Source organism: Mus pahari, chromosome 10, assembly GCF_900095145.1.
Source record: "Mus pahari chromosome 10, PAHARI_EIJ_v1.1, whole genome shotgun sequence".
In the NCBI taxonomy this organism is placed as follows: Eukaryota; Metazoa; Chordata; class Mammalia; order Rodentia; family Muridae; genus Mus; species Mus pahari.
The window spans coordinates 114,554,383-114,623,627 of record NC_034599.1 but is presented as its reverse complement, the minus strand read 5'-3'; the positions used below and the strand labels follow the sequence as shown (position 1 = coordinate 114,623,627).

At 46.4% G+C, this 69,245-nt stretch overlaps 4 protein-coding genes across 8 annotated transcripts in view; all 4 read right to left on the bottom strand.

Annotated features, from left to right (window-relative positions):
• Klhl40 (kelch like family member 40) overlaps positions 1–3,889 on the bottom strand; it is a 6,270-nt gene extending 2,381 nt beyond the window's left edge. Inside the window, exons 1-4 of the mRNA XM_021207484.2 lie at positions 2,564–3,889; positions 1,473–1,633; positions 1,055–1,162; positions 777–962 (exon numbers count right to left, since the gene is read on the bottom strand). Coding sequence (XP_021063143.1) covers positions 777–962; positions 1,055–1,162; positions 1,473–1,633; positions 2,564–3,715 — 1,607 coding nt within the window. The 5' untranslated portion in view covers positions 3,716–3,889. The remainder of the gene's footprint in view (positions 1–776; positions 963–1,054; positions 1,163–1,472; positions 1,634–2,563) is intronic.
• A 6,949-nt stretch (positions 3,890–10,838) lies between these two features.
• Zbtb47 (zinc finger and BTB domain containing 47) lies at positions 10,839–21,085 on the bottom strand. Its single transcript, XM_021206579.2, has 6 exons — positions 20,987–21,085; positions 17,047–18,546; positions 15,445–15,592; positions 14,489–14,604; positions 13,696–13,840; positions 10,839–13,588 (listed from the first exon to the last, which is right to left on the bottom strand). The coding sequence occupies exons 1-6, from the start codon at positions 20,987–20,989 to the stop codon at positions 13,314–13,316; spliced, it is 2,187 nt and encodes a 728-aa protein (XP_021062238.1). The 5' UTR covers positions 20,990–21,085; the 3' UTR covers positions 10,839–13,313.
• A 4,714-nt stretch (positions 21,086–25,799) lies between these two features.
• Nktr (natural killer cell triggering receptor) lies at positions 25,800–61,502 on the bottom strand. 5 transcript variants are annotated; one of them, XM_029542794.1, is made up of 18 exons: positions 61,215–61,301; positions 55,066–55,140; positions 53,756–53,863; positions 52,761–52,805; positions 52,417–52,444; positions 50,893–50,980; positions 43,709–43,736; positions 40,926–40,955; positions 40,308–40,453; positions 39,256–39,478; positions 37,835–37,990; positions 35,939–36,026; positions 35,339–35,484; positions 30,855–33,719; positions 30,005–30,100; positions 29,311–29,367; positions 28,666–28,770; positions 25,800–27,509 (listed from the first exon to the last, which is right to left on the bottom strand). In XM_029542794.1, exons 10-18 carry the CDS (start codon positions 39,303–39,305, stop codon positions 27,422–27,424), a joined length of 3,651 nt encoding a protein of 1,216 aa, XP_029398654.1. In that variant the 5' UTR covers positions 39,306–39,478; positions 40,308–40,453; positions 40,926–40,955; positions 43,709–43,736; positions 50,893–50,980; positions 52,417–52,444; positions 52,761–52,805; positions 53,756–53,863; positions 55,066–55,140; positions 61,215–61,301; the 3' UTR covers positions 25,800–27,421. The 5 variants fall into 5 exon arrangements, with proteins under 5 accessions (XP_029398654.1, XP_029398651.1, XP_021062319.1 ...); XM_029542791.1 differs by lacking the exons at positions 43,709–43,736; positions 52,417–52,444 and adding an exon at positions 61,424–61,502; XM_021206660.2 differs by lacking the exons at positions 43,709–43,736; positions 52,417–52,444 and adding an exon at positions 61,424–61,502 and having other exon boundaries at positions 28,666–28,767.
• A 5,318-nt stretch (positions 61,503–66,820) lies between these two features.
• Ss18l2 (SS18 like 2) overlaps positions 66,821–69,245 on the bottom strand; it is a 2,572-nt gene continuing 147 nt past the window's right edge. Inside the window, exons 2-3 of the mRNA XM_021207966.2 lie at positions 69,031–69,107; positions 66,821–67,169 (exon numbers count right to left, since the gene is read on the bottom strand). Coding sequence (XP_021063625.1) covers positions 67,082–67,169; positions 69,031–69,107 — 165 coding nt within the window. The 3' untranslated portion in view covers positions 66,821–67,081. The remainder of the gene's footprint in view (positions 67,170–69,030; positions 69,108–69,245) is intronic.

The window sequence follows — 69,245 nt, the reverse complement described above, 5'->3', positions numbered from 1 at the left end:
ACAACTAAGCCCAACACCCAACCCACAACTAGACCCAACACCCAACCTACCACTAAGCCCAACACCCAACCCACAACTAAGCCCAACACCCAATCTACCACTAAGCTCAACAAATGACCCACAACTAGGCCCAACAAAGAACCAACAGCCCACCACTGAGCTCAGAATGCCTGTTGATAACGCAGCTCCTCTTCCCCACCCATTCCTAAGAAGCTCCAGTGCCACCACCAGCTTTAGGACTCTGTCACCCCTTGTCACAGCTACAAGCAGACCCCTCTTTCTCTGAGAAATTTCTGAATCTTCTGTCCTGTGACGGCCAGTGGGGCATGGAGCTTAAACCCATGGAAGACATTTCACTGGCCTTAATTAACCCTTCACCTCTCCCGTCCCAGGGTCTTCCCACACCCTTTCACCCACAGACCTCCATTCTGAGTATGGCCTTTCTTCTGGGGAGCCCCACCTTTTGGTGTTGGGCACCCACTAACCACCATCTTTGCTGGGTGGGTCCCGCTGGCTTCTGTTTCCTGAACTGACTCATTGCTACAGCATCAGAGCCAATCCGTTGCCCAGATGAGGAACCCGTCAACCCCAGACCCTACCCTAGGAGCCCTTCTGCAGATTCTCCTGCAGGAAAGCCTTGGATGACAGGAGGGGCTACCTCTATGCCAATGTCCCAAATCAACATGGGGACCTGGGTCTGTGACCCTCGGCAGGGCAAACAGGGCTGACACAGGTATACCACCACAGGGGGCAGGTAGGCAGGGCAAAGATCGTACTTGTTGTCTGCGATGCTGTACACCTCTGAGGAGCTGGTAAGTCCTGTGTCTGTCACCCCTGCGGCCACAAAGATGCGGCCGTCGTGGACCGTGGCCCCAAAGAGCGATCGGGCTGTCTGCATGGGTGCTAGCTCCTTCCACTCAAACTTCTTGGGGTCGTAGACACACATCTTGTTCAGACATTTCCTGTGGGGTGGATGGGGTGAGTGAAGAGAGACCAGGGCACCTGCCTGCCCCTCGGCCACACAGAACCTCCTCCTCACCAGGCTGAACCTCACCTGTCTTTGCCTTTGCCACCAATGACATAGACCAGGTCCATGTGGGAAAGCACCGTGTGGCCGTACACTGCGTAGGGCAGCGGGTCTGACTCACCCCATTTGAATGACCTAGAGGAATAAATACAGCTCAAGCTTGTGTCAAGTCTGGCTCTCTGCACTCACACCCACAAGGCACATGCAGACTGCATTCAGTACACTCCTGGAACCCCTCCCCCCACCCCCACCCCCACCCCCACCCCCACGAGCTCTCCCGCCTTCAAGCCAGACCACCTCTGCTCAAGGAATTATTTTCAGGTCTTCACCCAATGACTGTGCACCCGTGCAGGTCTCCTGCCTGCTGCTGTGGTCCCAGCCCCACCCTAGGGCCCCTGCCCCAGACCATCCTGTCCCCCAAGGTGGCCCTGTCCTGCCCACTTACAGCCTGTCGTAGCATAGGACTGAGTCCAGGCTGTCTTCACTGTCCTTGAGCTCCCGGCCGCCGACCACGTAGATGGCGTTGAGAGCCTCCCCCAGGCCGAAGAGGCAGCGAGGTGAGGGGAGAGGAGGCATCCCCAGCCACTCAGAGTCCAAGTGGTCAAACTGTGGGTGGGCAGTATCCTTAGGTCAGCCACCACGAGCCTCCTGTGCTCACCTCCTGGCCCAGCTGAGCCAAGTTTCCCCCTCCGAGAGGGAGGTTCCCCTGTGGCTTTGGATCTTTGGTGACCATTTGTTCAAGGGTTACCCCCCCCAGCCCCTGCCCCTTATTCCATGCCACCCTTTGTATCTGCCTAACCCAGTGATTATAGGCACAAGGCCCACCTTGGAGAGTTGTCCAGCAGCTGTGTGGATGGACACTTGATACTATGTAACCTCTGAAACTCTGCTGCCCCTCTCCTCCTCTAGCTGTGAGGCCTGTGGACTTGGCCTCCAGCTGCCCATTGGCTCCTGCCTGCCTACAACAGTTCACCTGGCTCTGCTCTGTCACAGGATCACCAGCCTGGGTTACCAGCAGTGCTAAGTCCCTCTCCCCTCCATATCTCCAGATTTCACCCAGCCAACAAGGCTCAAAACCATTGGGCCGGGCTGTAGATTCTCCCAGCCTCTGAGGTCCCACAGTCACATCCTCAGCCTGGGCCTGCTTACCTGTCTCCCAGCCCCTGCTGAGACTCAGTTTCCTCCCCTGGAAAGGAGAAGGCAAGGTGCTCTCTGTGTGATAATCTGTTTCCCACCCCCGTCCTGGCACTTCTGCCAAAGCCCTGCTTATGATTCTTCTCGATGTCTCCCATCCCCAACCCCTGTGCTGGGCCAGGGCCTCCAGCTCCCCAGCTTGCTGTACACTGAGCCTAATACAGATACCAGACTCTTTGGAAACTGGCTGTAACTCTTCCTACTTCAAGCAAGTGGCTGCCAATCAAAGGTCCTAGACCCAATGACAGTCCCAGGTAGACACAGGCCCTTCCCAGGCCCCAAGTTGCCTCCTAGTACCCAGAACCCAGCACCAGTCCCCTCCTCTCAAGGCTGGCCAGGCACCTGCAGGAAGTAAGCGCTCATAGGGTCCTCCTTGTTGTCCTCATTGTAGAAGAGGCCACCGGCCACGAAGACTTGGTTCTCCTTGGTGACCAGACTGACATGGTTCTTGGGGATCTGGGTGGACAGGGATGCACAGTAGCACTCGTTGGCGGCTGGGTCATAAGCCACGGCGCCCTCCTCGCTGATCATGAAGATGAGATCCTGCAGGAACATGCCGAAGCGCAGAGTGTCATTAAGGATCCCGGGCAGCACTCGTTCCTCATCGTCCTCAGCCTTGGTGTCTTCTGTGCCCTGGTTGGCCTCCTTGGCCCGAGCTGTCTGCTCACCCTTTTCCTTCTTCTTCTTGCGCAGTGTAGTGAGGCGGCCCTCGTGTGCATCCTTCACCATCTGCACCTTGCGCAAAAGCTCGGGCTGGGAGCGCACGAGTGGGTGGCGCTCCACGCGGCTCTCCAGGAAAGCACGAGGCAGCAGGCGGCAGCGAACGCTCTCGAAGACCGTGGGCAGCGCGCGCTGGCGCTCCGCCTGCGCCTCTGCATCTCCGCTGCTGGCCCAGCGCATCACAGCCTCGAACACTGCCTCCTCCTTCTCCACGTTGAGGCCATCGCTGGAGATGATGGCGATCAGCTCGTCAGCCGAGAGTCCCAGGAAGTCGTTGTCGCGCGCCACCAGCGGGAAGCGCGCGCAGATGAAGTCGCGCGCGGCCACAGCCAGACGCGCGCAGTCCAGCAGGAGGCCGAGGCGGAAGACAGCCAGGCAATTGGCCAAGCACAGGCGCTTCTGCAGGAACGACACGCAGATGGTGAAGATGGACGGGATCTGGAATCGATGCGCCGCGGCAAACAGGTCCTGCACGCTTGCCTCATCCAGCGCGATCTCCGATGTGTACAGGTAGTGCAGCACCTGGGACACCACGTCTGGTGACACCTCCTCCAGGCGTAGCTCTCCAGCGCTATCTGGCTCAGCCAGGAAGCGCGCTCTGAAGTAGGGGCTGCAGGCGGCCAGCACCAGGCGGTGGCACGGGAACTCGCGCTCACCCACGCGCACTACACAGTCCAGGAACTTGCCGTGGTCCAGCATGTCCTTGAGGCCGTCTTGCAGGAGCGTCTGCTGGTACAGACGCTGCTCCTCCGCCTGCTCCAAGCCCAGCGTCATGGTGCGGCTCCCTGGAACTCAGCAAGTTTGCGTGTCGTGTCGAGGGCAGCTCTTTACACCTCTGCTGTTCTGTGGGGCTGTGCACTGACTGTGCAGCTGTCTGCCCTGGGCTATATATAGAGGATGCCCGGACCCTGTAAGAGGAGCTGCCGGCCTCCTGCACATGACGCACAGGGGACAGCTGGGCAGAGGCTTTCTCTCTGAGCAGCCTTGAGTCAGCGATGGGGGGCTTATGGGGCGAGGGTGGGGTGTGTTTGGGCCTTTCCAGAAGTGGAAGCTCTCTCGACCCAGAACCCAGTTGCCTCTGGATTCGTCTAGAAATGCTGCTGCCTATGAAGAGGACTCTAGTCCCTCTCCTTTCTGCAGTCTTCCAGGCTTGGGTGCTCACAGCCTTCCTCACAGACCGTATTTCATGTGACCACTCCTGGTTACAGCATGTTTGGGTGTCCTGCTTGGTGAACATGTCTTTTTCCTTGGCAATCACTCCTAAAATGGGAAGGAGTTTCCTCTGCCCAAACTCAGAGATGTTCCTTTAAACAAACTCCTTAAGTCAATAAGGGTAACTAGTTCTCTGTTGGGCCTCAGTTTCCTCTCCCATTCAAGGAGGGAGAGGGGCTAGAATCCACGGGTCACAGCTCAGCTCTGCTGAGGGCAAGAGACCCTGGGGTTGCATGGTCCAGGGTGGGCTCAAAGGGGTCAAGCCTGATAGAAAATTAATTTCCTATTTTGGGGTGTTTAGACCTTCACATTTTAATGTTCTGGTGGTGTTCTGAATGGTAGTGTCCAAAGGGTGGAACTTCAGGGACTCTCTCCCATTGTCCTTGGTCCATTTGAGGTTTACCATGTTCCTACCTGGCCTTGGGGCCCCTGTAGTTGTTTGCCTGTCTGTGATTTGAGGGTTTGAGGAGTTTGAGGAGTTGAGACAGGATATCCAGTCTCAGTCCCCACCTTGCTCTGGACTCCTGTCCACCCCCCATCCCCCACCCCCAAATCTGCACATTGGCTTCGGCCTCCAAGAATAACGAATTCTCCAAGCGCCAAAAGCTGCAGCTGTGGGTTAAATTTAGCCCGGGGACACTGGTAGGAGGCATACCAGGCGCTCCCCAACCATACCTCTGAGTCACTTGTTTATAACCTTGGGCTTGTGGGGGGATAGGAGAAAAGACCTGGGGGGGGGGGAGAGGACTGAGTCACATGTCCCTTCTATGATTCCAGAAACATCACTGCCTGTCCCTCCTGAGCGGTGACGGTCACTCGGTCCTAGAGGGGCACGTAGCTGGACAGGCTCCAGAGGTGTGCTGTCCACCTTTCTGCAACGTTAAGGGCTAGCTTGGGGCAAGCTGGGAGGGTTTCCATGTCAGTTCTGGACAGTGGGACATTTCTAGAAAACATTACCAGCGACTCGCTGGATCGCACGGCTGCTGCCTGCATGAGGCAGAGCAGATGTGCCCACTTCTGACATCTTGGGGACCTCTCCCCAAGTGAGCAAAAATGTCTGTGATCACAGCCTCACTTTCCAAGGACCTGAGCAGAAGACAGTGACTAAAAATTAATTCATAACTGTCAGATGACTTAATGTCATATTTTGGGTTTATGACGGATTCTATGACGCTCGTTCCCTAGCAGGCTTCCCAGCAGAATATTTAAATGTGGCTTGTTCATCCATTCAGAGCCTACTGTATACTGTAGCTAACACAGAGTTTAGTGGTGTTTGAGTCAGTTGTGAATACTGGCCCTGTGGAGCTTACGTCTGTTGTGGTGGGCATCATGGAGGGAGAGCAAATACGCTGTGGTACAGCAGATGATCCTGAGAGCTATAGACAGGGGAACCAGGGGCAGCGACAGGAGGCAACACAGCAGAACAGTGGAGTTGGTCCACCCCTGCCTCCAGTAGAAGACAACCCAGGCCTGCTGGTTCCTGACCCTACCTAGCAAAAAGGCAGTGCAGGAAGGCTCATTCCTGTCACAAACTAATCCCACATGCCTCACAAGTCCACGCAGGGGCTGCTCAGGCTGACGAAGCTGAAGCCCCACGAACAGCAAGCATCCAAGGGGCGTATTAATCTTGCACACTGGGCCTGACACTCATTCTCCCACTCAGGCACCACGGAGGTTGGCTCGGGGAATCCTGAGTCCCAGGCCATGCTGGTGGGTTAGGATGGGAAGGCTCTGCACAACCTCTGACAGTTGCACTGTCTTTTGAACTTGAGCTCGCAAAAACAGACCAGGGCCAGACTGGAGGGAGCTTAGACCAAAGGACTTGTCCCTGAACTGGGAAAAAAAAAAACAATTTAACAAACACCATGAGCAAGAAGCTCATCTGACCACTTCTCACAAGAAGAGATCATAAATACCACGAGGAGCATTAAATGCTAGAATTGACTGGAAAGGATTTGAAAGCGGCAGTCACAAAATATTTCAATCGTTTAAAAGTTCCCTTAAATTTCTCAGAGCAGAAACGTCTCACTGAAGAAATAGAAGTGATACAGGAAAGCCAAGTGGGAATTACAGACCTGAGAAAATACCCCAACAAGGCAAAAAGCTTCCTGAGTGGCCCTGGTAAACGGGAGAGAACAGCCCGGCAGTCGTGGCACACCTTTGATCCCAGCACTCAGGAGGCAGAGGCGGGAGGATTTCTGCATTCAAGGACAGCCTGGTCTACAGAGTTAGTTCCAGGACAGCCAGGGCTACATAGAGAAACCCTGTCTCAAAAAAAAAAAAAAAAAAAAAAAAAAGCCAAGAAGCCAAAAGGCCAAAGAGAGAGAGAGAGAAAAAAAAAAAAGAAGAAGAAGAAGAAGTGAGAGAATAAACCCACTGCAAGGAAGACGCTGAGACCCCTCCCCTTCCAGGCAACAGTGAGGTGTTATGATGAGGAACGTCTACAGTTACAAAGAGGGCCTCAGGCCCATGAGGCAACAGCTGCACTGAATCCTAACCCAGAGAGAGCGAGAGAGGGAGAGGAAGGAGGAGGAGGAGGAAGAGGAAAAGGAGGAAGAGAGGAGAGAGTGAAAGAGAGAGAGACAGAGACACACAGAGAGACAGACACACAGACAGAGACAAACTGAGAGAGACAGAGACACAGGACAGAGAGAGACAGAGAGACAAAGACAAACACAGAGACACAGACAGAGAAAGACAGTGAAAGACAGAGAGTCAGAGAGACAGAGGAAGAGACAGAGAGACTGAGAGAGACAGACAGAGAGGAGAAAGAGAGTCAGGTCTAAAGGTAAGCTAAGTAAAAATTGCTGAAAACCCCCCAAATTAGTTAAGACAAATCAGGAGAGGCAAGACGGCTCAGTGGACAAAAGTGTCTGACGACCAGAGTTGGCTCCTTGGAATCACATGACAAGAAAACAACTGCATTCCTTATGCATGCAGTGGACACACACACGCTCACAAAAATTTATATATATATATATATATATATATATATATATATATATATATATATATATATACATACATAAAATTACATATATAATGGAATTTTGTTTGCTCTTTAAAAGGAAGAGGATTCTGACATTTGCTACAACATGGATCAGCCTTGATGACACTGAAATAAGGCAGCCATGAAATAAACACTGTGCGGCCTCATTTGTATGAGGCTCCTGGGCACTTGTTAGTTCTCAGAGCAGAGAGATGGTGGCCTGAAGGGCTCTGAAGATGAAATGATGTGGAATTTGTGTTTAGAAAGTCCAGTCAGGGAAGTTAAAAATTCCTGATGCATGTGATGGTGAGGCTGCACACAGTGCAGGTAAGTTTGCTGACGCCCATCTGTACCTTGACAGTGGTTAAAATACAAATGCGAGAGCCACAGAGATGGCTCAGTGGGTAAATCACCCAAGACTGAAGATGAGCTGTGTTCAGAACCTCAGACCCACGCAAAAGCCAGACGCAGCTGTGTAAGTATCTGTAATACATGTACCTACCAGGGGATGGGGTGGGGGTGGAGAGGAGGGCCTCCAGAACCCAGCGGGCAGCTAGCCTGACATTGGAGCAGGAGAAATGACATCCTGTCCCAAACAAGATGGACGGTAAGGACAGAGAACCAAAGCTGTCTTCTGGCTGTCTCAGCATTTGCGCTCTCTCTCTCTCTCTCTCTCTCTCTCTCTCTCTCTCTCTCACACACACACACACACACACACACACACACACACACACAATTACAAATCTTACCAAATTCCTAAAATGAAACTAGTCGGTAACATCACACATACACACACACACACACACACACACACACACACACACACACACACACAATTACAAATCTTACCAAAGCTGTCTTCTTGCCGTCTCAGGTACACTGTGACATATACATACCAGCATTTGCTCACACACACACACACACACACACACACACACACACACACACACACACAAATCTTATATGTGTTTCACTATCACTAAGCATACTTATACAGAGATGAAGTGCAGAGAGAGCGCCTTGGCAGCCCCGAGACTAGATTTGACTCTTAAACAATAAAATAAATGAGCTGGTTTGGTAGTGCAGACACGGGGTGGCTGCAGGTATTGGGGAGATGCCGGAGAGTGCCTTTGGCATTTTGGATCAGGGAGTGAGTGAGTCCTCAGCACCACGAATGAGACACAGAAGGTCAGTGTGAACTAAGCCTCAAAACCCAAACCAAAAACCAAACCAAACCAAAAAGCCCGTGTAAAAACGAGTGGGGATCTCCTGGGCAGCAGAAAACAATCGTAAGCATACTCCAGACTCCACAGGAGACTGAGAAACCATCACTCCTCCCTCAGACAAGGTCGGTCTGCTTCCAACAGTTTCTCGTTCTTGTGAAGATGTAGCTAGTGTCCTTCTGTTCAGTTGCTCTCTGTTTAGCTAGATGGGTTCTGACACTTTTCAACTGATCCCTCTGGTCCTGCTGAATGACACCATGTGCCCAATGACATGTGTCCATCTCTGAGAGCAGAAGAGGTATGTATGGTGCAGAATTTACAGAGTCTACAGTAGGCTTGGACAGACCTGGGGTCTAATTCCTGTGTCAACCAGAGTTTGCTCATGTGAGGGGCTTCAGTTCTCTGAGTTCTGTGGTCTCCTGTCCTCGACACCATGGCAGCTGCAGGCCGAGCAGCTACAGACTGCTGCAGAGTACTCAGGTCTAACCCAGAAGCCCCAGGAGAGCATGGGGACATGTATGGCCACAGAGCTTCAAAAGCCCCCATCTCTAACTAGGCAAGGGTGGGGTCATGCTCAGTTGCTTCTACAGACATATAGAAGGATGGGGCCTGTGCCCCCCCCCACTCCCCACAGGCTCTAAAGACCACCATCCATACAGATCGAGCAGGTCTCTCCCGTCTCCAAACAAGTCCTTGGGGATGCCTCTGTTGCCTTTTCATCACAGACCCCACCCACTTTATATTTTCCATTCCCTACCTTGGGAGAAGGTGTATTCACAAGATCTTGGGTTGGATTCTCAGTGCTACATACAGGCCAGTGTGGTGGCACATGTCTGTAATCCCAGCTTGGGGGACATGGACGCAAGAGAATGAGAAGTTCAAGATCATATTCAGCTACGTAGTGTGTGTGTGTGTTCCCATGCACATGTGCATACATGAATTCATATGGGAATCCCAGCAGCTCCATGGGAAGATGGGAGATGGTGATCTAAGAACCTTGAAAGCCTGGCCTATGAAATAGAAAACCAAGAAACTCCACCCCCTGCCCCCAAATGTGAGACTTGACACTGGAGGTCCCTCACCTCTACATGCTTATGTCGGTATTCACACATGAATGCACATGCATGCACACACACACACACACACAGAGTACATTTTTAAAGTTGTATTTGAGACAAGGTCTACACTGTAGACTGGCCTCAAACTCCTGTCTCAATTCTCAACTACCTGGGATCTCTGGTGTCCCCGTACCCTCAGCCCAGTAGACTGCCTGGCAACCTGGCATTAGGAGACTCAGGGCCAAGGTGCAGGAGAGGGTAGAGTTGTTGTTCACTCTATTTCTAGAACTCTCTAGGGTTCCCTTCCCACATCACCTTCAAGTAGGGCTTGGCCGTGGCACTAATGGACTAGTGGCGTGGAGACATGTCACTTTTGAATGGCAGTATGCAGTTCCAACCTTAGCTCTGGAGACCCAAGTCAAAATGGTTGTGCCACAGATTAAAGCAATCTGTCATTCTGGGCCACCAAAGCCTCTCCCACAGACCTCACAGGGTCACAGGCCATATGTCATTGAAGCAGGGATGGCTTTTCATAGCAGTGGGATCCAGCTTCAGCTGAGTTACTGTACCAAACACAGCTAAAAGGCTGTGTCACATCGAGGGAGGACTGCGGAGCATCGAGGGAGGACTGCGGAGCCATCATCGCTAGGCTACAGCACATGTCTCATTCTCCTTGCATCCAGCAGGCCTTAGAACCAGGCATGCACAGATGGGGCGTGGCCTTCCCAACCAACCCTGGAAATGTTCCAGATGCCTGATTCCTCTCTGCCACCCACAGCCTATCACCTGGGGCCCTGTTTGAAAACAGCGCTGAGGTAGGGGACAGGGGCGCAGAGGTGAGAGAAAACAACAGGACCCTCTCAAGGGGTCCTTTCCTTAGACCTTTGTGAGACTGGGTGTCAATTCCAAACGGCAGGCTGTCCTGGAACCGTGTGGCCATGGGTGGCTTTTAACTCCTAACCCTCTTGCCTCCCAAGTGCTGGTGTTACAGGGATGTTCTAGCCCATCTAGTTTTTGAGGGCGTGAAACAGTAGATGATGATCATGTGGGAATCTCCACCAAACAGACTGTGAGCAGCAGGAAGTACCCGTGAGAACCCTAGGTGCCCAAGAGCTGGCGGACGAGAGGGGCGGGGCCTGCTGTCTGGACTCCTGTGACTGACACCCTGGATTCTCCTGGGCTCTACACTGGGGGGGGGGGGGTTACCACTTGTGGAGGCTCCAGAATTTCAGGTCTTTCTGTGACAGACCAACAGACCCGCATGTAGCATGGGGCCTGTATCATCCCAGCCTTGAAGGAGAAAGACTGGTCCTATGGATACCCTAAATGCTCTTGGGACTTGTGCACTGGGATGCTGGGACACCTGCCACCCTTCCTCGGGGCAGCAACACATAAAGAAGAAGCTGGGTCAGGGGCCAGGAGTGGAACTGAGTTTATTCTCCACCACTCATCTCACTCAAATGCCTACTGTCCCCACCCTGGGAGGGACCATGGACGTGTCATACACAGGCAGGCAGTAAGGCTTCACACACCTGGGCCTGGTCTTCCTGTAACCACCCAGACCCCAGTGAGGGGATGTGGGGCTGGGCATCCCTGGGTTCCAGGTCCTCTGTGTCTTCATGAGGACTCCCCAACTGCTCCAAGGCCAGAGCAGCCTGCATCAGTTCCGAGGAGCAGGCCCAGGGTTAGACCAAGTCTAGCTGGGCAAGAGACTCTAGCAAGTCCCCCCGAAGGCAACGGTCCCAAGGCTACTGTGTCTTGGGCCTGGAAAAGTACCACCATGTTCCAGTTCCCTCATGCTAACTAACATTCAGGGACTTGACCGTCTCTTTAAAAATAGGGTAAATAGCTGGGGGGATGAGAACCCCAATTCCACAGCATGGGAATAGGGGCTTATTGCATTTGGCAGGAAGGGAGTGCAATCTTTGTGGGCAGGGCAGGGAGTGTAGCACCAGGCACGCAGGGGCCTCAGAGAGGGGGGCTGTGCCCCCATCCCAGCCAGTGCCCAGAACCTGTCTGGCCCCTGGGGAAAGGTGTATAAAGGTGCTGGAGACCCAACTCCTGTGACAGGGTTCTGTTCCCAGCCTCTGCCCTTCAGATTGCTGTTTACTGAAGAATGGCCAGGGTTTCTGGACCCATGAAGGCCACCAGGGCCAGCAAATGATAAGGACTGGCGACCCCTTGAGGTGGTCGACTCTTTTTTTTCTTATTTATTTATTTATTTATTAATTATTGGAAAATGTTAAGCCAGCTCTGAAGAGCTGCCAGGCACTGGGGCCAGAGGTTAGAAACAGCAAGAGGCAGGGAAGAGTACCTGAGGACATCACGGAAGCCCAGAAATTAGGGGTACCACTGGAGGAGCTACACTGGAGGAGCTTGGAGCCCAACCTCGGGCAGTGGGGCAGGAGTGTGCAGCCAAATGGGAAATCTTCCTTTCTCAGAGAGGGTCGCACCTGTCTTCCCAGTGGACACGGGGGTGGGGTGGGGGTGGGGGTGGGGTGGGCTGGGAGCATGCCTGCAGCCTGGCTCTTCAGGCTAGGAAAGGGAGTCTATACAGGAACAACAGCTCATTCAGCCCTTCCTTGCCCAGAAGACAGCCGACTCAGCCGAGCACCTTGGGCCTGCCCACACCTGTACAGAATAAAGTGCTTCGTTTATTGATGATTAAAATGTCCCCAGCCCGCTGTCCCAGCTCCGTGGGCCTCTGAGGAGGTCAAGGGATTCATCACCCTCTGCCAGCCCCTTGGGCACTGGCCTCTTCCCAGTGTGGCCATGCTGGGAATGGCTAGGAGCGGCGGGAGGGAGAGTAAGGTGCAGAGTGTGACAAAGAAGCTTATCAACAGTGGGAGATCAAACCCGGGAAACGTAGGACATGAAGTGACAACAGAGAGGGGTGGCCTATGACTGCCTGCCCCCCCAAGGGCAAACACTGAGCACTGGCTGAGCTCCCACAGAGGCCTAAACACATCAGCTTCTCTCCCTGGCTGCGCTGTGCTGTGGCATCTCAGACTGTACAGAGTGCAAGAGGGACCAGGGGCCAGCAAGGCGCGGTAGTGGCCTGGCCCCAAGAGGAGAGGAGGCCTCATGTGGGCTTCTGGGGGAGCAGACATAGATACGTGTCTCCTGGTGGGGCAGTGCAGCCAGATAGGCTGGTAAGGGACAGCTCCCTGTCCCCTGCCCCACAGATAGCACCATGAAACCCTGAACGACTTGCCTGAGGCTCCTGTGGGGCCCCTCCCTGGGATCTCACTCTCCTACAGGAGCCCTAGAAGCTGGGCCTGGTGAATCAGGTTCTCTCCCCCCTAGAGGCTTGGTCTCCAGCACCCAGAGACACCCTCTCCTGGATGTGGGGCTCTTTAAAAGTCCCAGTGCAGGTTGGGGAAATCCTGAACCTGCCTGGTAGGGATGTAAGAAAGGAAACCCATGGGGGCCAGCCCCCACCTGCCCCAGTCAGCCCCACGCAGAGGAGCAGCCTTCATACGCTGACACTCCCCTGCCCAGTCACACATGGTATCCTGCCATGCCTCCCTGGCCACAGGCCTCCGGGGCTCCAGAACTCCTTCAATGGGGCACACCCAAATCCTCCCCTCCTAAGGAGTCGGTTAGGGGCACAGGGAAGCCAGGAATGGGCAGGTGAAACTGACCCAGGCCCTGCCTGGCTTTCTGCCATGCCTGCAGCCCAGAGCTCCCCCTGCCCTGTATCGGCTGCCTCCAGCACCCCTCGCCTGGAGGGGTGCAGCCAACCAGACCCTCTCTGTTCTTTTACTCCCAAACACAAGGAGTAAAATCTCCAAGAAGCTGCACCAGGACCCAGGGCCAGGGGTATCCAGCTGCAGCCCAGCCCCTAGTCTGTATCCGCTGGCCCTGGCCAAGAGGGCCTGTGCTGGGGGTCAGTTAGTGTCCAGCCTGGGAGGTGCTGTGGGGAAGAGCGGGGCCGTGGGCTGCAGGTGCGTGGCAGGCAGGGCGGCGGGGTCACCGGGCAGCGGGTGGCTGACACGGAAGCACTTTTCTTTGTGTGCCTTCAGCATGTTGGAGAAGCGGAAACGCTGGCCACACACGTCACATGGGTATGGCTTCTCTCCTGTGTGTGTGCGTCGATGCCGCTTCATATTGGGGCGGCTGGTAAAACTCTTGCCACAGATCTCACAGATATAAGGCTTCTCCCCTGCAATGGGGGAAGGGCAGCAGGGGTGTTCATAGCCAGCTCTAGATCCCACCCCACCCCACCAAGGAGGGACAGGTAAGCGGAGACCCTGGGGGGAAGGCACGCACCTGTGTGTGTCTTCATGTGCTCGTCAAAGTACTGCTTCATGTTGAAGTCCTTGCCACACCACTGACACATGAACTGCTTGTGGCCAATGTGGATGCTCATATGTGACCGCAGCTGGTACTTGTACTGGAAGCGTTCATTGCAATTCTGTGGGAAAGGGAAGAGCTACACCCTCAATCCTGCCTTACCCAACCTGTGTGTAGGCCAGTGTCTCCTAAGGCGCCTTCTACATTAGCTGGTTTTAAGACAGGGCCTCTCAGTAGCATCAACTCCCTGCTCAGGCTGCGCTGACTGGTCAGTGGGCTCTAGGCACCCAACTCTCTCTGCCTCCGCAGCAAAGCAATTGTGAGCATGTGCCATCATGCCCAATTTACTTTTTATTTTTTATCTATTTATTTTGTTTTTTCGAGACAGGGTTTCTCTGTATAGCCCTGGCTGTCCTGGAATTCACTCTGTAGACCAGGCTGGCCTGGAACTCAGAAATCCGCCTGTCTCTGCCTCCCGAGTGCTGGGATTAAAGGCGTGAGCCACCACGCCCGGCTACTTTTCTTTTTTTTTAAACCTGGATAGACGCTCAAGTTCTCAAGCCTGCAAAGAAACATTTTCCCAACTCACTGCCTCCCCAAACCCACTGAATAGAAGCTCCTGCTCCTCTGCCTCTGGCTCTCCGTACCTCCGCCTCAAGCTTGCAGATCCTTCTGACCTCCCTTTCTCCCCCTCCCTGCAGATGGGGGTGGGTGGGTGGGGGTGGGACCATCCAGGGAGTCCCCACAGCCAGCAGCCAGCAGAGCTCACCTCACAGCGGAAAGGCTTCTCCCCCGAGTGCTGCAGCGAGTGGACCTTCAGCGACATACTGCGCTTGAAGGACTTCCCACAGGTCTCGCAGGTGAAGGGCATGTCCTTGGTGTGGGCTGCGGGTGGGCACCAGACGTCACTTCTCCAGGGCACCTATCTGAACCCCCACCTCCAGACCTGCCTTCTGGCAGCCCTGTACCCCACGCTTTCCTGGAGGGTGATGCTGAACTCAACAGCACAACCAGCCTTGGGCCCAGTGACACTGAAGGCCAATAAAGAAAACAGGGAGACAGACCTCCCAGCTTAAAGAAAAATCACCAACCTGGTTACCCAGCATGCTCCTGGCCAAACACCTAGATCCCAGGGTCCCCATCCCATGCAGTTTACACTTTCCAGTGGAGAAAGGGAGGCGGGTTTGCCAGGGACTGTCTGTCTGCCCTGACCACTCCACCCTGGAGCTTGGAGCCCAGATGAGCGAGAAAAGATGACCACAGGATCCAGACATTCAGCCAGGCCCACCTAGAGGCCTTGCAGCCTCGCCTGTAAGTGGAGTGGGTAGCACACTTGGGGAGGCCTCCTTACTGTGTCCAGGTGTGACCCCTGGGGGAGGTTGCACTCAGGAGATGCCTCAAGCCCTGTGAGGGCCGAAAGGTGAGAAAACATGAGAGGTCTCATGGTGGCCAGAGACAGGGCTGGGCCAGCATGTGTGGAATCGTGTGATTCGGGGAAAGCTGCTCCTGGTCTTGGGCAGACAGAACACCGTGCCGGGGTCCTCGGCTTGCCCAGCCGTGTGCCAGCTGGATTCCCATCCCAGGTTGCCCAGGCAGCCTGAAGCACTGGGCAAACTGCCCATCCGTGCACCCTTTCCTATCCCTTCCCCTCACCTGGATGCAGAATCCTGACACAGCAGGCAGCCGGCCCATCCTCTGCCCACACCTGCACTGGCAGGCACTCACCAACCATGTGCTTGCGCACGTGCGCCATGGTGTGAAACTTCTTCTCGCAGATCTCACAGGAGAACTTCTTCTCCGCGTAGCCATGCACTATCTTGTTGTGCTCATGAAGGGACCACAGCTTCTTGAAGGCTTTGCCACACGTCATGCACTATTGGGGGGGGGGGGGGAGAAGAGAGTGCCTTGGCTACAACCCGGAGCTACCCTTGGCCTCTCTGGGGCGGGCCTGTTCCTCCACTTGAAGAGTGCTGGTAAGAAGGCTGGGTCTGACATTCCCAGACTCCTTCCACACCCACTCACATGGCTGTTGGACTGCCTCTTCCAGGATCCCTCTTCTAAGGCCTCCCAGCTCCCCTTTGTCTGCTTCTCTCAGCAGGAGGCTGTAGGCCACCTTAGTTAAGGCAGCTGTGCAGGGTGGCAGAAGGACCTTTCAGTTCTGCGGGGTCTACGGGAGCTGAGGCTTCGGGCCCCTCAGGCAGGGGAGGGTGGTTAGACTGAAAGCAGCTCTCCTGACCTCCTGACCTCCTGCCCTGCACACCCCAGCAGGGGCTCCGGAGGCTGGGGTCTGGACAGGAAGGAGTAAAGGTTTTGCAAACTTGGGGTGGCTTAAGGTACAGGAATAGCTGACAGCCAGCCCAGGGTCAGGAAACAGGTGCACAAAGTGGGTGATGGGCAGGTCACCAGGCACACCTTCCCCACTGGTATCCAATTAGCAATTAGTGCAGGCAATTAGCACCCGCCTACCTGTGGCCTGGGGTTTTCTTTTTTCTTCTTGGATCAGAAAAGGTGAAAGGCATGCTGGCGTGTGTGCAGGAATGCTGATGTGTATGCATGTGTACATGCATGTTGGTGTGTACGTGTACAAATGCTGATGTGTATGTGTGTCTACACGCATGCTGGTATGTGTGTGCGCATGAATGCTGATATATATGTGTGTGTACATGCATGCTGGTATATGTGTGTGCATGGATGCTGATGAGTATGAATATGTACATGCATGTTGGTGTGTGTGTGTGGTATGTGTGCATGTATGCTGGTGTGTGTGCACAAATGCTGATGTGTGTGTACATGCATGCTGGTGTGTGTGCATGAATTCTGATGTGTACACGCATGCTGGTGTGTGGGTGTGTGCTCACACTGCACATGCTGGGGTGTGCTCAGACACCGCAGACTGGCCCAAGGCCTGGCAGCCACCCCAGCCCTCCCCAACTCCCATTTCTTTCCAAATTCCCCATCTAGCCTTTTTTCTCCAGATTCAGGGTAGCAGACACACCAGAGTTGAACACAAGATCCCTCTTGATTGGCTATTGCTCTGCATGGTGGCTCTGGGGTGAGCAAAGGGTGATGCCCTCTCCAGACAAGCCCCTTCATTTCTCTGTGGGCCTAGATTTGTTAAAAGACACATCCCTTGGCAGTTCCTACCGCCCCCTTAGCTTCAGGTAACTCTCCACTCTCCCCCACATCCCTGTTGCTCTTACTACTCTGGGAAAGGTGCTGCCACAATCCTCTGCTCACAACTCTGTGGGCCAGAGTCCAGCTCCACCTGCCTCCTCCTGACAGCCAGTCTGACTCAGCCCCAGGGGCTGTCTGGGCAGCACGTCTCACCTGGATGTTGCGCTCACAGTCTGTCTGCCTGTGCAGCTGCAGCTCGCTCTCCAGCAGGAAGCGCTTCCCACACTGGCCACATATCTGCATGCGGCTGTGGGTCACGTTCATATGCTTTTCTAGGTACCAGCGGTTGTTGAAGACCCGAGGGCACTTCTGGCATGGATGCTGCTGTTTTTCCTCCAGCTTCACCTTGGCCCCCAGCCCATCAGCTGCCTGGGATGCCAGAACAGCTCCAGAGGCCTTGGGCCTCTTCCCACCTCTACGTCCAGCCTCCTCCGGCTCAGGGGTGGCCCGGCGCCGGGTGTTCTGTCCCCGGGACCGTGTGGACATTCGGCTGTGCGGTGGAGGGTCCACCTGGCTGCCCTGACACCCAGCGGGACCTGCTGGGTCCTGCCTGCCCTCAGCCTCCCTCTCCTCCTCAGAACTCTCTGCATCCTGCTCACTGGGCCCATCTTCTTCATCCTCATCCTCTTGATGATCACTGGGCCCTTCCTCCTCCTCCTCCTCTCCCTGGCTGCCTTCCTCCTCTTCTTCTTCTTCCTCTTCCTCCTCTCCCCCTCCACTCCCTCCTCCTTCCTCCTCCTCCTCTTCTTCGGAGTGTCCCTGCATGCCATCCTCCTGGCCCAGCACCACGGTGGCTGGATTGGCACCAGAGCCTGGCTTGCCCTCGGGTCCGGTGGACACATGCAGTGTTTGGTTGTTGAGGTTCACCTCAACAATGATTTGTGACTGCTCCTGGTGCCCGTAGGTGCCCGAGGCATCCAGTTCTGGCTCCAGCCCCTCTCCACTTTCCAGTTTGCACAGGCTACCCGGGGCCTCTGCCTCTTCAGGGGCCCCTTCCTTCTCCTCCTTGAAGAGCGTCTGTGCCGGTCCAGCATTGGCAGAGCCTACATCCCCAGCTGTCCCTGCTCCATCCTCCACACGCACAGAGTAGGGATCAGGGCCCTCCCGGGCATAGATCTTTGGGAGGCCTGGGGCATCTGCCTCCTGCTTGATGTCACAGTAGTAGGGTGGTGGAGGCACCGGAGCACAGCTGGCAGCCGGCTGTGCCAGGGCCACAGGGCCCGAGGGCGCCAAGGATCGAGCGTCCAGCAGCTCCTGGCAGGAGGCTGCAATGTCAGCCATCTGCAGCAGCGAGGCCGCGCTGAGCACCTCGTGCACGTTGGCAGCGTTCACGAGCAGCTTGGACGTGTAGATGAAGTTGAGGATCTGCTGCAGGCCACTGGGCGCCAGTGCCTCCAGAGACAGCTCGACCCGTTGCAGTTGCTTGTTCTGTGTGAAGAGCGAGTGAAAGAACTGGCTGTAGGCGGCCAGCACACCCTTGTGTGCGGGAAACACACTATGCTGAGGCACCAGCACTAGGTCCACATCGCACAGGTCTGGCTGGAAGAGGCGCTGCTCGTTGAGGCGGCCCATCAAGCAAGCGAAGTGCAGGGCCACGTCCTCCACCAGCGAGAACTCTGCCGCCGGGGAGTCTGTAGTCTTCTCAACCAGCAACTGTGGGGCCAAGAGACAGGAGAGGTGAGGGCCAGCCACTGCCCACCCCTGCCCACAGTGTGGGAGGTGCCATCACCAGAGACGATCTGATCCATCCATCAAGCTGGGGGAAGGGCAGAAGGGCAGACGTGTACACACACACACACACACACACACACACGCACGTACGCACGCGCGGCAGGGACAGCTGCTCCGAGGGCTATGATGTCCAAGACCTGTGCCCAGGTGGCTGCTCTGGGCACTCCCTTAGCTCTTCCTCTGTGCACACACTAAGGGCCACCCCAGGATCCCTCTTCACTGTGCCCCAACTGGACTTCTAGCAATTCCTCAGTTTGTCCTGACTTTCCCACCATGTTGAGACAGGAGCCTGCCCAACTATGAGCACCTGAACAGCAGAAGACGCAGCTTCTGCTACGGCACCTAGGCTGGAGCATCCGGGGGCCGTTTCACTTGGACACGGGGCCAATAAAGGCCTTTAGGAGCTACAGAAGACATCCAGGCCCACAGCAGCGACAACAGCTTTCGTACACAGGGTCCTGGGGGAGAATGGGCTGTTTACTTTGTTTGCCACACTCTCACGAGGAGACCCCAGCCCAGACCCAGAAGCTCCAGGCTGGTCCTGTCTTGGAGGCTGTGCCTCCTGGAGAGTGCCCTAGGGACCTTAGTGACTGACAGATCAGACTGCTGGGCCTTTAGGCTCCCCCAGATCCTGTAAAGGGCCCAGAGCAGTCCTGTCTAGTTCTGCCATGGAGGACTCCCAGAGGTCGGATGGTAGAGACGGGCCTGTCTTATCCCTCACATAGGGCCTGGGGCTCAGCAGACACTGGCCAGTCCAGTCCTACAAAGGCTGGCTTTGGATGCTCCACGGGCTCTGCCTGTGGAGACGAAAGCTTCCAGTGTGTGAATGCTGATGCGTCCCAATGGGGGACACAACCCCACCTTGCTCAGAGGTCCCAGGATGAAGCTGTTCCCTCTAAGTCCTGTCTCCTGTCAGCAGTGGGTGGGCCCCACAGAGAGGATGGACTCTGAGCTCCCTTGTCATTCTGCTAAAGGAGAAGCTGCAGGTGAGCCCCAAGGAGCCTTGAGCCTGTGCCAGCAGCCCAAGGCATACCCACTCTTTGCCCTCCGCTCCACCAACAGCGGAAGTTGCCTTCCCGAAGCTCCCTCCACCCCCCACCCCACCCCCAACAGTCACCCATTCCTGACTCTATCCTAGAACTGCTGGGCCCGGCCAGCAGGGACGTGGCACGGGGCCCCGCCTGTCCCTCTCTGACTCACTCTGATTCGTTCTCTGGGACCAATTCCTCTTGCATAGATAGAGAAACTGAGGCCCAGAGAGGCTTCACTCATGGAGCTGTGGCCATCCTGCTACTTGGGCACCCTGCCCCTCTGCCTGGTACACTTCAGACAGGCAGTTGGAGAGTCCTGGAAGTGAGGTGGGTGGAAGCATGAGGCATGAGAACCACCTAAGCATCCAGACATGGTGACCACACCCTCTGGTCCTGTCTCCTTCCCAGTCTCTGCACCTGCTGCAGGTCCTGGTGTCTGCACCCCTGGGGGGTGGACGGTGGCAGGGAAAGGCCCGCCATGGCACCACTTATCACAGGCCTGGGGCCCCTGTTTTTCCCTTTACAAAGCTTCCCCAGGGCCCTCCTGCTTGGGCAGGGCCACTTGAGCCTGGCAGAAACCCAGGCATCCCTAAAGTCACATCGCAGCCTGCCCAGCCAAGGACCAGAGATGCTGCCAGCTTCCGGATCAGTGCCCACCAGCTGTGCAGCCTCTGGCCAGATGCATCCGGCTCCTTGAAGCTAAGGAGGCCTCTCAACACCTGGGTACACCAGCTGCATCTGCAGCCCTTCCCCAGAGGGACACCTGCAGAGGCCACCAAGCTCTTGCCTCCGAAGGCCATCTGGTGAAACCCCGGGGGCAGGGGTACAGGCTCATGACTTCTGGATGCTTCCTTTGGAGAGGTCTGGGAATCAGGCTCAGAGACGGCAGGGGACCGGCCCAAGGTCACACAGGAGTTTCCACTCCAGCTGTGGGCGCCCCCCGCCTATGGAGCGATCCATCCTAGTCTCCCGGCAGAGCGGCTGCAGCGCCCACGTGGCCCAAGGCCCGGGCGGGAATCCGACTCCCCTTTTTCCCCCCGATTACCAGCCCCGGGGCGGCGCCGTCCGGACGCAGAGAAGCGCCCCCCTCCGCCCGTGAGCAGCAAGACCTCGGCCTTTCGCGTTTGCACCCCCACCCCAGGAATTTCACCCCTGAGCCGCGCCGCCGTGCCGCACTCTGGGCCCTGCACACCGGGCAGATAGGGTCGAGGACCCCGGGGGAGGGGCCAGGTCTTCCAGACCCTGTACCCAGTCCCAAGGGGCCGTGCGCTCTGAAAGAAGGCGCTCGCAGGTGGGCGGATAAGCGGGGGGACAGGCAGGGCCCTGCGTACCATGATGCCGCGGCGCTGGGAGCTCACAGGGCCCCGCAGGATCGCGCTGCCCCCGAGGGCCGGGCCCGGGCCGCTCCATGAAGCGCCGCGCTGGGGGCCGCCCCTGCGCAGGGCCCCGCGACCATGGCCCCGGGGGCGCGGCCGGCCGGGCGGGCGGAGGCGCAGGGCCGCGGCGAGTCCCGGCCGAGCAGCTGCGGCCCGGGAGCCTCGGGCGCGGCGGGCGGGGGGCGCGGGGCGCCGATTGGAGCCCGCGCGTCAGCTGGGGCCGCCGTCTGGACGCTTAAAGGGCCAGGCCGCCCTGCGTGCTGGCTGGGGGCGCGGACGCGCGTCGTCTCGATGCGGCTGCCCTCCGGAGAGCCTCGGGGTCCCCGGACCGACCCGGCTGGTGACGTGAGAGCGTTTGAACCGCGCGATCCCACCCTCCCGCGCGGAGTCCCTCTCTGCCCTTCTTTGCTGGGAAGTTCGTCCGGGAGTCTAACCCGGGTGTCCTCCCGCTGCTCTGCATGGGCGGGGCCTGGGCAGGCGTGAGGTCGTTGAGCTGAGCGCGCCGCCCCCCGACCCACCTGCTCCCCTGAGCCAGGCGACTCTGAGGGCCCAAGACCCGCACCCCAGCCGCGCTCATCTCCCGACCCCTGTGACCCCGGCTGCTTCGACTTGGGGGTGAGTCTGGGGTCTCTAGCTGCTCCGGCCTCCCACGCGTTTCGCTCCGAGTCTCCCGAACCTACCTGGGGGCCTCTGGCTGCAGAACCTCCGAGCAACCGCCGCAACGACGGAAGCCTTTCAGATGACCTACCTGGAACAGCCGGGTGGGGGCCAGAGGCCCAGGCCCGGCCGAAGGGGCCCTCCGCGCAGCCTTGGCGATGGGAAGATGCAGCTCGGCTTGCGGAACGCTGCTCTGGCACCGGCTCCGTGGGGGCAGGGGGCTGGCTGTGCTGGCAGGAGGCTGCGAAGGAACGCTGCCAGGCCGAGCGACAGCAGGGCGGGACTACGGGCTAACGCCGTGGTCTCTCCTTTGGACGCCCCGCACCCCTACCCACTGTTCAGCCTAGTCACTCTCCCAACACTGCTCCAGCCGGGCCATTCCACTCCAGCCATAGCAGTCTCCTTGGGTGTGCGCCTTCCTCGTGGTGTGCTGTAGCTCTTCCTCTGGAGCCAAGTAGGTGTCATCAAATAGTCGAGGGTCTGTCCCCTCAGAATGGAAGGCTCTCTCACTGGACATTGGGCTAACTACCCTTGAGCAAGGAAGCTGAGTAGGTGGTGTGAAGAAAGGTGGGGACAGAGAAGAGAGCCCCTTCCTTCATATGCGCAGGGCATGCCCCTACCTGGGGCAGTGAGCAGGCCCTAGGCTGAGGCTCTAGGCTGAAGCTGTGAACCTATCAATTACTGATGTCTCCTACACTTCCCCAAACCCAAGTTTCTCAGTTGATTGCTACACTGACCTGGGAGGTGGGAATGGCAGGGTTGTCTACCTACTGGGTGGACAAGGAGAGTCCCGCAGAGAAAACATGTAGATGCTGTGCTGGGAGGCTGGAAGAAGCTGGGTAATGGCTAGCCTGGCCACGGGAAGGTAAAGGAGTGACATCCCCATCACACCCCCTGCTGTCCCATCTGGATTCTCAGAACTCTGAGGGCAAGAGGGCACACTGGGCTTGCCACTGGCAACAGCTGCAAGAGCCAGAAGCCCCCTTGTGTTCATGGCTGCAGAACTGAGTGGTCAGGACATGGGGTACAGCCAACTGGAGGGACAAGATGGGAGCAGAGGAAGGATTCTAGGTCACAACCTCAAGTTCCGTTGGTCGGTTTAGGGGCCGGAACATCATTACCATGATAGAGGTGGGTGCTTTAGACCCCTGAAGCTGGGTGACTCCAGGCCAAACTTCACTTTGGAGAACAAGGAGACAGCCCCAAACTGCTTGGGGTTCCTGCACTCTGCTGGGGGAACTAAGCTCACTAGGTAACAGAAATGCGAGTAAGGCAGTCCACAAAGTGGGAGGTGCAGGCTGGAAGGGGAGGGTGTACAGTACATGGCCTCCATCTCCCTCAGTTTTGGCTGCCAAGTCCAGCACTAATGGGCCACAGCTGCACAAGGGTGGGAGCCTAATGCAAACCAGCAGGTTCCCTTTCCCACACCAAGTCCAGGGCCTTAACAGGAGGGCCTCCCTGGTAACTTCCAAAAGGCTCCCAGAGACCCTAGTCCTCCACAACCTTGGGCCATGGTACTTCTTGTGGAAGCCCTCACCCCCATTACTCAGTGAGATGTGACCAGCAGCAGTGTCAAGGCCTACATCCATTACAGCTGTGCAGAGACTATTGGGTCCTACATGTCTGCCCAGTAGTGGGGGTTCTAGAGGTTCTGAGCCCTAAGTGTTTTCAGACATGGTCTTCAGGGAGGCAGACTCCTCTTCAAGTTGGGGCAGAGGCTGAACCTCTAATCTGCATGCACCAGCTTGCAGGGTCAAATGCATCCTCTGGGTCCATCAACTGGGAGACAATGGTTCTCAGAATCTGCATTTAGGCAGCAGGGATCAGGGTTAGGGCTCAGGGGCATAGGTGTGGCCCTTTTAGAACCCACATTCTGCCTTGGTATCTCCCAGGTTCCTCAGCCTCAGGCTGTGGAGTTTGGTCTTACTGCTTATATGAGGTTTGGTATTAAGACAACAATAACATCGGGCTGTTGTAAACCACAGGGAGGAAGCAGCTATGCAAAAGGCCCAGGCCTCAGAAGAATGCAGCCTGTGCTGTGGTGTACGATTCCTGAGTGCTGAGCTCTAACTCATAACTTGAGGTGCCTGAGAGACTACAGCAACCAGTAATCTGTCTCAGCTAGACATCCTGACTGTCTTTCTAACAAGTAACGCATATTTTGCCTGTGCATCACTTGCATGGTTGTTGAGTAGAAGCAAGGAGTTGAATCCTCTGGAACTGGAGTTATGACTGTGATCTGCCATGTAGGTTTTTGGAATTGAACCTGGCCTCTACTCAACAAGTATGCAATAGCTGAGACAGATTATTGGTTGCTGTAGTCTTACCCACTGAGGCTCATCCAGCACCCACACCCCTCACAGAGCCATGGGCTCAATGCCTTTCCCTGGCTAACTAAAGAAGTGACATGATGCCCCAGTCCTGACCAGCTCATCAATCAGGCTTTTATCAGGTGCAAATAAAATTCTGTTAACTCCATAAAGACCCCAACAGGTCTCCCTGGTATCCTCTATTTTGACTGTGGGAACAAGGTCTCATGTAGCCCAGGCTGACCTTTAGTGGATCCTCCTGTCTCCATCTTCCAAGTGCTGGGACTACAGGCCTATGAGGCCAAAACCAGCTAATTTTCTTTTTAAATTTAAAGTTTTAAAGAGTCTTACTATGCAGTCCTGTCTGGCCTTGAACTCAAGAGATCTACCCTCTTCTGCTGGGGTTAAAGATGTGCACTACCCTACCACACCTGACATTTTCTTTAAATACTAAAGTAAAACACCCACATTTGACAATTTTCAGTTTCCCAAGTTGGGGAAACACTATTTAGCAAACTCAGTTATCTGCGAACAAGGTGGCAGGTCCCAAGGTCCACTCTGCTCACCCAGCAGATCCTCACCTGTATGTTCAAATGTCGAATGGCTGTCTTAGGCAGTGAGTGGTGACGGGTGCCACAGTCGGAGGAGACCTGGAGTTGCATCCCACCAGAGGGTATGTTTCTGCCAGGCTCTCCCCAGGTCACTCCTGCACCCCAGTAACCTGCCAATGGACACGTCTCTTCACTTGGCTGTATCAGAAACTGACTCGAGTTTGAGCAAAGAAAGACCAAGCAGGCAGACTCAAACTCAGCATGAATTTTCATTTCTACAAGATCCTTTTCAAGTTGTAGAGAAATTTAATAAGTATATACACATTAGACATTGCTAGTATGTACAAAAGTATTTTCTACATTTTTGAACAATATCAACTATGCCACTTGCAGTAAACAGGATGTTACAAAATCATCCAATAAAGCATTTTCTATTAAGCACATTACACAACATAATTCAATTTTATTAAAAAAATAACTTCAAAATACAGAATGATCGTGGATAAGAAGAAAAGCCATTTCTGTATTCATTCGAGTATAAACAGCAAGGTTGACACTACTGAACACGAGTGCCTGCTGGTACAGGTGAAGCCCTGTCCATGCAGCAGTAGGTGGGTGGATGCCCTCCCTCTCCCTATGCTAATCCCCAGAACTCCTCTGGGATTTATCTCTGGAGTCTGATCTACTTACATGGAACCTTAAACGCAGGAGGAGGGCAGAGGTTTTGAAAAAAGACAAAGACTCAAAGAGTCCCTGTTAGTTGACGCTGGCAAGGCCTACAGCAGGCAATGTGGGCATCCCCCGAGGGCTCTAGAGGGGCCCAGCTACAAGTCACCTCCCCTAGTCTTCTGAGAAATGAGCCCTACCAGCACTTACCCATAACCTTGAGACCCTGAGCAGATGAGTCAACCCTACCGTGCCTGTTTGTCAATGACGCATGGGCACTCTTAGGCTGAGAAATTTGGGATAACTTGTTACACAGCAACCAAATAAGAATATATGGCCCAATAGTGACCTTTTCTTACTAATTACATTTGCCAGTTTTCATTCTTCCTACTGAATACTAGATTCAAACACCCTTCTTTGTAGGCAACTTTAAAAAAAAAAAAAAAAAAAAAAAAAAANCCAAATAAGAATATATGGCCCAATAGTGACCTTTTCTTACTAATTACATTTGCCAGTTTTCATTCTTCCTACTGAATACTAGATTCAAACACCCTCAGCCAGGGCTACACAGAGAAACCAAAAAAAAAAAAAAAAAAAAAAAAAAAAGGAACCACTCACTATAAACCACACATCTAACCCGCCAAGCACTGAGTTCTGAAGCTATACTTCTTTCTAATCAACTAATTTACAGACATGGTGAACAACAGCTGGATGGCCATCAAAATGCTGCTTACATACATCACAGAGTAACACCATTATTTATTTGTGGGGTGCTGACCTCTGATCCCCGAGCTACTTACATGCTAAGCACATGCTATATATCACTGAGCCACATGGCCCTGGAAGACTACTTTCATATATCCAGTACCTCCCCCCTCCATCTGGCCAAGGCTTTAGTAAGATCCTCCAGCCCAAGGCTTTTTCTGTTCTCAAATGCACTAGCAAGGCCTGAGTGGGATAGGATAGTATAGACTTCTACACCATATACCTGACAGGAAGTCTGTGAACTGGATTTAACCGGCACTAAGGTGATTAAGTACACTTGGGGAAAGAATGCAAACTAAAGAGTAAAACAACAAAGAGACAAACCCACACCAGTTATTGCAGGTCAAATTCCTCCGGGAGGAGCCGCACAAGGCCGCAAGAACACCTTTCTGTGCAGCAGAGCCTGTGACCCTGCTGCCCCCAACTTTTGTCCTGGGTTTCTCCATCAGGCAGAGCTTCACGGAGTCAGGGGGCAGCGGGTGGGGTGGGGTGGGGGCAGGGCTGCTACTATTGCCACAGTGAGAGTAAAGCTTGGCCGGAGTGTCTCTGGGGTGTAGTACTTAAGGCCTGTGGAGCTGCTTCTGAAGGACATTCTTCAGCACTTTAGCACACATGTGCAGAACAAGATGACCAGCCATACAGGTTCTGTTCCACCACATATCTGTGTTTGGATGAAGCCCCTACACTCACAGTGAACCCAGCTCAGAAGAAATAATTTTTGGTGCCAGTGAATTTAAAAAAAACAAACAAAACAATTCATTTCCTGGCATCAGGAAATGCAGTATGTGACAATATGACATAGGGTATACGAGGAACCAAAGGCACCAAGCACCAAGCAGGAGCTGGGGTGGCAGGCAACACAGTCACTCTCTGAGCTGGCATTCACTGTGAGAAGGCAGAGCCCTCAGGCAGTGTGGGTGCTCACAGCTGGGACAGTCTGCTGCAGACACAGGCATGAGCTACCACCCTGCACACCTGGCCATAGTCAATATGGATGTGGATAGCCTCATCTGACAGCATACACCAAGAAGACAACCAGCATGGGGACATGGGGAACATGTGTCTTGTGACAGCTTTCCACAATTCTGTTTGGCAGCATGGATGCTAAAACCTGAAACAAGAAGAAACCTGAATTCTACAGACAATGTGATCTACAGAAAACCCTATCTACAGTGACACTGCAAATTATACTTACATCAAATTTACCATTTCTTGATTCAAGAAAATGAAAATTCCATAGTTGCCTACTGTAAAATGGGTCATAAAAATATTTCTAGGGACATCTGCACTTTAAATTCTTTTGCACACATGTAAATAAGTGACAAGAAATATCCACTATTGGATTGAGGTCTAATACTAAAACACAACAGACTGCCATCCAGTTTCTTAAGCTTTAAGTTACCAGGTATTTACACTTAAGACACAATCTGTATAGAGACACCTCAGCTGTATCTGCTGCTCTCACTGGGGCTCCGGTGATGAGAGTAACTTCTGTCACTTTCACTGTCTGAGCCATAGGATCTACCGCTCCTGTATAAGAGAACAAAACAATAAAACACGCCATCAACTCCCATTTTCGGTTCTAACTATTGCAACACTATGGGTTTTTCGAGGATGTTTTAAATGGTAGTAAAATCAAGGTTAAGATAACAATAAAGAAACCTCCCAAGAGTGGGAAATTTACTTGAAATCCATTCATAAAAATGAGCAAACTATTTTTCTACTATACCCAGTAAATGTTGATACTAGACTAAAGCAGGAAGGGGCTAAATCTACAGTCTCACTAAAGTAGGCGTAGGCTTGGTTATGGTGGTCCTTAAGCTTATTTAAAAAGCTTTTCTGAGAGCTAGGCAACTTGTTATGTTAAGTATCACCCCACCACAAGTACACCTAGTACAAGGGTCAAGACAGTGGACAGGCAAGTTTGTTCTCTGAAAACCCCGGGGTTCTAGGGTTAGTGAGATGGAGATGGGATATTGCCAGGGCAATGGGCTGCAGTGAAGAATATGAGGAGTGGGGGCTGAGGGGTGGGAGGTGACTGATCACTTCAGGACACAAAGACAAGTGAGAGAGCCATCACTTGAGTTTCTGAGCAGAAGGGAAGTTCTAGAACATTGGAGGACAGAAGTCAGAAAGAGCTGAAGCTGGAGCTAGCAGGTGGAGGGGTTCGTGCACTGGCATGCCTAGCTGGCCAATCCTGAAACAGTTCAGTCAAGGCGGTACCCATGTGCACGGTCTGTACAAAGTTTTCTGGACTTGCAATGGATAAGGAAGGATGACAGCATCCATCAGCAAAGGACAATTCAAGAATTATGATAAGGTTACATCTTATTAATTAAATAACAAAATATAGGACTCAACCCTGCGGCTGAGACAATCACAATTTAATAAACAACAGACTGGCTGTTTCAGTAAATTAGCCTGACTTCCAGATGTGGGCCATGATTTGGACTTCTCCTTACTCCACTTCTTCCAAAAGAAACGTTGAATTAAAAGCTACATGAATAAAACTCATTTTCTTGTCAACTATAAAACAATAACTGACAACCTTCGCCTGCCAACTCTCAGTACCAAGGCCATGTTTAATAGCTGTCTGTAGGCCAATGAAACCTGGGGAGGTGTTCCTCTGATGGCCCACTCACACCAAGTGCCTAGTCTCTCCCAGTGCTCTAACCCAGGGACCCACCTGGACCGCCTGTTGTAACTTCTACCCCGATGGTAACTGTCACTCCTCTGGCTGCGGCTGCGGCTGCGACTCCGGCTGTAGTAGCTATCGTAGGTGTAGGATCTGCTTAAATAGCAATGACACACAATGTTCCATTCAAATACAGAAAGGCTCTTTTTTTAGGGCCATCAAAGGGTGCCGGCTCACACGGGTACTCTACGGAGGTGTGAGGACAGTTGCATAAGAAGTTCTAGGAACATCCAGCAATTGCACCCAATTGGACCTACCTTGTTAAAGAGAGAAAAGTTAATTTTTCTGCATTTTTTTCAAAATTAACATGGAGTTAATATCACAAAATTAACATGGAGTTAGTGTGATTGAATCTTGATTTTATTGGACAATTATATTCACAAGAAATGACAGATATTGTCATTGTACTGGAGTACAATGAACCAATAGATAAAAATTATAAGATCTTTTTGAGTATATGTAATTATAGAAAAACATATGCATTAAAGTTATTTAATTAAAAATGCATCATTTAGGCTAAGGAATAGGATCCATGGCAGCAGATGTGCTGTGTTTTATGCCTGCGGCCCTGGGATCAATCCCCAGCAGCACAAGCCAACCCCTACCCAGCACTCTGGGCCTCCCAGCAGCACTTACCTGGAGCGGCTGTGGGGGTCATAGGAGCTGCTCCTGGACCGGCTCCTGCTGGACGTCCTAGTATGGACCATAGAGGGCTATCACCTTGTGCATTAGGGCACAGGCCACAGTAACAATCTAGACATTTTTGCCCATCAAAGTGAAAATACAGTGAAATGCAATAACTATTTTGTGTTTATCTCAAGTGTGCTGGAATTTCTTTTTAAAACCTTTGTATTCCATTAGAAGACTAAGCTTTAGGGTAGTTTTCTGAGGAAACTCTCAGTTGGGTGGGAAGGGAGAAGGCCCACTTATACGAGTGGTCACAGCAGAAAATACCACAAGGCCAAAGAGCACAGCAGCAGAGAAATAGAAAACCTTGCACCCAGCACTCACTTTCCTCTTGGTTTCCTTGCTATAGTCTGTCGTAACCCCTAAGTAGGTCAAGAAGAGGTGACTATACTTGTGACATCTATGCACAGAGCAGGTAGGAGTGGCATGGCCTCTCAATTCGACTGCTTCTTTTGCCTTACTCTGTGCTAAGATCTCATTTCCGAACAGCCAGGCAGAGTTCTAGAGCTCTCAGAGAGCTGGATGAGAAACAGTTCTGGGTGGTATTTGACAAGGACAGATCAACAGCTGTCCTACCATGTCCCAGAAGTGGTCCTCTGCGAGTGACTGGCCACCACTCATCAGGGTGAGACCACAAGCTCACCTGTGACTATGGAAACTTCCATAGGAACTGCTCCGGCTGCGGGTTCGGCCTCTGCTATACCAGCCCCTGCTCCGGCTTCTAGAGTAGCTTCTTGATCTACAATGGAATGAGTGAGAAAGCATATACTAGGTGCACTCCCCACACTGTTGGGATGAACAGGGCAGGAGGGAAGCACAAGCAGGGAAAGGTCTCTTACAAACTCTGCTCACTGGACACTGTCATGTATTGCAAAAGAAGCAATCCGGAAGACACCATGGTTTAACCAGTAAAATAAAGTCACTAAAGACTGCAACAGGCATATGTACATGCTCATGAACACAACTACTTATTTGGCTTCCTGTTACTGTGAACCCCTTTTCTTAGCTTTCACTCTCAGTCTTTGTACTCTTCAAGTCTTTCCTGATGACAAATGCTGGATAGGTCTCCAACAAAAATTCCACCATGATCACAAAGGTCGACTTAGCAACTCTGCCTCCATGCATGGCATGTACCTATTACATGTGTAACATAGTAAGTTCAATAATCTGTAAGTCCTACAGAATCTGCTCAAAGGATTCTATCCAAAGGCATGGCAATCTGCACAAGAAGGCCAGGTACTTCACGTTTTTGAATATGAAGAACTCGCCACCAGTCATGGCAAGAGGTTTTATTGCCCAAGTGATAAAACTACAGGTCTCTTCAGTTGAGTCCATTTCTTGTCCTGAATCAGTGGTTTGGGTGGAACGCTTCTTATTCCCTTGTCAGATATTTGGAAACAGTGATCACACTTCTAATGCTAATGTTTTTCTGAGCTGACAGCAGACTCTCCTTGGGGGTAAAAGAAAAAAAAAAGGGGGGGAGTATTTCTTACCGGTAAGATGAGGTAGAACTTCTAGATCGACTTCGTGAGTGACTGTACGAGACAGACCTTGTTCTGTGTCGAGATTTGGTTTCAGATTTACTTCGAGATCTGTGTGGACTCCTGGACTGGCTATCACCGTCCCGACTAGGTGTCTGCTCGTCACTGGAACTCTCTCGATTCCGTGGCCTTCGATTTAGGCGTGCCGTCTTTCTTACTTCATCAAAGAGGGACCCAGGCCGAACCTTATTTTTGCTTTTGATTTCTATCCTCAAGCCTTGTGGTTTCACTTCAGGCACAGTAGATAATGCTTTCACATCCAGAGCACTGGATGTGGTTGCAGCAGACACTGACAGATTCCCTACACCTTGCAATGGCTTCCACTTATCTGTGAGGTTCACCTGGCTCTTCTCAGCCCCCTCCTTCTTTCCAGCAGTTTCTACAGGACTGGTCATGCTGGTAGAGCTGTCCTGTTTAACCCCACTTCCACCCAAGGTCTTGCTTTCAGACATGCTACTCTCTTGTTTCCCTCCTGCTCTGGGATGTGCCATACGCTCATCCTGCTCTGGAATAGTGCTCACCTCTGGGATGTCTAGCCTGTGGTTTGCTAAAGGGGACACCCCCTCTCCCTTTGCAGGGGAAGTCCTATCAGGGGTGCAAATCTCCATGTTGTCATCTGTCTGAAGCACGTCCTCCCCTCCACCTGGGACATGTTCTTCAAGCTGCTGGGTGCTAGGTGGAGAGCTGGTAGTGTTTTCCTCCACTTTCAGAGGTGCAGGACAAGAGCTGGGATCATTTTCACCCTCTGCAAGTGGGTCCTGCTCTAAAGTACCCTTCTTGGGTTTACTTGGAGAGCTGCCTTCATCACAGGTTTTCTCGACTTTTGGAATGCTGTCTTTCACAGCTTCACACTTCTCAGAGGCATGCCTTTTCTCTTTTGGGTCCTGCGAAACTTGCTTTCCATTCATCTCCTCCTCCTCCTCGTCACCAAACTCTAGTGGAGGTTGCCAGTGGAAAGCTTGTTTCCGTTTTGGAGTCTTGTGTTTTTTGTCTTTTTTAGCTTTTGATTTCTCTCTCACCCTTTTTGTATGATCCCCCTTAAGATCATCCTTTGAGTGTTTTTGCTTCTGGGACTCTACTCTAATGTTCCCCAAGTTGGAGCAGGAGCTCTCCGACTCAGAGGCCGAAGACTGTGGTCTCCTAGCCCTCCAGGCACTGTCACTGCCGGGCAGAAAAGTGTTTGTTGGAGGCTTTGCTGGGGGTTTGGCTTTGATGTGACTCTGGCCAACTTCTGACTCCGAGTCTGAAGAGGCCTCACCTTCCTCCTTTTCAGAACCTCTACGGGGATCACTTTTCCTGCTCTCAGTCACATCTTGCTCTGAGTTGGATTCAGAGTCCCATTTACTCCCAGCACAGTTCTTCCCTTTGGACACACTGTCATCTCTAGAGTGATCAGGGAGATCATCTTTCAGAGTTCTCTTTTTAGAACGAGGACATTCCCATTCAGGCTTGGGTTTTCCTTCTTTTCTGCCTTTCCCCTGCTTATCATTCAATGCTTCCACTTTTCCCTGCTTCTCCTTCTCTGGGGCTGAGTATACTTGAACATGTGACTGTTCACTGTCTGAAGAGTAATCTAAAGATGATCTGCTTTCACTATACTTTCTGTGACATGAAGATTTCTCTCTGCTTCTGACATATTTACTATGAAGTGTCTTTTCAGAGTTGCTGCGATGTTTTTTATTTGAAGTGACACTTTTTTTCCTGTTGGATCTAAATGTGGCTCGTCTTCCATCATCACTGCTAACAGAAGTATATGAAGATGACCTACTGTGCTGGGAACCATCACTGTACTTATTTGGTGAGTGAGACCTAGATGACAGAGACCTAGAGAGTGAGCGTGAAGTAGGGACACTTCGTGACCTTGACCTTGTGTATGATCTGGAGGATGACCTGCTCCTAGAAGACTTGCTCCTTGACCTTCCTGAGCTTCCAGAACTTCTATCACTGTACTTTGAATAAGCACTCCCATCACTTTCTGAATGTTTTTCTCTTTTGTGATAAGATGATGAACTCACGGTTGCTTTAATATTTGTTAAACTGTATGTGCTTTGGACAGGCAGCAAGTGGGTTGTTTTAGCTTTCATCTCCTGAATTCGCTCATAAGAGGGCTTCCAGGGCTTCTGCCCAGGCTTCCACCTAGAAGGGGGAGGGCTGTCACTCAATGGTATTACAGGAATGTTTTCTGCTGCCACTGGCTGTACTAGCACATTTCCATTCTGTGGCATCGATGGCCTTAAAGGTTCTGTCTTAACTGGCTTATTTTCACTCAGCTGAGCAGGTTTTTTGGGGGATATTGATGTTCTTCGGGGTCCTGACCTGGAACTAGATCTAGACTTTGATCTGTTGAGAGAACGAGATGAGGACTTTGACACAGCCCTTGATCTAGAGCTCCCTCTAGAATCTGATCGTGAATGAGACTTGGATCTGTAGGAGTCCCTGCTGGAATGGGTTGAAGCACTCCGATCATCCTGGTCTGATTTAGACCAGTCCCGCTTGGATGAGTGATGAGAGGATGAGGATGAGGCGCGAGATCTCCTTTCTCTAACACAGGAGGACTTCATTCGGTGGGTGGGAGATCGTGAGGGTTCCAAATCAGGCATAACTATTCTCTTTTTTGTCTGTCTGTGTCTTCTGCAATGTTTCTGCTTTTTAGCTTTTTTTTTATGCTTAAACTTCTTTTCCTTTCTGCGTTTCTTGTGGTGACCATCAGAATGTCTCGCTGTACTAAGATCTGAATAGTATCCATTATAGGACCATGATCTGGATCTCTGGGACAAGCTTCTTTCATCCCATTGGCTTGAACAGGGGTCACTTAGCCTGTAAGTGGAGAAGCATAATGTGCATGTGGTTATTTGTGAACACTTTCTGTGTCTTAAAAACATCTTCTGATAAGAGCACCCAATTCCACCAACACTTTAACATAAGTCAGAGCGATGACAACTATTAGCAGACTCACAAAAGATCCTTGCTTTTTGGTGTTTTTTTTTAATTTTCATTTCATGTACATTGGTGTTCTGCCTGCATGTATGTCTGTGTAAGGGTGTCAGATCCTCTGTTAGTGGGGTTACAGACAGTTCTGAACTGCCATGTGGGTGCTGGGAATTGAACCCAGATCCTCTAGAAGAGCAGCCAAGGCTCTTAACCACTCAGCCATCTCTCCAGTCCCATGATCCTTGTTTTTTAGGTGAAGCAGACTCTGAATGTTTGTGAAAATCATACCAACTATCCAGAAGTTCTGTGGAGACACACAGCTCGCAACATGATCTACTAACAACCTTCTTCCTCTAAGAGCAATTTCTGAAAGAGTGTGAAACCCAGGCCCCAGGCAGTCTTGCTGATGAGTTACTTATTTCTGTGGTGTTTGGGCATCACACTCAGGACCTTATGCATGCTAAGCAAGCACTCTACTACAGAGCTAGATGCCCATCCTTGACTCAACTTTGTTTTCTTATTTCTTCTTTTTAAAAAATTCACGCACACACGAATGCTTTTATGTGTGTAGGTGCACACATGTGCAGAGAGCACCTCAGGTATCATTCTTAAGAACACTAATTTCGGGCTGGCGAGATGGCTCAGCAGGTAAGAGCACCCGACTGTTCTTCCAAAGGTCCTGAGTTCAAATCCCAGCAACCATATGGTGGCTCACAACCATCCGTAACAAGATCTGGTGCCCTCTTCTGGAGTGTCTGAAGACAGCTACAGTGTACTTACATATAATAAATAAATAAATCTTTAAAAAAAAAAACCACTAATTTCTTTGAAAGCATCTCTCACTGACCTAAGGTTCATCAGTAGACAGCCGCACAGCATGCCACAAGGACCCCCCAGCCCTGGGATTATCAAGTGCTTACTGCTAGACCTAGCTTTCCATGTACACTTCGGGTCCTCATGCTTGTAAGGCAATCACTTTACGAACTACTATCTTCCTAATCCGTCTTTTGTGAAGACAAGATCCTGTTATGTGGCCTAGGATGGCCTGGAATTAGTTATGTATCCAGCCTGGCCTCCACCTCCCAAATACTGGGATTACAGTGCCATTAGGCCTGGATAAAGCTGGATTTTCTTTATTCTGGAGCCTGTGCACTTTAGAAACAGTGTACACTGCTGTAGGGAATCACTGTTATCTGAACATGTTGCAGACACAATAGTCTTTGGAGTCAGAAATGAACTCCCACGCTTTGCAGGCTCTCCTATTTACCAATCCACGCACCTGTGTGTAAGGTATCTGTCAAGTCAGACATCTAGTATGTAGTGCCTGAGACCTTATCACTTCTGCAATTAAGAGTCCACTCAAACTCTTAGCAAAAGGAAGCAACACCTGACTGAAGTGCCTTGGTCTCCGCAGCAGCAGTGCTGCTCCTGCTAGCGGATGCCAGGCAGTGGCTCTCCAGCACTTAGGCTCTGCTCCAGGCTGTGCTCCTACCCCAGGTGCTTACTTGTCTCCTTTGCTCCACTTCTCTCCGCTCGGTGGCCTGTAAGCTCTCAGTCTCTGCATCTCCTCCTTCCAGTGAGGAGGAGTTTCACTGCTGTCATCATCTTCAGACTCAGAGTGGGATCTTGACCTTGGAGGTGTGTGATAGCGCTTTAAACACAGAAAGCATAGTAACTGTTCTAAAAATGCCTCTTGTAGGACAGAGTCAGGCAAAAGATCTAATGCAGGCATCAATTTAAGTATCAACTTAGGAAAGTAGGAAGTTATTTCAAAAGAAGACATCAAGAAGCAAAAGAGGCAAGACAATTCACCTGAAACCCTCAAGTTTCCTTTGCAGTCCTAACACATTCATTAGCCTCCATTACTCAGAGACCAAAACGTCTCAATAAAATACTATTTCATGAATTATATCACTGAATAATTAAATCCATCCACAGCTGTATCTACAGTGGCGGTACCTTTTCAAAACTTTGGGAAATAAAAACAATTCCTTGAATGAGAAGAATGTTCCATCTAAAACTAAACCTCTGACTTTTAAAATAAAATGTTAAAAAGTTAGTATGTAGGTGAACAATTTGAAATTAGAAAGTTTTAACATACGTACAATTGTGCCTCTTCCTTTGATTTTCCGTCCAGACTTTGATACAGATGGTTTCTGATCATTTACAACAGGTGCAACATCTGGAATGTTCCTGAAAGAATTCGTGATGACAATTAAAGGTGTGCAAGAGACAGAACATCCTCTCAATGTTCAAGTGCACAGCTACAGTCTTTACAATACCAAATTTCCTATTTCATGACATGAAATTCAAATGTCAACATGCATAGAGTTTCATGGGTGCAGCCATATAATCCACACACTAACACATCACCACATACAGACACGACTATCACCTCATGTGCTATACACATAACCCTGCAAAGAAGAGTTGTATGAACTCTGACTGCAGTGTCAGATGACAGCTCTGACAACTGTGCTAACAGAGAACACCAACTTGAACTCTAGATGGAGTTAGTCTGCCCCAGGAAAATTACATTCATCCCATGAGTAAATATATATTTGGAAGAAAAATAAGGGTTTTTATTATTATTATTATTATTGTTATTACTTTCGTTTGCTTTTTTTTTTTTTTTAAATGAAGACTTGTAGAGGAAGCCAGGCGCATTAAAACACACCTGCAATCCCAGCATGTGAAGGAGTTACAGTACCAGTCTAAGTTATACAAGCAAAGAAAAAAAAAAACAAAAAAACACTGTTGAAGGACTGGGGCACAGCTCACTTGACTTCTTGGCTTTCTAAGTCACTCCTCACAGGAATATACGACTTATACCACACACTGAAGCACTTTTGCTCATGTAACATTCTTCTCTCCTCCCTCTCCACCTCCTTCTTTTGAGACTAGCCCTTGTTATGGTGTTCATGACAGAAAATCAATCCTACAGTCAAATAATCCTACGTACCTCCAGGACTACATGCATAGGTCACCAAGCCTGGCTTGTGTCCTTTTAATATTTCTAAATTTAAGTCTAATATACAAATTAGTTGCAGGTATGTATATGCTGTCACACCTGGCAGGGAGTCTTTTCAGAATGGATTATCAGGTTCATTAAAGTACACAAAGTACATTAAATGGTATTTTCTGAGACTAAATCTCAAGCCACAATTCAGGGAAACTACAGTAATATTTATGATACTAAATTGTATCTCTCGTCACCATGTAATTAACTTTGCACTATTGAAATTGAAACTGATGTCACCACTCAGTTGACTCCACAGAGCTCAATGAACCTGATAATCCATTCTGAAAAGACTCACCCTTAAAAAAGAAAGAAAAGGCCAATGCAGCAAGATCAGTAATATAGCCTTTCCTGACCTCTAACAAGCACTTCCCTCCCTGCCAGGTGTGACAGCATATACATACCTGCAACCGTAATACTCTAGACGATAAAGCAGAAGGGTTCCAAGTTCAAGGCTAACCTGAGGCACATAGCAAGATGCTGTCTTGGAAAATAAGCAGACAAAAAATATAAACTAAAACAACAAAACACACCCTCTTCACTACCTTGCCCAATTTCTTTTACCTATTCAGGTATTCAAGTGCGGACTCTGAAAGGGAGGTCCATGCTATTCCTTAGACTAGTGACTGACTCCCCATAACATCATTCTGTGTACTCTGAGCGTGAGTCATGGGGAGTGAGTGTAAAGCTGCAGTGACCTGATGATAGAACACACAGTGCGAGAGCTAACCATCACTGTCCACTTGAGTGGATATCCAACCCCTACAGGACTGCGCATACTAACTACCCCATGTGCTAGGGCCAGTGCAGATTAAAAGAAGGAGAAAGCCAGCTGCGTGACAGCACTCCCTCCTTCTGCTTCCTGTCCTGTACTGTGGGCTGCTCCATGGTATCCTGTCTGAAACGAAACTGTGAGCAAGGTGCTTCTGTCAGGTACTGGACACAGTGCAGAGAAGAGGAACACGCCCATCAGCCTACTTACTGTTCAGGCTCCACAGTGATAGCAGGCATATCTCTTCTAAGTAAAAATCGGTTCTCAGGAACTGGAGGAATCTCTTCTGGGCGGACAACAGGCTTTTCTCTTTTAGTGTTTGAGTCAACTGATCTTTTTTCATTCACATCACTCCTCTCAGAATAACTAAAATAAATCAAGTCACCAATTTATACATTAATGCTAGTATTTTATAAAATGAAGGCACATCAAAAAAGAGCAAAACTTACACTCACCCTCAGTGTTGATTTTCACAAATATACAAAACAACACAGTAAAAAATCCAGAGCTAAGAAATGTTTTAAAAGAAAAATTAAAAAGAGAAAAAAAATCGAGTGCTAAAAATTCTGAAATGGAAGTTGTCAATGATCTTAATGTTTTCCTTCTTAAAAACATGCTTATCTATTTCCTGTGTGTGCTACTGTGCACATACCATGATGTAGATGTGAGACAACTACTTGTGGGAGATGGCTGTCTCTTCCCAATGTGTACCTCAGGAATCAACTCAACTTGTCTGGCTTGGTGAGAAGCCTCTGAACCAGTTCAATGGCCCAAGTTTTGCTTTAGGGAGAATCATTTTTCTTCAGGGGTGCAGACTGTGTCTTCTTATGCTCCACAGGGTGGCCCTGTACCCCTGCACATTAAGTGGGCTCAGTAGGTTATTGAAAGAAAAACAAAGAGGATGGAGATGTAGTGGGTAGAGAATTCAAAGGAGGGATTAGAAGGTGCAGGACCAAATTACTTTGTAGACATGTATGAAATTCTCAAAGTAAAAAATGCTGTATTTTAAGAGAAAGACTTTTCAGGGATTGGAAAGATTAAAAAATGGCTCATCAGGTAAGAGCATTGGCTGTTCTTCTAGAGGACCTGGGTTCAATTCCCAGCACCCACACAGTAGCTCACAACTGTCTGTAACTCTAACATCTGTCACCCTCACACAAGCATACATGCAGGCAAAACATTAATGCACATAAAATTTTAAAAATTAATAAAAAAAATACACACATGAGAGGGAGAGAGGGAGAGAAAAAGGGAGAGAGGAGAGGGAGAGGGAGAATTTTCAGGCATTAGGGCTGGCAAGATGGTTCAGTAAGCAGAGGCCTTTGTCAACAAAGGACCTATCTGGAAGAAAGAGAGAAACAACTGCAAGCTGTCTTCTGATTGCTACACATATCTTTGAATACACAAAATAAAAAAACCTTAAAATTTAAAAACAAACAAAAAGAATTTCAAGAATTATCTTCACCCGAAAATCATACCAACTGATGCCTACACTACTCCTCGATTGTTACAGGCATCAGTTTAAAACCTAGTGTTCCTCAAATCTACAAGTACAGTACGAGCATGGAGCTCACAGGAGTCTGTGCCCGAGCTGCAGGCTGGGTGCTGGGTCAGCACACATTTGCTCTTACCCTTCAGGGCTTACTGTGCGCTTCCTCCTCTGTTCTTCTGAACCACTCATTTCTTTCCGTCTCTTTTTAGTATGTCTGACTTTTGGCCTCCTCTTATGTCTCCTCCTTCTGATTCTCTCTCGTTCAACTTCACTTTCTGAGGATGATTCTGAAGAGGAAGAGGAATTGGAAGAAGAGTCCGAGTCTTCTGAATGGGTTGGTTTCTTCCTTTTTTTCTCAAAAACTTAATAGATATTAAAAAATAAAAATAAAAATCAGTACTTGAGCCCAGTACACACCAGAGTGAAAAAATAAGACTACTGACTATCATATAATTGCTTCATGAATAGCAAACTAAAAATAGACTCAACTAAACTGTTCCCCAGTTATGTATAATGCCCAAGCCCTTACCCATCATGAAGCCTGTATTTTAAGTAAACATGACAAGTAATGAGAGCAAAGACAGAATAAACAAATGTCAAGGGAACAGAGAGATACAGTAGCTTAAGATTACCCTGGAACAGAGACCTAAAGAAGGGAGGGGTCACACAGATACCTTAAACAAAGAATGTTCTATACATGAGGGCAGGTACAAAGTCCCTAGTGTCTGAATAAAGATCAATGTAGCTGGAAGGCAATGAGTACGGAAAAAATTTGGAAAGACAACAGAGAGCTACGGGCTCTGTGCTGAGAGCACCACTGTAGGTGTCTGTGCGGGGGGGATGTGGATTACCTGTCCCTTAAGGGGATCACTCTGGTAGCTGCTAAATACAAACCAAAGTAAAACAAGGAAGGGCATAAGCAAAGAAATTAGTGGGGACATGCCTGCTGACAAATGACCATGGGGAAACAGGGAGAGAGGTAAGGCAGGCAGCTGTGAGGGTACTGCAATAATCCAGGCACGAAAGGCCTTGGATCAGCTGACAGCTGGGGAGTAGTGAGGAGGAGGAGCTGGAAACATCTGCTGGTGGAGAGGATACAGCACAGCACAGAGGCACCAACACTCCCACTACCCTCACACATACTTTACGCCTCTCTGTTCTAGATTTCCCCCATCCTCCAAAGGCTCTTACCATCTTTTGTCAACTTTGTGGCCAGCACCCCACAGTCAATAACTCGGACATCTGCATAAGGTCTGCTTGCAGCATCTGTTTTCAGATTTTCAATCTGTTCAATTACTTCAAAACCAGATATTACCAGTCCAAATACAACATGAACCCTGTCATAATATAAATCCAGATATAAATGTCTGGTAATAATTACAGTATGAACATAATTGGGATAACTGGTGTCAAAAAATATCTATCCACACAACTGCAAACAAACCCAAAGTGTTATGAACCAATTAGAAGGGAAGGACAACCTGAAATCTACTTCATAATAGGAAACAGTGACAGTTCATCTAAAGACAAGGTGGGACTCAGTTTCTGCTGTCATTATTGTCAACGGTTGTTAGCCTGTTTAGGGTTAAGAATCTGGTAAGAGGGGCACTTCATACTGAGAATTCATCTCAACAATTATACTCAAAACCACATGGTTGAGAAGCCCACCCATGGGCAAAATGAGTCAGGCTCAAAACTCCCATCCCTGGGCCCTCGGGGAAGAGCTTGGCTACGAAAGACTAGCCCAGGTCAGCAAGTCTTTCAGGCTCATGAAACAATTCCCTGAGATTTTAACAACTCAATGCTTACCCGTCCAGGTGTGGAGCAGGCTTTGTAGTTCTGTACAATAAACATCAACACAAAGATGGTATCAAAAATGACGTATTCAGATGAAGAAAGCAGAGGGTTTAAACACAGCATGTAGTGAACAAAGAAGTAAAGATAAAAAGACAGAAAAATGTTAAGAATAATTAATATACATCCAACTTTAAAGACCCCCAAAACACCAATAGTAGCCATTTTACTAATTAAAAAAACTAGACTACAATGAATTATAAAACCAACTGTTAGAATGTATAGAATAAACTTGAGTTATAGAAAGAAATGTAAAGCATATACACTGAAATTAAATTTACTCTCAAACCAAAAACAATAATGGCAATGAAAACAAACATTAAAAAAAAAAATTCCCAGCAGAATTATGGGAGGAGGAAGCCACTGCCCAGGTGAAGAACTGACAGCACTGGCCACACACCCACTGGGCTCTTATTTGCTACTGAAGACTGAGACAGTCTGCATATTCTTTTTTAAGGCAAGCAAGGGAGGAGCCTTGGAGTCCTATCTCTGGAGCTTCCTGCTCTTTTTTCACTCAAGGTGAAGCTTTGCAACTCATATTCTGAAAATGCAATAGGGAGGGACTTTCGAATTGCTGATGCCCTTCACAACAAAATGAAAAATGAAGGTCTTATTGACATCTTCGATTTCCATGGCCCAGAAAACACCCCTCCTGCTGCCCTGTGGATGCCCCACTGTCACTGTTGGGACTCTGTGGGGTACACTTGGTTAAGGTATTTTGAATCCAAGTTGGTTTTCCCATAACATTTTCAAAGATCTTTACACGTGAACTGTAATGCAAAAATTCAAAAGTGGATAGCCAGATCAGTATTAGAATACCAGAACCTTAACTACTAAGGATGAAAAACAGATGATAGAGACAAGGTCACTAGGCTTTCAGGCTGTACTAAAATAGTCACTTGCATAAAGAAAAACCCATATGCAGCTTAATGTCACTCTAAGACACATGAGCAGAACAGCTTAACCTTTACAACATGTCAAAAACATTATTGTACAAGAGACTGTAATGTTTATACTTACTTTAAGAATATCCAGTTCTGTATGAAGACTATAGATAGTATTTAACTTAAAACTTTTAATGTCAACTTAAGTCTCAGAACTTTAAATGAAGATTTGATTTTTAAATTCACAAGTCTCAAATATTTCTTATAAAATTGAGTAGAAATTCAAACCAGTATAATTTAAAAAATAAAAACAGGTTTAAAAGGGGGAGATGGGGTGGGAAGAAATGAAGAAAATCTAACGAACCGGTGAGCCACAGACACTATGAAGCGAGCATCCAGAAGTCATGGTAGACAACAACTGTAAAACAAAACTGCTTCCTGCATTGTGCATGAGCTAGACAGAAACCCCTTATGAGAAGGGGTAAAGGTGCTTCCAGAAAGATACAACTGTTCTGCCAAGCAGAAGATGAAACCACACGGCTGTTTACTGACTAGATGTGCTTTTCCTTTCTTGGGCCTCGCTCAGAAGAGCCTACAGTTTTTTCTAGCACACAATTCCAATTCAGCTGCCACCTTAGCTAACAGATGCTGTAACCACCATGTATGGCAGCCCTAGGGCAAATAGAGATAGTCTATCCAGCTCCAGCAACACACACTCAGATCACCTGAGGATAGAAGAATGCTCTTAGGACATTCAAGCTTGGGACAGATAACTTGTCTCAAATTGAGAGTGAACACAGGTTCCTCTTAAGTGCTAAGCACACACTCAACCACTGAGCCACACTGTACAGTCAGTCCCTAGTACTGTTTTCAATTCTAATGAAAACTTACCGATAAGCAATGACCTACTGCACTGAGTAGTAAAGAAGCACAATAATAGAGGACAATCTGCTCACAGCATCCAAACCAAAAATCATTCATTTAATTTATTGGCACCTGCAATTTAGGTACAGAAATATCAATTTTCACCTTCACTGGGATAGAGTTAGTACATGGGAAATATTTCACAAAAAAAGGAACTCTCTGGACCTGCACCTACAAAGCCCAGGACTCACTGTAGGGCAGGCTCACTGGAACTATGCAGATAGTACACACAAACAACAGTAACAACAACAAGGGTAACAGAAAGGCGGGAGAGACCATGTGCTCAGCCAAGTCTACTAAAACGTACAGAGAAACCTTGCCCACCAACTCTTTACTATATTCAACATTCTCAATAGTACCATTCGAGGCAGTGATACAGATGCAGTAAATTAAGACTTAGAAGACCAGGGCAAAGGAGAAACAAATACACACACACACACACACACACACACACACACACACACACAAAAAAAACAAAGAAACAAAAAAAACCACAAAAAATTTATAAAGCTTCAGTGCTCAGACATTTCTTTATCTCCCACAGTCTCTCCCACCCCGAATCTACCTAAGACAGTTACTGCAAGGGTTACTTAAACCACAAACCCTACAAACTAAAAACTTTACTGTTGTTCCAAAGAATGAACTATACTTATGCCATCATCAGAGCAGCTTCTGGACCTTACCAACTCCTAAAATCCTAATGTAAAACAGTGCCAGGAAGCATACAAGAGTTACTGAAATGAAACTGTACTTTCGAGGTTAACCATAAGCATGAACATCCTTGTTTTACATATATTGCTGCTACACAGAACAAGCAGAAATTTTTTTTCCTTAAAATGTTTCAATAAATGTAACATTAGGATTAAAGAAACAAAGGCAGAGAGAGAGAGAGAGAGAGAGAGAGAGAACCTTAGAGTAATGAGACATTACCTTTGGAGCGCACGGTGTAACACTGTTTCTGCAAATTTTACACAAAAATGGCAAGAAATAAATTGTAATACACTTTTAAGACAAGACTGAATTTATGTTTTAATATCAATATAACTTTGAAATTAAAATTTTAAGTTTTATACAAAGCAAGAAAGCTTTTTTAAGTAGAGGGCTCTAAATTTTCTTTCGTAAAATATTTATGAAGAGATGAATTTTGTTTTGAAAAGCCTTGTAGAGATCTTAAGACTCATGGTATTTTAATACAGGGGTTGGTGACAGCTCATAAAACATTGAAGCTCCTTTTATAATCTCAGAGACTAATAGCTATGCCATCTTTCTCAGTAAAATAATACACCATGAGTATGGACAGATATCTAAAAACTGAGAAATTGGGACTTCTGGTAGAAGGCAAATAATTTCCCCCCCAAAACTAAGTTTAGATAATTCAAAACAAAACTTGAGGAACTTAACCAATGCACTTCATTTTCATGCTTCTGCTTTTCAAACCTTTCTTGGTTGTGCAAAACAGAGCCCTGAAGAATGATTTGGTCGGAATCTGAACTGTGCTCACTGCTTCATGCATGTACTCAAGCTGTTATGTTACTGGACAAAATTAATAGAAACAGCAATAATGGCAAAAGCAGAACTTTAAGGATCTTGTCTGAGGCTTTAGGCAACAGAGGTGACAGCCTTAGAGAAAAAAAGGAAAATCCTGGCCAGAGGATTTTCATATTTAATCTGATTTATCTTCTTATGAGAATTTTATTTTAAACAATAAACACTGGATTTTAACTAATGAAAATTAAAAAAAATCAATGACTACACAAACCAAAAACCCTTACACCTGAATAAAAATTTGATAGGATTTGAGATATGTTAAATATTAAAATGTTGTAAAAGTGACTTAAAATCTCTCATATAGGCATGAGTATAAAAAAAAAAAAAAAAAGAGAGAGAGAGCTTGAAATCATAGTTTCCACAGTGTAAAACTCCAGGCCTAAAGTAAGAGGGCACTAAAAGCAACTATTCTAATGTCATCTTTATCACGCAACTCTTTTCATCACGGCTTGAAACTAAGCTATCATGAAGTGGGAATCCAAACTATGAGTAACACAGCTTGTGTTTTAGGGCAGAGGTCCAATGCTGTGTTCCCAAGGTCACTCAGAAAGAAAAGCTTTCTAAATTCAATATTAATATAAAGGAAATATATACAAATTATAACTAGATACATCATGTCTTTCCTGACTGATATCATGTATATCACATAAACACATAAATTCTAAGCATGGGTGTTAGATGACATCTGAAATTCAGGGAAAGTGGTATTAAGGTTCAAATATCACAAACTTCCTCTCAAAAAAATTTTATGAAATTAGCATGAAGTTATTACCTTCCATAAAAACAAAACAAAATCCAATGCAACAACAAACAAACAAAAACACAGTGACTAAGGCCACAACATTTAATACCATTCTCTCTCACGCAAATTTATAAAAACACAGTGACTAAGGCCACAACATTTAATACCATTCTCTCTCATACAAATTTATAAACGTGTGGGTGAGACATTTCTCCCCGCACCTACTTATGCTTGCCAAGGTGTCAATACAGGTTTATAAACTCCTTAAACATTCAAGTCTTTCCTCTACTTGCTTCCTACCTACCTCATTAGATGAAGAGTTGCTTCTAAGTTGGGTCTTTAAATGATATAAAGCAATCCTAGAGCCTTTCTCCATTTATGACTTACTGCTCTTCCAGGACCAGAGTTCATTTCATTTCCTAGCACCCACATGGCAGCTCACAACTAGTTATGTAATCCAGTCTCAGGGGACCTGTCCTCCAGAGGCATTGTATCCAGGTGGTACACAGTCAGTCATACATGCAGGCAAAGCACTCATACACATAAAATAAAAATAAATGAAGGAAAAAAAGAAAACCCTCATATATATATATAAAATCAATAATCTGGGTATGGTAGCACATGTCCTTAATGCTAGCAGCTGGGAGGAAGAGGCAGGTAGGTGAATCTGAGAAATGTTCGTTAGCATTTACAAGGTCATGAGACTGATTACCAGCACTGAGAAAAACAGAACAAATTTTGTTTAAATATTATCTTTGTTTTCATAAAAATTATCATGACTAGACCTGTGGCCAATGACAGTCTATTCACCAAAGCTTTGAAGCCATAAATGGTATACACTGAGGCTGGAGAGATGGCTGCTCTTCCAGAAGACTCAGGTTCAATGCCCAAGACCCACGTGACACCCCCCACCCTATTTCTGGCCTTTACAGCACTGCATGCACATGGTACACACACATATGCAGGCAAAACACTCATAAGCAGAATAATATTTTTTTATTCTTATTTGTTTGGTTTTTTTTCGAGACTGGGTTTCTCTGTACAGTATAGCCCTGGCTGTCCTGGAACTCACTCTGTAGACCAGGCTGGCCTCGAACTCATAAATCCACCTGCCTCTGCCTCCCGAGTGCTGGGATTAAAGGCGTGCGCCACCACGCCCTGCAGAATATTATTTTTAAAAAGGCCTGTCCTGTCCTGACAAATATTTTAGTAGCAACTGAGGGAGGGATGCTGCTGCTGCCCCGGTGTAGACAAAATGAGTCCCAAGCCTTTTTGAGGTGCTTTTCAGATGTGAAAATTAGGCAGCTAGAGAATAATTTTATACAGGAATGTTTGTATACAAATCATTTGATTTATTCAGAAATTTAGGATCTTTCTGTAAGACATGCTCTTTCTTCCACATTTTCTACAAAAATGTTTATAGTTTACCTTAAAAGCAGGGCTATTTGAGGGTAGGTAGAAAGTTCAGTGGGTATTTCCTGTGTTTAAGCATGAGGGACCCTAGTTTGATAGCCAGCATCCATTTAACAGTCAAGTGTAGGAGCTATCTCTGGGGAGGGCAGGGAAAGGAAGGTCAGACACCAGGGCTTCCTATCCAGCTAGCCTAGGAGAATCCAGAGAGGTCCAGATTCATTGACAGTGTCTAAAAACATAAAGAGAATGAGGTTGACAAAGGAAAACAACTGATGTCAAATTCTAACTTCTGTTCTCATGTGCTCTGGAGAACGAACACACACACACACACACACACACACACACACACACACACACACACACACACAGAGATACATTTTTTCTTTTTTAAACAAAGTAACTCAGGGTATAGAAAAACAGCTAAAACCAAGATTTCTTGTGTACATATATGTGTGGCTATTTTATTTTATTTTATTTTATTTTATTTTATTTTATTTTATTTTATTTTATTTTGAGACAGGGTCTTCTGCTTTTGTGTGTGCCCTACAATGACTGTACTCAAATTCATTATGGTTCATTCTCCTTCCACAGCACCCAAGTGCTGGGATCACAGGCATGAACCACCACACCTGGCTAAAACCAAGGCTTCCTGATGATAGGTAGCTACACATTCCATCTCAGGAAAGTAATAACAACAAAAGTTACAAACTAACCTTTCTAATATTGTTTTATAAAATACATTCCTATCTTCTCAGTGACTACAGACAATAAAAATTAGTACCAGAATTATCATTAACTATGATAGCTTTCAACAAAACAAAAAATACAGTTCCCCAGCTGCCATTTTCTCAACAGAATGCCCCTGCCTTGGATACTTAACTACAGTGACTCAGAACACAGTGCTTATAACCCTGCAGCATGCAGCCAGCAGCTTTCTTTACCTCCAGAATGTGAGATAAGATCCTAGAGCAACCTGGACAGGGTGTGCTTTTTCTTCCTTACTTAGCATTCATTCTTTATTGAACATAAATCTAATTCTATAGCTTTTACCTGATTCATTAACTTGTTTTCTGCAGAGCTAGTGACTGAGCCTATAGCCTTACACACAAGGCAAGCTCTCCATCACTGAACTACATTTCCTGCCCTATAGCTTTTATTGTGTTTTTTTTTTCTTTTTTTCATACTTGACCTAAAAAATAAACAAAGTGACATAATGAGTGAACACTAATGTACTTTGGCTTGGTCACATGCACTGCTTGGTGAGTGTGGTGCCAGGAATCTGAGCTCCTTCAAAAGTATTTCAGTGTGAGCAAACCCTCGTATCCTTAGTAGTTTGTAAGGATGGGGCTCCTTTTCAATTCCCAAGCAGTACTATTCCAAAGACTGTCTTTTTTTCTATATAAGCTCCCAAAACAGAAGCACCACAGTTCATACCATAGTCAATACAATCAGTTAATGGTAAAAATTACAATTATTATATATTCTCTTTCTTCACACACAAAGACACACAGATATAGCCAAAGAAAACAATATATGCAAAATTATGTTGAAGAAAACAGTGTCCAACTTAGGAAGGGAAGTTGCTATGTGTGAGACTCAAGACAATAGTTAGAACACACATCACAAAAATTCCTGAGGGACTGCCACATGCCACACTAACAGCACCAAATTTACTGGTCAGGAACTGTAGTAGATTTATAGGACACAAACTAATTACCGTTTTGTGCAGATGTTTTACAGGTCCTTGCAAGGCCAATGAAACAATCCCTAAGACACATACGAAGCTGCTCTTACATCATCCTTTCTGCTCAGAACTGCTACCCAAGGTGCCACATGCAGTGTGTGGTGACAGGACAAACCCAAAGCTTACTGGGAAGCCACTGGGAAGGTCTCAGCTATGATTATCTACATAAGCCAAAGACAGTACATTATTCTTTTACCTCTTCCAGTGACAAAAGGACACGGGCTTGCAAGATGCAGAGTTTCAAAGATCTCTCCCTTTATTGGCTGCCATTTCTGTTGTATCTTTTCTTTCCATAGTCATGATACATTTTGTTTAGAAATGTGAACACTAGTTTGATTTTTATCTTGCAATACATGGGAACTTGAATTTTTAGCCACCATAAAACAACACATAGGCATATAAGTTACTTTTTTAAAAATTAGGACAGACCTTTGTAGATGTAAAATGTTATCTCTAAGATTGCAAACTCCTTTCAAATATATTTTAACCAAACTAAAGATTGAAATTTTTCTTTTATCATGCCTTTAGTGGTTTTAGAGCTCTCTATAGCTAATTATAGAAATTGCTTAAAATTTTTATTCCTAATCTATTGATTTAAAATTTTTCATTTGGTGTTCCTCTATAAACAGCAGTCCGATGCAAAATGAGGCCACACAGAAAGCACTAATAGACTTTACTAAATGTTCCTAGAGATTTAAGTAGCTATTAAATAATACCAGAGGATAGAAGATTTCATATCCTAGATTCTAACAGAGGTTTACATAAATAAGCTAACTATATGTAATAATGGCAAGAAACTACAACTACCTGAATAGGGACATTTTAAATGTAATAAAAAGAAACTTTAGAGCCCTCAGATGGCCCCATCCTGACCAATGAATTGTTAGTTTTTCATGTTCACAGTTCAGATAAGCTTAAAAAATGGAAACAAAGAGGCTTTGACATGGAGTTACCACAAAAAGTTTTTGAAAATTTACCTCTTTGTACTGCACCGCCCCCAACAAAGGTGAAGCATAAGAAAGTACTCCAGGGAAAATGTGTGGAACTAATCATCTGTGGGATCAAAACAGGTCACAGGAACTACAGTCTCAGGTTCCCTTCCCACATAACTCCAGCACCATCACCTTCTCCTAAGTTTCCATTTTTAGGACATCCTTGGGAACAGAATGCCCCTTATCTGAACTTCTTCAGATCATGTTGAAAATCTTTCAGACAAACTTAAAATGTGAGTTTTTTTTTTTTAAATATGAATAACTGACTCCTTTAAAGACAGGGAAGCGCCATTCATAACTATCCATTCAGAAAGATGTAAAAGAAAATTTGTGATAAATCACAAATAAGATATTTCTCCAATATACATAGAACAGCAGAGATTATTATTAAAAAATACTAAGCTGCATGCTGGATAATTATATTTCATACTGTACATGATGAGACAATACAAAAATAAGTTTAGATAAGAATGTAATTAAAAGTATGCCAAAGGTTTCTCTTTTGGGGGGGAAGGGGGGCTGGAGAAATGGCTCAGTGGTTAAGAACACTGACTGCTCTTCCAAAGGTCCTGAGTTCAAATCCCAGAAACCACATGGACAATTATATTTCATATTGTACATGATGAGACAATATAAAATTAGGTTTAGATAAGAATGTAATTAAAAGTATGCCAAAGGTTTTCTTTAGAATTCTCACATGAGAATTTAGTTTTTGGTTGTGCATATACAGATACAAACAAGATATATTCTTTAAAAAATATATTTATTATCTTGTATGACATGTGTGGTGTGGGGGCACATGTAAAGGTTAGAAGATTCCTGGGGAGTGGTTCTCTCCTTCTACCTTTATGTGGCAGCCTCAGGCTGCCAGGCTTATGTGTCAAGTGCTCTACCCACTGAACCATATAGCCAGCCCAAAAAGGTATTTGGCTCTTTGAAAATTTAGTACTTTAAAATTTACTAATATTTACAAAGTTTGGCATAAAGACCGCCAATGGTGTATTACTCCATTATTCACAGAGACCTTACAAATTTTCAGTAGTTAAAAATGCTGACTAAATAGCAAATCACTTTTCTACATAATGTTACCTCTCACAAAACTGGCTAATAGTAAGAGAGAAAACAAAAACATTCACATGATGTTTACCCAAACCAGCTCCTTCTTATGCCTAGGATCCATCTGGACTTACATCATGGCCCGTTTTTTTCTTTCTTTTTTATGATAGGATTTCATTATGTGGCTCTCTGGCTGACCTCAAACTCAAGAGATCTGCCTACCTCTGCTTCCCAAGTGCTAGATTTAAAGGCATGCACCACCACACCCAGTGACATCATGGACAATCTTTACCTGTTCATCATGAGTTCATATTCCAATCTAGGTAAACTGAGCCTTCAAACGAGGAAGAAGCTAAAGACTGATTCTTTCCTTATGACAGTATATTCTGAAACACTATGTACCTTCAGGTTACATTTTTAAGTTCAATTCTTCAAATCTAGATATGTGCTGAGTACTGAAGTAGCCAGTAGAGACTACAGTTACTATGTAACACCAGAAACACAAAATCAAACCAAAGCTGTCAGAGTTTGAGCAGTAAAATGAGGTTGGCTATCTCATCTTTCTCATGAACAGCGCTTCTCTGTAGGAAAAGTTCATCTCTGCATTACGCCTACTCACATGAAAAACTGGGAACCATTGGTATGTTTCCCTCGATTTGCCATTGACAAAAGGAACGCTCTGTCATGTTTGAGAATAAAGTTTTCATCTGTTTGAAGAAAACACAAATTTGTTAGTCTCCAATTATAAGAAGCTTTTAAAGTAATGCTCAAGTACTAAATTGAAAGCAAAGGATGAAACTCCTCTTCTGGTCAGTAAGATATTTGGCAATATGTAGAAAAAAATTAACTAATTGAATAACAAAAGCACAAAAAAGGCTGAAAAGATACTAATTAAAGCCTTGAGGAAAAGAGCAGGTATTTAACACTTTGTACAAACAGCCTTAGAACAGTCACTTCCAGCAGCAACACACTTGGCTAAATGATACACAAACTATTGACTCTCCGGGAAGTCTAGCCAAGAAACTTTTAGAAAAATCTCTACAATGAAATGTACTGCCTTCAAGTTTCCAATTAGCCTGACACATGAACTATATACATAGGTAAGTTTTAATAAGTCTAATCTTGAATGCTTAACGTTTGTATGGGAAATTTATTATTCCACTGAAGTCAAGCTGGTCTATGAGAAAAAAAATATTATATATATTTAGTTTTAGGAAAACATTAAATTAAATTATCAGTAGGATCACAAGAATATTGTATAATTAACATTTTAAAAATATTTTAAGGTACAAAAGCATCTGCCACAGAGAATAGTCACATTAAAGGGACCCACAGCACTAAGTGCAAGTTGCTATGCTCCAACACAGCCAGCTGGAAAAGGAGGAACCCATTCCCACTATCACTTAGAGATGGCTCCAATCCAGCAGCATGACTGTAAGACCGGACAGCCATATCATCCAATGTGCCTGATCTCCTCTAATATCAGAAGCTAAGTAGGGTCAGGCCTGGTAAATATTTGGAAGGGAGAAATATCTTTAAAACCAAATTTCTTTTTACATTTATACAAACAATTCTTTCTTTAGAACAGAAACACAGAACTTTAAAAAAAAAAAAAAAGATGATTACCTTGGGGACAGGCTTCTGAAAAATAGTGATCCAGTTTCCCCAAAGGAAATATAAAAGACCATTACACACTGAAGCTTTGATGGCATTCAAGCCCAGCAATGCTGGAGCCCACCATAAATTCCTGCAACTGACTTTTCTAAGGCTTTTTGGGGAAGTGCAATAGTTAGACTTAATGAAATGTTACTACTGTAGGAATTAAATATAACCATATAGTTCTAGTACACAAAAGAAAATATACAAACCTTTGAGAAAGGAAAAAAACACCAATTTTTATTCAAAGAAATTGTTTGGTTTAAGGGAACAAAAACCACAACTAGCTTCTTTTTTCCCTGATGTAGAACTAAGGACCCATTGTAAAGAAACAAAGGCACAGATGCATGTATGAAATCACAGAGATTTTCCAAGTCTTCAAACAACACAGAAATCCAGGCACAACCTGACCAGACTGTCCGTGGATTTATTAGGAGGGCACAAGGGAGCAGAGTGGAGTTTGTGTTACTGAGCTTCGTTCTCTTACCTTTTCATTTTGCAAAAGACCACATTCTCTATAAACAAAAGAATATGTTGACAGTTTTAGGCAGGAAGATAGGAGTTTTCATGTATATAGTTGCCTAACCTCCATGCTGAAAGTCATGTTTAACCTTAAAGTTAGCCTTAATTAATCTTGTCAATTAAAAGTTATATATTACAATATAATTTATCCCCAAGCTCATGCAAATAAAGTATTTTCATGCAGCATTAGTTTCATGCAAACGTGAACTACAAGTAAACCTCTTCTCATTAAAGTATGCGACCAAGCTTGCTGTATATCAGAACTGAAACAAAAACAAAAACAAAAAAACACAAAATACCAGGCCTTACCTTTAAAGTATCCACCATATATTGATTCTCCACCTTTTCCATTACCTGAAAACAGTGAGTTATAATAAAAATTTTAAATATTCCATACATGGTAATAATTATATTTTTAACATTATTTTGTGTGTGTATGTGCACATGCATGTACATGTATGTGTGTGCAATATTGTGAATGTGGAGGTGAGAGCACCATTTGCAGGAGCTGGTTCTCTCCTTCCACCATGTGAATCCCAGGGACTAAACTCAGGTTATGAGGCTTGGTCACACGTGCCTTTACCTACTGAGTACCTTGCTGGTTCCACGTGCTTCAGATTTAAGACACAGTCTCACCACTGTAGATCAGGGTGACCTCAAAATCCTTAAACTCAAAATCCCTGGCCTCTGCCTCCCAAGTGTTGGGATTACAGGTGTGTGCCATCACACCCACCTCTATTACTATTATTACTGTCACTGTAGTACTTGAGAGTGAAACCAAGGCCTAGGACAAACCAAGCAAATGTTCCACCATTCAGCTACATTTTCAGCCCAATAAATTATTTTTGATGGCTTTAATATGCTGAAGGAACTCTTAAACCTTTTAATTGCTACAAATAAAACAAAAACCCCAAAAGCTCTGTGACTCTAGGAACATTCAGTTAATATTTAACATATCATGAAAAATACTATCAGAAAAATGACCCCATGACACAATTGTTTCAAGTAATAGATAGTCACACCAAGAAATTTCTAGAATAGATGTAAATGGACAGTACTGTGGTGTTCACTGTAAGGTAATCTCTCTGATAATTATGTTACTAAAATAAATTACATAAACAAAATAAAGTATCACAGTCTTTACTTTTTCACAAATTCTAGATGTATAACCTTTGTTCATCCAACAAGGATACACTGAGGACACAATGTTCTCATCATTCTGTGACATGATACAATTAAAGCAATACTGAGATTCTTTAAAAACTGATGGATGGATTTATTAGGAATATAACTTTTATCTCTACCTTCACTGAAGTCCCCACCCTGAATCATAAAGTTTTTAACCACACGGTGGAATGTAGAACCTTTATAACATAACTTCTTCCCAGTTGTTTTCCCAAGGCCTTTCTCCCCTGGGGGAAAAGAAAAAAAGAAGTTTAGCTACAAACCCATCACTCCATGGGAATAACCAACCAACTAATTTGTGGTGAAATCCCTCCCATGCTGATACTATGAGAGATGTAAGACACAGACAGATGACACAATGTATGTAGCATATATACATAATGCACACACCAAAATAAATAATGCAAAGCAGTGTATGTTTTAAACTGATCCAGAGACAATTCTACATGCTACAGGAGGTAAAAATGAAGAGAATTATTTCACTAAAGAATGAAAACAAGAAAATCAGTTCAAACATAGGTTTTTAAAAATTAAAGTTGCTATTTTACATGTTTAGCATTAACCCTGTTTTATTCTTCTTGGCAAGGGAGTAAGCAATGATACATAATGAAAAGCAATTTTTAAAAAAAGCCAATGAAACACTAAATTTATTTAAAGAATTAACATTTGGATAACAACATTTTCCCAGGCCAAATTAATTTTGAAATGTCTTATTTGACAAACTAATACATAAAGAGTGTATTATATGAAGTAGATCCTTATCATTTTAAAGATTATTTCTTTTTCATCCTGTCCTCTTTTAAGAAATGTTTCCTTCATTCATATTTCATATCATATTCAAGTTTTAGCTATATAACTCACTTAACAGATCATTATATATTTATTTTTTTAATGTTTTCTTTTTTATTAGATATTTTCTTTATTTATATGTCAAGCTATCTCGAAAGTCTTCTATACCCTCCCCCTACCCTGCTCCCCAACCCACACATACCTGCCTCTTGGCCCTGGCATTCCCCTGTATTGGGGCATATAATCTTCACAAGACCAAGGGCTTCTCCTCCCAATGATGGCCAACTAGGCCATCTACTGCTACATATGCAGCTAGAGACACAAGCTCTGGGGGTGCTGGTTAGTTCATATTGTTGTGCCACCTACAGGGTTGCAGACCCCTTTAGCTCCTTGGGTACTTTCTCTAGCTCCTTCATTGGGGGCCCTGTGTTCCATCCAATAAATGACTGTGAGCATCCACTTCTGCATTTGCCAGGCACTGGCATAGCCTCACAAGAGACAGCTATATCAGGGTCCTGTCAGCAAAATATTGCTGGCATTCATTATATATTTATGAAGGTTCTCATTCTCCTGCCTTAAAGCAGATACATCTGTAAGTAGCCAGTCATTCTTATTGGAAACAAGTTAAAAACTCACTCACCTGAGCACAGGCATAGGAAGTTTTTGCATGTTTTTGGACATATATCTGAGAAGAGCTGAAACATAATTCGACCAACTGAAACAAAATATGAGGGGGAAAAAATACCGTGAGCAAGTTGATAATATAACAACATTTCATATAAGAGAACTTAACTAGAAGGTACCCAATAACAGTATGTTTTTTTTCTTTCTTTCTTTTTTTAAATACAGTACTGGAGATAAACTCCAAAGAATAGAAGTGTTTAAACTTATGGCTCTAGAACAAAAATTATAGGATATGAAATTTTTTTTGATGTTGTTGTTGTTGTTGCTTTTAATTTTTCTTTTTATCTCTGTGATTATACTGTCACTGTCTTCAGACACACCAGAAGAGGGCATCTGATCTCATTACAGATGGTTGTGAGCCACAATGTGTTTGCTGGGAATTGAACTCAGGACCTCTGGAAGAGCAGTAAGGGGCTCTTAACTGCTGAACCATCTCTCCAGCCCCCAAGTATTCTTAATTAATAGTGTGTGGCCTGTTAGGCCCTGTCAGGGATGAGCACAACCCTTAGAGTCTTTTCTGATCAGCAGTTAGAAGGAAAGCTTTCCCATACTCTTTGGCGCTTTCTTTCCTAAGATAACTGTTGAAGCCAATCACCTAAACTCAATGCTCATGTTCTACTCCCTGAGATCCAGGGGATAACAATTTGCTTTGAAGAATCAATGCCACCTACAATAAACAGCAATGAGAAGCAAGTGATCTCACTATACCCTGGAAAACAGTTCTCCAATTCTAGTTTTAAGATTCTTTTGAACTGTTAAAAATTACTAAGCTGTTGTTTATGGGTTACACTTGTTAACTGCATATATAAATCAAAACTTAAGACTTTTTTTTTTTTTAAGACACAATACTCAAGCACCCACTCCATTAGCGTTCAGGTCAGTGAAGTGAGATTTTCCTGTGAGAGCAAATCCTATTTTAGTATTATAAAAACAGTTCTGACTGTATAAACCTGCTTCAAGAATCTCAGTAAAAAAATTATTTAGGTTTATTACATTTCCTTTTACTTGGGGGGGGGGGGGCTACCCATGTATTACAGAATGTGTGTTGAAGTCAGAAGACAACTTGCCAGAATGAGTTTTCTCCTCCCACTATGTGGGTGCCAGGGATCAAATTCAGAGGGTCAGGCTCAGCAGCAAGTACCTTCTCCCACTGACCCATCTCACCGGCCCCTAAGAAATGAAGTTTCAGTTTCCAATTCTCCTAACTCCATTTCCTCCTTCATTCTACAAAATCCTTTCCCTTTTAGACATTTTACTTAAAGAGACAGGATAAGGGCCTGGCGTGGAGGCTCATGCCTTTAATCTTTAATCCCAGCAGAGACAGACTGATCTCAGTGTGTTCAACTCCAGCCTGATTACACAGTAAGACCAGGACAGTCAAGGCTGTTTCACAGAGAAATTTTGCTTGAAAAACCAAAACCAAAGGGGGGGGAGAGTTGGGGGGTAAATCAAAATTATTGTAGATCAAGTATGAACCACGTTTAGAACAGTCACAAACCAAGTTCTACTGTTATCACTTAAAGTTTTAATATATTTCTAGCTATCCTAGTGTGTTCTTGGCTGCACTACAGATAGCTGTCATGAATAAGAGTGGGATCATTACTGCCCATCATGGAAGGAAACTTCCCTATGTCAACACTCTAAGACTAATCTCTAACCAAATCAATTTCTAAAACAATTTCAAAGCTGTAGCTGTTTTTTGAAGAAAAGGATGGAGAAATTAAAAAAAGAAAGACTTTTAGGTAATAAATGACCAATGTGCATAAATACATGTCAGAATATTTCAAGAATACCTATTAACATCAGAAACATGGAAATATCAGTGCAATAAAAATATCGGCATCAATCTTTATAAACCCCTGAAATGGATGAGGTGGGTTTCAAGGTCACGATCAAATGCTTTTCTATAAACACACACACACACACACACACACACAAGTTATTCATTAGTCTTTAAGACCAGCCAATCAGCTCCTGTCCTCTATACTTTATGAGATGTGGTCTCCATTAAGTTGCTCAGACCGGTCGTGAACTCAATCTGTAGCTCAGGAGAACCTTAAACCTACAATCTTCTAGTCCAGCTAACTTCTTAAGGAACTAAAAGAGGGGCTGGTGAGATGGCTCAGCAAGTCAAAGTGATCCTCTGAGTTTGATCTCCAGGTTCCACGTGGTCAAGGAGAACCCACTCCCTACTTATTTTATCTTCTGATCTCCACATGCATTTACTCATACACATTAAATAAGTAAACTTAATAGAAAATTCTTTTTCAATAACTGCTAAGACAGTGAATGTGGGATGTTTACTACCCTACCGGTTTCCCTGGCTGACTGACTGTGTTATAACAAACAAGTCTGCCTAACTGTGCTGTTATTAATACAACCCACTAAATCCGTGATACAAAACCATACTCTATTCTCAAAGTTATATTTCTTAGTAACTCTCTTCAACACAAAGTTTCTACTTCATATTTAATTCATGAGCAGTATAAGAGTGGAAATCATGTAAATTTAGTAATAATAAGACTGAGATGCAAGGAACATTTCTGTTCTCCTAGTACAAATCTGATCCGACACATCTACCCTGAGTGAGTCTAAAGTTTAGAGCAGATATGAAGGTGAACAAACTACCACACTACTGTCTGTAGAGCCACAGAAAGACCGATGTCGTGACGAAGGTCACAGGAAACACACACACATGCCTGATGTAATTACCCCTTAATTTCTTTATAAAAATTTAAAATGCTTCCACTGTTTTTTTACAGATTTTAATTAGTATTTTGTGAATCTTAAATAGAAAAGTAGAACATCCCTTTTAATCATATCCCCATTTTTATCAATCTTGATAAACTGCCAAGGATTTATGATACTTCTCGGGTCCACAAAACAAAACAAAAAAACCTAAAGCAAAAAACCCATTAAAAAAATAATCCTGGGGCTTGGATTGTAGCTCAGCTGGTAGAGTGCTAGACCAGTATACACAAGACCAGAGTAGGAGCAATGCTCTGAGCTCTGAGCTCTGCTCCTCATCCTCTCAGCTATGACAGCACACCTGGCGGAATAGTCCCAGACTTAGATTAGACATGCACACTAAAGTACTTCAAAGTAAAGAGTCATGATGTAATGCCCTTGGACATACGTCAGAAAAAAAAAAAAAAATGAGAACAACACATTGGCCTTAAGAAATGTAAGGCTAGACTGGGAAACAGTGAGACCTGATCTGACAACATGAAAAGGCAATTCCAAACACAGAAATAATCACGTTTAATGTAGTTAAACTTAAAGGATAGAGATGGTCAAAAGAAAAAAAAAGGTCATTTGTTATCTAAAAGTACCTCATTTTAAAATTTGCTTTCAGACAGGCCTGGTGGTATACACCTTTAATCTTGGCACTCAAAAGGCAGAGGATCTCTGTGAATTCAAGGCCAGCCTAGTCTACATATTGAGTTGCTGGACAGCCAGAACTACATAGAAAGACCCTATTTCAAAAAAGGAAAAAAATAAAAATAAAAAGGATAGGAATGGAATAAAAAGTCAAGTATCCCTATCCAAAGAGTCCAGATCTTTCATTTTTGAGTGTCACATGATGCCACAAGTGAAAAATTTCTACCTGATACAGTAGCAGTCACAATACCCTCCCACACACACAGAATTTTTGTATTGGTGGTTACCATACGAAAATTATCCTCATGTCATATGTACATTGCCCAAAACATCTTTGTTTTATATATGCAAAAGTTTCCAAAATTTAAAGTAAATTATGAACTCTGAATTCTTTTTCATTTTGAGCATTCTGGATCAAAAATGTTTAATCTGTACTTAGAAATAAAAACATTTGTAAATTCATGAGTTAAAGACAATCTTAGAGAAAAATTAAATATTTTGAACTTGAAGAAAATGAGTATCAAAATTTATAGGATACGATTAAACTTCCCATGTAAACATATAATTAATCCTTTATATTAGAAAAGGAATCATGGGGCTGGAGAGATGGCTCAGTAGCAGTCACAATACCCTCCCACACACTGGTGGTTTGCATGAAGAGAGCTATAGTGTACTTATATAAAATAAATTTTTAAAAATTAAAAGAAAAAAGAAAAAAAAAAGAAATCAAGTCAGCAACAACTGAAGGGTCTACTTTAAGAAAGTAGAAAAGAGGGGCTGAACGAGCACTGACTGCTCTTCCAGAGGACCTGAGTTCAATTCCCAGCATTCATATGGTGGCTCTCAACTATCTGTAACTTCAGTCCTAGGAGACCCAACTCTTTCACACATACATTCAGGCAAAACACTAATGCACATAAAATTAAAAACAGAAACTATGATAGAAAAAAATAAAACCAAAGCAAGCATTAGAAGGAAATGATGAAAACAAACAAACAAAAATCCTGAACTTGATAAAGCTGAAAAGAGGACAATAACAGTCTAAGACACTAAAATCTGGTTCTTAAAAAAAAAAAGATAGATTAATGGTACATTAAGAGGGAAAAAAGACAACAGGAACACATTGTCCGAATAGTGAAAGAACAGAGGGGAATTATAAATGCTTGTGAGAAAACTCCGAGGAAACAAGAGTCTTGTGACCTCAGTTTCCTCAAACACATGGACTTGTTCTTGGACTATGCTTTCCTGACTCTCCCAGGTGTGGCAGCCAGATAGGAGTTTACTTTAGTTTATTCATCACAATGGGCTGTTGTCTATATGCCTCTCTGAAAAAAGGGTTTTTGCCATGTTCTGCTTGTTATTGTGACTTTAAGCAGGTGACTCTTCTTAATCCTTGGGAGTTTAAATTGTCTGATGTGCTGAATAAATGCAGCAGTCTTAGCCCACTTTATTTTTAGGCCCTGCTCTCCCAGGTTCATGCCACCATTAGAGTGGTAAACAACATATTTTCAATCAGGAGTGAAAGATCAGCTATCACTACATACTACAAAAAAAAAAATCCTAGCACACAAATCTGACAAGTTAGATAAATACATCAGTTTCTTAAAAGACACAAACCACCAATAATAAATCAATTAAGTAACAGACATGTGAATAAATAATCCTGTATTAATCAAAGAAATTAGAGCCTCTATTAAGAACCTTAATAGCCACCAAATATTACAGGAGAACAACAGAATGATTTCCAATAGGAACAATTTACTGGATTCATACAGGAAACCTGTTATACAATGTAAAGGTTGTCCCCCCCTTTAAATCTGCATTTGCAGTCATCCAACAGTTTTATAATTCAAAAGAATGTTTTGTATTTGTACTGATGGTAACTGAAAACACATACTCAATCCTTAACAGTACATCTTGATTTCTGCATCACCTCTGCTTATCAAAGTAAACCTAATACTTTTATTTGTGACACTGGGAATTGAACTTGGAGCCAACAATACAACAGGCAAGCACTCTCCCACTGAACTGTATTTCCGGCTGATTCTTAAAAATAAGTGGGGCATCCCTCCACAGGTTAGGCTTCGCACCTACTCAAATGTCATCTTCTCAAGATGGCCTTTCTCACCGCCTGACTAAAACAGCACTACTGGAGGGAATGCGTTTTTACCCCTTCGCTTCCTGCCTCTTTCCCACAGGACGTCAACATAAAAGAGGCAGCCCTGCTTCAGTCACTGCTGTACTTCCAGAGCCGAGGACAAGAAGCTCTCCCGCGAATCCACTACGACCTAAGACGCGGCGCACACCACACACCTCCAGTTAAGATCCCTGTGGGTTTACAACTCCGCATCCGTACACGCGCCTTATGTGTGCAGCTACCTATGTGTGCAGCGGCCACGTCTCTGCATACAGAGAAGTCGACGCCTCGGGATTAATGAATGGCTGCACCCTGGACTTCCAAAAACCAAACATCGCGGCCGCAGCCTAGGAGCGCTGCAATCCCGGGGCTTCAGAACCCGCACAAGCCCTTCCGTCCCTCCAGCCACGTCTCCCGGAGCCAGGACATTCTAGGGAAGGCTCCCGAGGGACAGCGGAGGGCAGCTGGCCGGCTCGTGACCGCGGCGGCTCGGCGGCTCTGGCCGGCGGAGCCCGCCCCGCCCCGCCCGGCTCCGGCCCCGCCGCGTCCGTCCCGACCCCGGCCCACAGAGGGCCCGCCCCGCTCACCCGGCTCCCGGTTGATCTCGATGTCGAAGTGACACTGCGGCCGGTCCTGGGCGCCCATCGCGAGCGCTGCAGCGGGACGGCGGCGAGCTGCGGACAGGGGACAGGGAGGAGGGCGCTGAGGGCGGGCGGGCGGGCGGGGCCCGGCCCGTCTGACAGGGGCGCGGCCGACAGGAAGCCGCGGCCACCCGCGCTCCCGTCCAGCTCCTCACCTGGCCGCACAGCTCCGGAGAACGCCCTGCCGGCGCCGCCGGAGCTTAACGTCACCAACGGAACGCCACCTCCTCCCCGTTAGGGCCAGCAGCCGAGCGCCACGCCAGAGCTCGCGAGGCCGGACGCAAGTGTCGCGAGAGTTCATCTCACCGCCCAGCGAGAGGGCGGGGTGGGCGCCAGGGCCCTCGTGCCCCGCCCCTCGGGATCCGCCGTCCAATCCCGAGTGCGCAGACGTGTACGAGCTGTCAACCACGGCTCACTCACGGAGCACCGCGAGATTTCTGGTTGCGTGGCCAGTGGGTGAACACAGGGTGAAGCCGAGGCTTCCGGCCGACGTGGCCGGTGAGCTGTTCCCTGTCGTGGTTGATATGGTCACGCTGTTTGTCCGGAGTTAAATGAAGCGAGGACCAGGTGGAACCAGATGTGCCTCCCTTACCCGCCAGGATGAAACTTGGCTGGCCGCCGGTTCGAGGCCAGCCTGGGTCACTTGACGCTTTCTCAGAAATACAACGAAAGGAAACAAAAATCAAGGCAACAACAAAACCCCGAAGCAAAACACAAAACCATGGCCTTCACACCTGCGCACCAGCGCTTGGTGGGTAAAGGCAGGAGATTCAGCTTCCTGAGACCTGTCTGAAGAAATCAAACCAGTTGGCTGGAGCGATGGTCTAGCAGTTAAGATGGTCCAGAGGCTGCTGTTGCAGAAGACCTGGGTTCAAAGCCCAAGTCAACAACCGCATGGTGGCTAAACAACCATCTCGTTTCAGGGGTTCCATCGTGTTCCTCTGACCTCCGTGGACACCAAGCATACACATGGTGCACAGACATCCATGCAGGCAAAACAGAAAGTAAAACCTTACAGAAGAAAAGTCTGTGAGACATAATACACATCCTTTAATCCCAGCGCTCGAGAGGCAGAGGTAGGTGGATCTCAGTCTGAGGTCAGTCTGTTTACATATTGTCTTCCTGGCCAGTCAGGGCTAAGTACTAAGTAGATCCTGTCTCAGAACAAAAGATACACAATAAGAATGTGTTGTAGAAAATTTTAATCGCAATCAGTATTGAGGTTGGGTCTGTTATGGAATGCTATATTCCATATCCAAAGACCTAAACCTACGAGTGACTGACTGACTTACCGTCTTTCCAAGCTTTTGTTCCTTGTTCCTTAATTTAAAACTATTGGTTAAATAAAATTGGCTACAACCAATTACTGCAGGGATTAGAGGTAGGTGGGTTTAGAGTTACCTGGTTGGGGGGTGGGGGTGGGAAGGAGAAGAGTAAGGAGAAAAGAGAGACCAGGTGTAGAAAGGAGGAACAAGAGGAGGAAGCCCCCACGAGGGGAGGCAGAGGATGAGCACACAGCCAAGAAAAACAGTCTATTCTTGGGGTACACCCCGGGAAGATAGACAGGACAGCAGTTAGAAGAGTACATTAGGAGTTACCCTCCAACAATTGTCAGTGCCATAGCCTGAGTCCCATTTATTTATAAGTCGGGATAAGCTTAAATTGGTTCTACTATGTTGTCTCTGTTTGGAGAGATGGCTCAGTTGTTGAGTCCTCACTTAAGATGGGTATAGTGGCACACACCTTTAATCACAGCACCCAGCACTTGGTGGGCAAAGACGGATTGCTCTTGGTGACTCGAAGGCCAGTCTGATCTACACAGAGTTCCAGGAAAGACTACAAAGAGAGACCCTATAGTGAGAATTTTGGTTTCTTAGAAAACCCAGTTATAATTGTGTGAATGTATTTAATCCCAGGTGTGGGATAAGAGGCTACTCAGATGATTACAGCAGATGATTATGATTTGCCTAGTGCACTGGCAGGGGCATGCTTTTGCCAGCTGTAGCTAGTTTACATTCAGAATTCTAGGGACTCTTCCAAGGGTATGAACCAGAGTCCCGAGATGTCATGCTCTGGGAGCTCAGGGAATGTTCATGTTCCTGGAGTTTTGCCAAGTGTTTGTGAGCAAAGAAATGAGAAGAAATTGGAGATAACCTGACTATGAAGATTGGACTTGCCTCAAGTAATTCAGCATCCCCAATCAGCAGGAAATAGTCTAAAGAGGTCTGTGCTTCATTCCTCTCTTTCTTTCCTTCCTACCTAGCATTGGGTCGTTGGAAGAGATCAGGATGGAATAAGGGTTGGAAGGGAAGTAGATCTAAGACCCCAATAAAGTAACTAAAAAAAATAGTACCAACACAAATCTGTGCTTTCTGTTCTTGCAGAGGACCTACATTGTCTAGCACCCACACCGAGTGGCTCACAACCCCTCTAACCCCCAGTTTCTGATGTAGTGCTCTCTAGCCCTCCTGGGCACAGACACGGCGCACATGAACTCATGAAAGTGCATACACAAACTTTTAAAACAAGAATAACAAAAACAGAAATAAATACCAGACCTAGTGGGTTTGGAAGGTTGGTTCCCACTTTGGATTCAGTGCTATCTCTGTCTCGGCCTTTCTGTCACAACCAGGATTTTGTTTGCCTTTTAAATACAGCCCCTGGTCTATGAAATGTGAAGGGATCAGGACGTAAATGCTTCGTTAGGAAAATACATGTTCTGAGCATAACTCTTGTTACATACCATAGCAAATAATTTCTCATGGTCTTGGCCCTGGCTTTTCATTGCTTTTGACAGTCTTCTGTCAAAGGTTTTAATTTCATTTTTACAAATTCTTTTTTCAACGAAAGAAAATGTTACTTCCTAGAACTGAAAATTGTTTGTAGGAATTACAATACTTTTGTTAGTTTTTAAAAACTAGTTTCATTTGGGGGGATAAATGCATCGTTTCTACATGTATACGTGTATACATACATACATATACACCCCTAAGCACAAGCTGCTCAGTCTGTATGTTACTTGTGTGTTTTCAGGACTGACCAATTTGTGTTCCCTGGGGAAGACTGTTTCTCCCACTCTCAACACTCCTTAGATGCTAGTAGTTCTTTGTGTAGAGTTGAGGCCTCCAGTTTGGTATCCTATTGTCATTGCTCAGCTCAAGGTTAAGCAGTCAAGTTGGTGAGACTTAGGGTGTAGCCTCTGACATTACTAGGAGACAGAATCTCAACAGCAAACTCCCTGATTCTCGGGCTCTTGGATTCTTTTTTCTCCTCTACAGGAAACACCAGAAAACGGAAGGATAAGAAAAGGGGAGAAAGGTAGAAGAGGACAGACAAGGGAAGGAGAGAGAAATGTTTTCATGAAAACTTGCTGTTTGCATCTGGGAATTTGAGTTTCTCCTTTTAAGTTTAAATCCAGTCTTCATGTCTCAGGTGTGGTGGGACTCTCATCTTGGAGCCCTGCCTGGGCTTAAACAAATGGCCCTTTGTTAAAGACTATCTTTTTAACCCATGAGTTGCTTAGTTCTATGACCTCATGCCATTATCAGTGCCACCCTGCCTTTATAAAGTTTGTAAAGTTTGCATCATATAATCTTTACCATTTAAAAATTATCGTTAAGCCAGGCGTGATGGTGCATGCCTTTAATCCTAGCACTTGGGAAGCAGAGGCAGGGGGATTTCTGAGTTTAAGGCCAGCCTGGTCTACAGAGTGAGTTCCAGGACAGCTAGGACTATACAGAGAAACCCTGTCTTGAAAAAACAAAAAACAAACAAAAAACACAAAAGCAAAACAAAACGACAACAAAACATCTTTAAGTGCAGTTCAGTTCAGTGGTATGAAGTACACTCACCTTTGGTTGTAGCTATCATCAACCAACTCCAAAAGTTTGTTATCTGAAAGAATACATCTCCATCATCAATTTTTTTTTTTTTTTTAATGTATGTGAGTACACAGATGGTTGTGAGCTTTCATGTGGTTGTTGGGAATTGAATTTCAGGACCTCTGCTCACTCCAGACAACCCGGCTTGCTCCGGTCAAACCTGCTCACTCAGTCCTTGCTTGCTCCGGCCCAAAGATTTATTATACCTAAGTGCATTGTAGCTGACTTCAGACGCACCAGAAGAGGGTGTCAGATATCATTACAGGTAGTTGTCAGCCACCATATGGTTGCTGGGATTTGAACTCAGGACCTTTGGAAGAACTGTCAATGCCCCAATATTTTATTTATTTATTTTATATGTATGAGGACACTGTTGCTGTCTTCACACATACAAGAAGAGGGCATCAGATCCCATTACAAAGGGTTGTGAACCACCATGTGGTTACTAGGATTTGAACTCAGGACCTCTGGAAGAGCAGTCAGTACTCTTAACCACTGAACCATCTCTCCAGCCCCCTCCCTCATTTTTTTTTCTCTCTCTCTTTTTTTTTTTTTTCTCTGTGTAGTCCTGGATGTCCTGGAACTCACCCTGTAGACCAGGCTGGCCTTGAACTCAGAAATTGGCCTGCCTCTGCCTCCCGAGTGCTGGGATTAAAGGCATGCGCCACCACCGCCCGGTGCTGCTGGCATTCTTGTAAGACTAACCCTACACTGAGCCACACTTTCTGCTGGCACTCATATAAAAGGACATGGAAGGAAACCCTATTTCTGCCTGCTCTGCTCAAGCTCATTCATCTGTCAAGCTCATTCATCCTGTCAGTCATTACAGTGTTGGTTGGTATTAGAACCAACTTATCTGGGATTCCAACACAGACTGAAGACCCTCAGCTCTCCAGGAATCTCCAGGACAAGACTGGGATTGCTGAGATATCCAGTCCCAAGGGCTGAACAATGAACAGATTTTCAATCTTTTCAACAAAGAGTAAGCCAGTGTCTTCCATGGGCTCTGCTTCAGTTACAGCCCCTCCCCCATTCCTTTCCTGACTTCCCTGCATGATGGACTGTGATCAAGACATTTAAGCCAAACAGCTCTTTCTCTACAAGATGCTTTTCATCATGGTGTGTATGACAGCAACTGAAAGCAGATATGTGTCTTTCCTTCATGGCTGGCTGGTTTCGCAGTATAAAAGCAAAGTATCTTTACATTGCATCCATGTTGTGTATCAAGCTTTCAAGCAGGAAGGGAACAAGAGTGAGTAATGGGGGTGAATGCGATCAGACACATTATATACATGTATGAAAATGTCATTAAACCTATTATATATATATATATATATATATATATATATTTATATATATATATATATATATATATATATATATATGATAACAAAAACATTTTTCTTTTTTCTGGGACTCATGTGGCCCAGGTTGACCTTTACATCCTGCCTACACCTCCTAGGTGTGCCTGGGGCTGGTTATTTTTTCCTTCCTTTTGCCTCTCAGCATTGAATGCACCCTTTGCTTGGGCCTCTAGCAGGAGTACTTATTTCAACTTCTCTCCCTGAAAAGAGACTTCAACAGTTTATAACTGTTTAAGGAGAAGAAAAGGGGTGAAAGGAGAAAATAGGGCTGTGTGAAGATGTAATTAGTTGATGTGGGACACTGAGAACGGGCGTGTATCATTTATTATTACATGTTACCAGATAATTAATCACTATTGTTGACAATGACACTGCTGTCATACACCTCAGGTCCTCACGGTTCTACCGTGAGATCTGTTTTATTACTAAAATATAGTCAGAATACAGTAGAGTTGGTAGCGAGTTTCTTCACAGTCTAAAGTGAATGGGACTTTTGCCCATGTTCTGAGCAGCTGTTTCCCAGGGGATAGGTCCCGTTCAGTCACTCCTCATTACAGCCTTCTGGAAACTACTCCACTGCCTTTGTGAGATTGCTTGTGTTGGCGTCTGCGATGGTAGCTAAATAAATGAGATTTCTATGTAACACATGCTGATACCTATGGGTGGAAACAGAAATTAGACGCATGTTTTTACTCACCGGGCAGGCTAATTAAACCTACCCACTGACTCAGTGTCACAGGTCATCAACCAAATGGTCTTACTATAGCCTTGGCTGTTTTCAAACTCAGGAGATCCATCTGCCTCTGGCTCCCCAAGTATATCACCACACCTGGCTTTACCAACCTCATTAAACTTAGAATCTTGGCCATTTTCACTCCCACATCTGCCCCTCTAGATCAAATAACCATGCCTTTTTGGCCTGGACTACAACAGCGGACTCCTCATCTCCATGGCCTACATTGCAGCCCCACTGTATTCTACAGAGCTGGAGTGATCACAACAGTTTACATCAGGATCCTGGCATTTAACTGTTCTAAAGTCCTTAAAGATACCATCTCATTCCTACAAGGTCTTATGTGATGGGGTCTCCAGTCACTTCTGTGTCCTCATCTCCTGTGGCTTTCCCTTTACTGAGACCTGAACACAGGGGCCTCCTTGGTATGCCTGAAGATATCCAGCGCGTTTGGCCTGCCTTGTTTATTTCTGGGGCTCAGGCTTCTCTCAATGTTACCTCATGAAGAACACTCTGCACCCTTACTACTTACCCTACCTGATTTCTGCAGTGCTGGAAAGTGAACCCAAAGCTTTCTATACATGACAGGCATGCCCTGACTTTATTCCATTTAAAGCACATATTCTTACATGATGTCTATTATATTTCCCCACTCTGGTACTAGAGTCTAGAATGTCAGCTCTACAGAGAGTAGGAATCTCTCGTGCTTCCTATTCACCATACACTGCCTCCTTGTCTGTATACCACTGCTGGGTGTGGTGGTACATCGTAGTCCTGGCACATGGGAGGCAGAGGCGGCTGGAGTCTCTGACTTCACAGTCAATCTGGTCTACAGAGCAATTACCGGGACAGCCAGGGCTACACAGGGAAACCTTTGTGTGTTTGTGGGGGGTGGGGGGATGAGAATAAAGGATGCCCTTGTATGACCAAAGTAAGCACATGACATAGCCATTGTCAATTGCTGCCCATTCAGGAAGAGACATCAGACTTGAGAAGTCCGACCTTCACAATGTGAAGAAACAATAAATTTGTAGGACCTTTGTATTTTTGCACAAGAGTCAGTATATCAAAAAGCATGTCTGCAGGCATTTTCTAAACATGAGAACATATTTAAAATGTAAAAAAGCAAACCTCAGATGCTGGAGTCAAACATAAACACAAAATGGCAATTCTACTATTCCATTAAGATTCTTAGAGAATGGTTGTAAGTGACTTTTTAAGGGGGGGGGGGTAAAAATAGTAACGATAAAGCATTCTCTATAAGAAATGCGAACTAGTACTTGGCCCAAACTTAGAAAAGGGTCTCAGATTCTGTTTCTTCCCATTCCGATATCTGACAAGAGAGTGCATTAATATTCTATCCTGAATTAAACTGGTTTAACGTAGAAATCCCTTTGTTGGTCGTGTGTATCTCCCACAGACTGACTGACTGCTGGTTAACCAAATGGCCTGATTACTTTTGGGGGATGGAAGTGAAATCCACGAATAATGAGGCCATGGCTCTCACGGAGCCTGGCTTTGAGACGCTTTCCTCTGTTACCAGTTGACAGGGCCTGTGAAACCCTAACTCCAGGTTCTACCATAAACTGTCAATATGGTTTTGAGTAGTAAGTAAATAACCTTTAGAGGGCGGAGCAAACTTAGGGTACCATCCTCCGGCCTCAGCCTGCCCAGTGCGAAGATTACAGGCATGCAGCACCCCTCAAGCCAAGTAACCTCTTCCGCACCTCCCTTTTCTCATCGCTCATCACCCAGGGCTGCCGCACGTCCCCAGTGGCACTTACTGGACGCACTCGTTCGCTCGGCCCTTGTTCTGATACTCCACGATACAGCGGATCAGCTGGTCATTCTCCTCCAGGAGCTGAAAGATGGGCGAGGAGGAAATGCAGGGGGCTCTCAGCTGGAGGTCCGGGGCCGGCGCCGAGCTGACCCTGCTCCCATTCCTTCCCTGGCCCACAGGCTGTCCCCACCACGGTCCGGCCCCTGCAGGGATCTCCTG

Bases quoted from the DNA above. Each gene is read 5' to 3' on its own strand.
- Nktr (XM_029542791.1), bottom strand. From the start codon at position 61,272: ATGGGCGCCCAGGACCGGCCGCAGTGTCACTTCGACATCGAGATCAAC. The intron at 36,027-37,834 runs GTAAGTAGGCTG...GAATTCTTTCAG, and splicing joins ATCACTGTGGAGCCTGAACA to GAACATTCCAGATGTTGCAC. The intron at 35,485-35,938 runs GTACGTATGTTA...CTGTGTTTAAAG, and splicing joins TCAAAGGAAGAGGCACAATT to CGCTATCACACACCTCCAAG.
- Zbtb47 (XM_021206579.2), bottom strand. The intron at 14,605-15,444 runs GTGAGTGCCTGC...GCCCACCCGCAG, and splicing joins CGTGCGCAAGCACATGGTTG to CCCACACCAAGGACATGCCC. The intron at 13,589-13,695 runs GTGCGTGCCTTC...CCCCCATTGCAG, and splicing joins GCACATGAAGACACACACAG to GGGAGAAGCCTTATATCTGT.